The sequence below is a fragment of the Adiantum capillus-veneris genome, chromosome 28 (genome assembly GCF_014529385.1).
Source record: "Adiantum capillus-veneris isolate H3 chromosome 28, ASM1452938v2, whole genome shotgun sequence".
Lineage (NCBI taxonomy): Eukaryota > Viridiplantae > Streptophyta > Polypodiopsida > Polypodiales > Pteridaceae > Adiantum > Adiantum capillus-veneris.
The window spans coordinates 18,405,170-18,477,258 of NC_140958.1; the positions used below are offsets into that span (position 1 = coordinate 18,405,170).

The 72,089-nt window shown below is 43.4% G+C and overlaps 1 protein-coding gene across 1 annotated transcript; it reads left to right on the plus strand.

Annotated features, from left to right (window-relative positions):
* The first annotated feature begins 6,173 nt into the window (after nucleotides 1–6,173).
* Nucleotides 6,174–60,089, plus strand: TAF13 (TBP-associated factor 13). Its single transcript, XM_086504788.1, has 6 exons — nucleotides 6,174–6,477; nucleotides 6,636–6,794; nucleotides 9,624–9,661; nucleotides 14,214–14,273; nucleotides 14,403–14,477; nucleotides 59,532–60,089. Exons 2-6 carry the CDS (start codon nucleotides 6,686–6,688, stop codon nucleotides 59,637–59,639), a joined length of 390 nt encoding a protein of 129 aa, XP_086360914.1. The 5' UTR covers nucleotides 6,174–6,477; nucleotides 6,636–6,685; the 3' UTR covers nucleotides 59,640–60,089.
* The last annotated feature ends 12,000 nt before the right edge of the window (nucleotides 60,090–72,089 follow it).

The window sequence follows — 72,089 nt, forward strand, 5'->3', positions numbered from 1 at the left end:
TGCGATGCTTGTTGTGCTTGCCGACTAGGGAGCTTGAGGTGCTTATGGGAACACTACCCAAACTTAAGGTGCTTTGTCATGCTTGCTGACTAAGGTGCTTGAGGGTAAGGTGTGCAAAAGTCAAATCCAATCCCTACAAGAGAGGGGCGAGCCCTAAAGCTAGGGGGATGAGAGAGAACAGACACACTCACACAAACACACACACACACACACTCACACTCACACTCACACAAGGCAAGCTTGGTACAAAGAAAGCATATAGGACACTTGTCAAGTTCCTCCTCATGTTGTCCTCATGGTGTGCCTAAAGCCAATTGGTTAGCCCCCCAAGGTGTGAGTGCGCGCATGCGGTACGTGTGCGGAGAGAGAGAGAGAGAGAGAGAGAGAGAGAGAGAGAGAGAGAGAGAGAGAGAGAGTACACGGGATGTGGGTGGAGCTCCCAAATCTCACTGTATGAGCACAGTGTGAGAGTCAGTGAGAGCTCCTTATTCTTTGTATTTATAAAGAATAAGGAGATAAATGTGGACGACCGGACACTGGTCGTCGACGGACACGCCTTTACCTAACTTTCTCCCACTAAAGGTTGTGTGCCGATAAATGGCGAGAAGACTAGCCTACATCTAGCATATACAAGAGATGAGAGAAGACATCTCTCAACCTACGGCCACTAACTCACTCCAAACATGTGAGTGCATCTGTAACCGCTCTAGTGTAGATGCAACATGCATAACACTAGGGCTAGAGACACAATGACACTCTTGATGCAGGTATCAAGTGACGACCTGCATGGCTCCACAATGCACAATGCCCGTGTCAGTCATCGCACAACTGACAACTCCCACTGCAAATGCACCAACCGCATAAGCAAGATCAGCTCTCGAGAGCAAAAGATTAACATGAGAGACTTGAAAGCCGACGAAACATGCACTATGTGTGCCAACCTGTCCCTGTCAGCAATCTCAGTGCCATATGCATCCTCATCAGGAATCACCTGACTATGCATCACCATGTCAACATCGTCTGGCAAAGGCATATCTGTTGAGAATGACTGCAAAAATTGAAAAATCAGCACCACTGCAATCACACACAACCGTCTGAAGGACACTGTCGCCCTCAAATGTATCAGACGAATCATAGAACAATGCATCGGTCTCTAGCTCAACTGATGTCACCTCAACTAATGACTGACCAAGTTGTGCATCCCTAGAGATACCACTGTCTGCGTGAACGTCACCACAAGACAAATGCACAACCTGCTCTCCATGCAGCACCTCCGCAAAAGAGACACGCCTCGTATCTCGCTCAAAACATGGCTAAAAATACACAGAGACTACATCGTCTCGTGTGTCAGAAATATGCAAAGGGTATACCAGACCATTCCTAGCACCTCTGGCTATCACCTGTGATCCCCTATGCATACATGCATACTCTCTAGCATCTATCCTCGTAGTAGCACCACACATTTGCCTCTTCCGCTGCCTCATACGCCTGAAGAAACGATGCCTAATATGCCCATCATGGCCGCAATGCCAACATGTCAATCGCGATCGTGAGCGAGAACCACCTCTAACCTGAAGTGTTTCCATATCCATGCCAAAACTATGGCAAACAATGCTCGAAATCACAAGACTCTCCCACCCGAGAGCAACCCACTGTCTCAAGCAAAGCAGGTGAGCAAACGGTCTCGCTCACTAGCCTTTGCAATAGACATAGATATCTCGCAAAATTTTGGCAGTCTCCTTTGTATCTAGAGCAAAAAACTCAACAGTAAATCGCAATGGAGACAACAACGAATGCGCAAATGGCCAATCCGGGAATGTACTCGTCTGAAATCACCTCACAAAGTCATACATAGAGCCAAACCGCTCTAGCCGGAGTATCACTCAACGACGCCACAAATGACATACATATGTGAGTGAAAAGGTGCTGCCAAAATGTGTCAACGAATGAACAATGTGCCAGAAAACCGTAGCATTCACAACTCCTCACTCCTGCGAGAGTGGGTACAAGAACACCAAACTGTGTCCAAACTAACAAAACCTGTCAAAGTGAGAGTAAACACTCGATCACTGTCAAAGTGGGAATATATCGACCACTATACCATCAAAGAGAAAACTGTAAATACGCATAAACCATGGCGAGAATCTGGGAAAAATCTGACAGAGTTTTCCCTGAAAACTGAGCAAAAACTCAAGTACAATCTCTACCATAAACCATAACACTACTCGATGCCAATGAGTAGAAATGTCAAAATGGCTCCACAATTTCACTTACAATGGCAATCCACACTCAACGTACATCAACGGAGTGACCGTGCATAAGCAAGCACCAAAAGGGTTGCAATCCAGAAACTTGATCAATGCGAAAACAATGCTCTCAAGAGAGCTCGCCGGCACTTGAAAGTGCTTGCCAAAATGCATGTACAATGGGCATCAACCATGTGCCATCACCATATGTGAACCATTCGCAAAGACCATGAATCCAAGCACAAAATCGCTGCCAAAGTATCGTGTGAAAACCTGTGAAAGAAGCTCCACCTGTGTGCACCAAAAATCGTGTCTCTCAAGAGACCGCTTTGATGGTATGTAAACGCCTCTGTGACTCTTTGCCCAAATCTACCAAAAACCCTCAAACCACGAGCTCTACACAAACTGAAATTGCATCTTCAGCTTCAGAATTTATGCACCTAACTTTGAGCCCTTGCCGTGCTTCCAAAAGTCATCAAACTCGCACACTATGCGAAACCAGAAAACTTGCAATTTGTGTATACAGTCAGTCTGAGATGAATATCAACAAAATGGTGAGGATTGCAAAAGGTTTCTTTTGCAAAGTTGTAGATCACGTCGAAAAGAATGGGCATGGCAAGCAAAATTCTCATATTTGCATTCTATAGGGAGAAAAACGAATTTGAAAATAGTGCTGCTGCGCACACAGTTTTTAGGGCAACACCTTCACTTACACACAATCTTCCACACTCCTTTCTAAGCTTCTACAAGAGCATACATCACTCTTAACTAAGCTCATAAGCTCCCATTGCAGTCTCACGCAGCTTCCAAGCTTTCTTGATCTCTACCGCCGAGAGCGAGCGAGCTATTGCCTCGAAGCTCTCAAAGCCGTTGTGCTCTCCGTGATCACCATGCGCTCTGATACCAATTGTGAGTGTGCGGATGCGGACGGAGACGGAGAGAGAGAGAGAGAGAGAGAGAGAGAGAGAGAGAGAGAGAGAGAGAGAGAGAGAGAGAGAGAGAGAGAGTGTACACAAGATGTGGGTGGAACTCCCAAATCTCACTGTATGAGCACAATGTGAGAGTCAATGAGAGCTCCTTATTCTTTGTATGTATAAAGAATAAGGAGATAAATGTGGGCAACCAAACACTGGCCAGCGGGCAAAGCACGGTGAGACACATCGCCTTTATCTGACACAAGGGGTCCAATGATAACTTAGTAGATTTAATTAATTGTTTTTGCATTTATCAAGTCCTCTCTCTCAAAGGAGAAAGGGGGATACTTGTCCCAAGACTACCCTTCTTGCTTGTAATGCATCCTACATATGATTGCCCAGTCTTGCAGCGGCCTCAAGCTTGAGCAACAAGGGGGGGTCGACCAAAGCAAGAACGGGGCTAGCTTGGGGGATATACTCTCCCACACACACTCACACACTCTCTCATTGTGTCAAGTGTAAAGTGCAAGAGCTCCATCTCCTTCTCCAAGCTAGTAGAGAAGTGGAGAGCCTACACCAACACTCTTGGCTATGGAATGCAAATCCAACCAAGAGCCATGCTTCAATGCTTAAGCTTGTCATCTTCTCCATCTTCATTGCTATGCTATTATGTATGCTAGCAAGAAGAGTGATGATAAGTGAGGAACTATTTCTTTCTCCTATGGAATGTTTCTTGTTCCTCTTCCCTACCCTCGTTCCCCGCTAGCTCTCTCCACCTTCGAAGGTGTTTGAGGCCTTGGGATCGAGGCTTGGGATAGTTAATGCTTTTTGCAAAGTTCATGTTATGCTCGTGATGCATGAAGCTTTCCATCTTCATAGCATCACCTAGGTCACAAGGAACACAAAGATTGTATTGTACCAAGTCTCTCTTGATGGGAGAAACTATAATACAAATTTCTATTGGAGGGGGTGACCGGCTCCACATAAATCTGGTCCTCGATTGTTGTCATGTTCTCTAAACTCTCTCTCTTGCAAAAGTATTGTTAATGCCAAGTTAACTAGATACTATGTTTATGTTGCTACCATCAATTAAGTTCACCTTCTATGCTCGCAAAGTATTCTCACAAAAGTGCTTCCTTTAATTTCAATTTTGCTACTCTCAAAGTTCATACGCCATTTCCATTACAATGGGTGTAGGGTGAAGACAATGAATGCTTGATGGTTGTACATGCTGTACATACATAGGCCACTTGGGCCACGTTGGCTTCAAGAGGAAGATTGTTAAGGTTCAGACCAACTAGCCGGTCACCCATCACACTGACCGGACTAACCTTATCTATTCTTTTGATCATATAGAATATTATGGAGAGGCGAGGGGTTAATCCTCACTGGGAGCTCCACCCAAAGCTCTTTACGTTCTCCTTCCTCGCACAACACATCGAGCACGGACTTATCCACGCACACACTCTTCACACTTGTAGCTTGTTGTGTCATAGTGAATGATCATACCGCTCTGACGTAGATCATGCATAACCCTTATAAGCACACATTGATCCCCAGTGCTCAAAACGCCTATGTTGTGCCTCAATATGTGTGCACAAAACTTGTGTCTATGTGTAAGGATGATGATGTCATGCATGTTGTTGTGAGAAATTTCATGATAAGAGTTAGGTCGAATGGACACCACCATTGCGTTTGAAATGTGCCCCAAAAGACTCATGGATTGCATATATCTAAGTTCGTATAAGGGAGATATGGCCAAAAATGCGTTTTTTTGGGCCAAAAAACGCCCCTACGAAAACTTGTTTATGCTAATCCCCCACAATGTGGACCTAATAATCATAGCAAAATTAGCTCCTACATGAGATAAACACAAGTTAAAGATCTCAGCTCCACAAACCCATACATTGCTGCAGAATTCTTGCTCTAGATCCTACAATAAGCACACCTCAATACACTCCAATATGTGTGCAATCAAAGAATAACACTTCGATTGAATACTCCTAGAGAACGACTGCAAATCAACTCCGAATATTACACAAAGCACCCACGCCAATGAAGCAGCTCTCTTGCTGCCGGCAACCAATCGGCTCTGATACTAGAATGAAGGAAAGCATACGAGTGAAGTCGGATATGTGCAAGCCAGAGAGAGAGAGAGAGAGAGAGAGAGAGAGAGAGAGAGAGAGAGAGAGAGAGAGAGAGAGCGCTAACCCTCTTCTTTACAGTAGCACACGATAACACATTACTTCGTGTGTGGCTCATAAATTGTATATCTATACAATTAAAGGTCAGCGAGAACATAAGCGAGTGATGGGCGATGGATGCCCGACTTACATGGTTAGCAACCCCAAGCATCGCCAAGAATGACATCTTTCTCAACAGGCCGTGCTTACCAATCTCATAATGAATTCTCTCATCCATGTCAACGTCTTACGAAAGGAAAAGGTGCAAGCATAGATGCTTGCTTCTATAGAGAGGCCTTTACTTTGCATTCAGTGAACAACATCATAGAGCTTCCTTGTCTTCTGGAAGGGCATAAGACTTGAAGGTGCAAGCATTTGGTTCTTGTCAGACATGCCAAAATGGCTACTTGCATTGAACACACTACAAAAAGTTATTGTAGTTGGGGAGGGGCCCAATTGTAATGCATCAAACAAAGATAGTTTAGAGCTTCCTCAGCTAGCTTTTGCTAGGAAAGAAACCCTCACTTCGCATGTGGTTAAAACAACCTAGAGCTTCCTTGCCACACATATGTTGCTCATATCCTGCAATCGACGTGCCGCACCACATTTGGCATACATATCAACCAAAGCATTGCCAAGCACATGTATCCCCAACAACCTCTCCCGCAAGGCATTACCATGTATTCAATCTCTTCATGAACCAATATGCTGGCTGAAAATATGCGTCTTGGTGAATTTCTGAAATTATGATGTGATGCAGCAAAAGACAAGTGGCAGAACTTCTATTTTTTAGCGCTGAAACGATAGTAAGAAGAGAGAGAACAAATTAATTAGATGCGTGATGAGTGGGAGGATCGACCCTGATTCGCTGCACAGGTTTTTGAAGCTCTGAGCTGCACATGAGCATAGCAGGTTCTTTCCCGCTCTCACACACACTCTCTCTCTCTCTCTCTCTAACCCACCCAGCCACACACACACACACGCATACACACGTACACGCCCTTCTTAAGCAGACGACAGCGCACACACTTCTCTTCCTCTTCTGCGTAGTTGTTTCTCTTGTTCTACCTTGACGCTCGAGCATAATTTTGTCATCTTTATCGACTAAGTCGCTGCAATGAGTTTTCTGGGGAGGTAAGGTCTGAAGATCGACTACATGTAGAGCTTGTGTGGAGCAGCTAAACGGTGCCGTTGTTCTACTCTTTGCATGCATATAAAAAAGCACATTGAGCGATTGTTAGCTCCAATTCGCAAAGAATTCCTTCTTAGTTCTGTTTTCTGGTTTGTGACAGGTAGTTTCCATTGCCGCAGCAGTAACACCTACTAGAGATCCGCATCTATAATGGCTGCTCCTGCAGCAGCTAGCCTAGCTACTCCTGCCAAAGGCAAGTCGGGTGCAAGTTCTTCTGAGTCTTCGCTCAAGAGAAAACGTGGCGTTTTTACCAGGGAGTGTAGGTGCCCTTTTTTGCTCTATATTTTGACTCAGAGAAGAAGACTCGTAACTCTGATTTTGCAGTTCCATGTCATCAATGAAAGAATTCGTTTTTCTGTTTCTCATAAATGCCATTGTGGTTCCAAATTATCAACAATAATGGCATCGTTTCAATGGACACTGTGAAGCACCAATTTCACCTATGCCAATTTTAGATTCCTTTGTTTTATGTATTCGCTATTGTGTTTCCATTCCACTAACAATAAGCTTTCTTTGCCGGAAGTTACTGAGCCCCACGTTATTTTTTGGTTTGTATCGTCAACCGATGTTTATAGCATGGCCTATGGCCCTTGTGGGAACTCCACTTTGTGGTTTGATGTATCCATGTATGCCCTTTGGCCATGAATCATGTATAAATGATCATAATAACATTCTTCAAGGCAAGAAGGCATCACTAAGAAGAGTCAAATTTCCGTTTGTATACATGATGTAGATGAGGCTACTCCTAGAGTCAGCACTAAGTCTAGTCAATCTCCTAGCTAAGGAGCTTGATGTACACACATTGGATTCAATTGTAATGTCTTTATGGTGTCGTTTGTATTATGAATGGCCCTCTTATGAATCCCCCACCACCTGTGGTATCGAAGCTTGCAAGCGATTGATAGTTCCCAATCCTCTAGATGCTGTTATTAATCATTAGTTAACAGTTAATTTTTTCACTCTCTAGATTCTACTTTAATTCTTGATAAGGCAAGCATTGGGCATGTTGCTGAATTGAGTCCTTGAGCCACTAGCCTTCTTGATTCTATTGGCGTTGAGAGGAGTTAGTGTATTTTAAGAACTTTCATTTGCATTTGAGGCTTTCATTAGCCAACTTCCATTCAACATCTCCAACGAACAATCAATCGTAAGTGCTTCACAATCAAAGTAGTTGGATGTCCTGGTATTTAGTCAATACTATGCATGATGGAGCTGATGGTTATATTGTCTTGTGGGTGACTACCATGGGTCTATACCTTGCACTTTCCTTTAAGGGTGAATCTGGGCTTATCCTGGATTCATCTAGGTATATTTTTTAGTTGTATAGCGGACATGCAGACTTCATATTGTGAAGTTTTCGTCCGAGTTACGACCAGTTGATATTGTGCGAATACTTTCTATCTTTTGTGGTGTATGCCGTATCAACTACCTCATTTTTGTGGTAATTTTTTTTGATTTAATGCTTCTTTTAGTGCTAGGCTTCATTATGGCCGAGTCTGCCCTTGATCTCCGGAGTCATGGCAGAAACTCAGTAGGCTGAACTTTGTGTTGATGTATGCTCATGTGTGTGTGCGTGTGGTGTGTGTTGTGTGTTTGGGAGCATATGTTAGTACCTAGTTCTACACCCACTATTGGGCACTGACGACGTTAGTGGGGATGCCGTGGTATTTGGTCAATACTATGCATGATGGAGCTGATGGTTATATTGTCTTGTGGGTGACTACCATGGGTCTATACCTTGCACTTTCCTTTAAGGGTGAATCTGGGCTTATCTTGGATTCATCTAGGTATAATTGGATGTATCCTATGCTTGAATCTCAAGCTAATCATTCAATCAGAGGAAAGTTGAATTCATTCAATTGATTAGGCAATTTCAATTAGCATTCATCAGTTTGATTCTCTCTCCTAAATGTCCAATAAGAAGTAATCCTTAGTCCATAAAAGCTCTCAAGCTTTGTGTGTTTTGAGAGGCTTTATCAAGGGCTTCTAGGCCACACTTCAAATGTTTATTTGGACACCATCTACTATTTCAAATCCTCACCTTAATTCTGCAATCGTCACTTTTAAACTAGTGTGCAGCTCCCTCAAATACACAAAACCACTTGCTGACTCGGCTAGTTCAATTGACCACAGTTTGCAGCCATGTGGTGAAGTCAACTTTCAGAGGCTTTACTTTTACATTGAAGGCAAAAGGTTGGCTGAACTTGTGGAATGCCTGATTGTAAGCTACGGTGGTATAAATGGTTTCAGGTGACCATCCCGGTGGGCAGAATGTGTTTGGGATTTAAATATACTTTTTAAGCCTATTTTGGGTCATAAATTGTGTATCCTGGTATGGGGAAAGACGGACACAGAAATTTAGTGGGTGTGGATTTCACTCTTGGCAAAGCAAGGTGAAGGGTTATCTAATGAAGAAAATTCGATGGGCCACTGATTGCATGAGCATCAATATACGTATCTCGTACACACCATGAAATCTCCCATGCCAAGCACGAGTTTGAGTGAAAACCAAGTCTTATAGTTGTAAATCATATTTATAGCCTTTCTCTTGATCAAGACTCATGCTGACAATCTAGATTTGTTTGTTGGGAGTGATTGGGTGACTATAATTGTCTTTTTGTTGCCTGTCCTTAGTGATGTTCTAATGGCAAGGTGGAGCTTGAGTAGATTTGTTTTTGCAAGGGAGTCTTACAATTGATAAGAAAAGTGCCCATTTCAAACTGCGGGTTAGACTACTGAACATGCAGTCTGTGGAATCAGGAAGGAAAAGTATGAGCTCAAACATCGGAGTAGTCTGATAATGATGCTATGTTCTTGGGAGATCTGGGTGTGATTATTATTGTGGACATAAATGTTCAAAATCATTACTTTTTGACTGTCATTTGATGCTGCTGACTTTGATGTCCAAAATAGAAATTGTCTAGTAAGTTCTATGGTGCTGCATTTTTTACCTCTAATGATTTGACTGTCATTTGATGCTGCTGACTTTGATGTCCAAAATAGAAATTGTCTAGTAAGTTCTATGGTGCTGCATTTTTTACCTCTAATGATTTGGTCTAATTGTTTTTTTTTCTCTTGTTTGCAACAGTGAGGATCATGATGTATGGATTTGGAGATGATCCCGATGTAAGCTCTTTTGTGTCCTCTACTCTCCTTTTTCTCTCAAAAGCATTTGTTAATTTACAATTGTATTGACTAATCTCTGCTTCAGTTAGTCATCCAATTACACTGCATAATTTGTTTAACTTTTTCCTCAAATCAGCAGCCGTTCAATTTGTGGGAATTTATGTCAAAGGGGAAATTGTATAATTATGGACTTTACTGTCTCAGATAAGTAGCCTAGCTAGGTTTTCACATAGCTTCAATGTTGCCCTCGAATCGTATCGCCAATTGTCTGTGAATCAATGTGTCACATTGTCAAAGAAGCTTCTTGATGAATAGAGTTCCATATGTGCCTGCTGCATTTTCTCTATCACAAAATTGTTTACTGCAACATGCGAAGTAATATCTTGGAAAATACAAACATCAAGAACGGGAACAATCATGTGTGCATGATCCTTTCCCTGAGGAGAAGGGCACTAGCATGCCTGCATTTTACTGTCCATGAGGAGAAGGTTTGCCTTGGCTCTCATGGGATGTCTGCTGAAGCATATTATGTTTGTGGCAAGTTTCATTCTGTTTAACCACAAACGTCGTAAACATTAAAGATGTATCGTAGACCTTGTGGTCTTTGCATGCGCCAGTACCTGAAAATAGTGGCAGTATTTGTGAAAACGTTTTGCTTCCTACCTTGTTGGATACTTGCTACGTTCGCAACAAGAAGCACTTAAAAGGATGTGCTTAACTTGATGCATGTTAATCTTGGCATGCTCGTGTAATCACTTGACACTATTGAGTAGTAAACTCTGTATGCTACTACGTAGAATCTGCAACAATTAGATGATGAGTTCTGTTACAACTCAAAATAGCAAGATAATAAAGGGGGAGAGGAAGAAAATGTGTGGGAGCGGGATGCTGAAACAAATATCAGATCTTTATGTATCTGTCACGTACTGAAGCTCTACTTGGGGAATTGTCCTTGGACCTGTCACCTTCCAAACACTTAAGTCAGTCACTTTGAACTCCAAAGGTAGACAACCAATCTCTTGTGCATTGCTTAGGATGAAAGCCATAATTTCAATACATTTAATAGCACTTTTTAGTAAATCACAATCTACAGATGTCAACAGAAAGTCCGTTCATTTAACTTAGCAAGCAAAAAAATTACAAAAATTCATCCATTCCACTGAACTGCGTAAGTGCCACACATACGATTTTCCAGCGACATAGCCTGACTGCCATGTCATCAGGATGTCGTCATCACTGGCATGTGATACTACATTGTCATCAAATGCCACATCACTTTCTTAACGTCTCTAGTAGCAAGCTCAGCCTCAATTTCTGAGCCAACTTGATCATAGTCAACTCCTAGACTCTTAACAAAGTGGGGAAATAAAATTCTCTCTAGCTCCTTGGTCAAAGGAAATAAGTGCTTTAGTACCTTGAATTTTGCCATAGGCTTTGTGTAACTCTTTGGAGGAATTTGGAAGAGGTTGCTTTGTGGGCGGTTGATCAATTCTTTCAGGACAAGTATCAATGGTATGTTGAGTGTGAGCATCCAACATATCCGTGTTCTTTTTGTAGGGTTTCCTTGCTTTGTATACAATCAAAAATCTTGATGTGCTTGACTCTGTTGGTCTGTAGAAGTAGATTGGTTTTGTATACATTCGAAGATCTTGAGGTACTTGACTCTGTTGTTCGTAGAAGTATCCACGTTCTTGTTGTAGGGTTTCCTTGCTTTGTATATAGGCAAAGATCTTAAGGTACTTGACTCTACTCTTCTCTAGAAGTAGATTGGTTTTGTTGGTTTTTTCTCCCTAGAAGGAAGCTCTTGAGCCTTTATAGATTAAAGACAAGGTCACGTTTCATAAGCTTATAGCCAACTCTGGTGTGGTCCATGAGTTCTTGCAAAGTGATTATCTGTTTGGCAAGGCAATACTCTTGTAGTGGTGAAGGCAACCCAACAATGTATCTTTTTAAAGAAAGAAACTGGTAGGTACACATTTCAGAATCTTTGATTGTAGTTGTCCAAAGTCTAAGTAGAAACCATCTTCAAATTACCCTACTCTGCTATAAGTTGCACCACAAAGAGAAATGTGAGGTAGTTGTGAGCAAAAATATTTTTGAAAGCTTTCCGTACCCTTCAAGCATGAGGCTTTGTGGATAAAGAACTCAACCATTGCATAGCATTGTCCTTGACGTAAATGACTGCATGAATTCCTCTATATAATTTACACGTGAATAAATGTTCTCGAACGATTGTAAGAATTGACATTGTGACATCTCCTTGTCACAAGACGGGCACCATGTGCCAATAGAAAAGAACAAACTGAACAGACTTTTAGCACTTCATTTACAATTAACTGAAAGAGAGAGACGACATGCGACACGGAGTGGCGGAATTCTACCCCAGAGAGTATTGGCCCCAAACCTTGGCGCCCCTTTCGGTATTTCTTTATATTGCATCAACACAGTACAAGCCGGTACTCCAGACTCTGCACCTTCTCCAGGAAGCATGAGAATGAGCCCTAACCTCATATTTAAAGGCCCTTGGCCTAAAAAGAAATTACAGTGAAAAGTCTTCAAAACTCAAAAGCTTCTGGCCCAAAAGCAAAGCCAAAAAGCTGCCAGTGTAAATCACGGAAATCCGTACAGCCTGCCACGTCATCAACAAGAGCAAAACGCGGAAATCTCCCTGTTGCCCTTAGGGTTAGGGTTAGGGTTTTTGCAGCTTTAGGGTTTTTGGCAACAGAATTAGGGTTTGCAGGTTTTAGGGTTAGGGTTTCCAGAATTAGGGTTTGTAGGTTTTAGGGTTAGGGTTTTCAGAATTAGGTTTCAGTAGTTAGGGGTTTTGGCAGAAATTAGGGTTTGCAGGTTTTAGGGTTAGGGTTTCCAGAATCAGGGTTTCAGCAGTTAGGGTTTCTGGTAGAAATGGTTAGGGTTTCTGCTCTCGGGCAACCACGTCATCACTTTGTGACAGTTTAGGCCCCTCGGCCACATCTATAAGTTGGCTCCATTCTTTAGGCTTTGACACGTCAGCAGTTTGTTACACTCCCCCTCTTAAATGAAGAGATTGTGCAATCAATAGCATAGACCTCTCTCGCCATAGAGTGTGGGGTCCTTGGAGGAGGGTTTGACAATATTCTGGTGTCATATTCTCTACTCTCTTCGTCTCTCCGTCTCAGTACCTTCATTCACAGAATTTATCCACTTTGTTTGTGATCATTTGCACTCTCTCACTGAAGGAACGGAAGGCTTTCCCTTCCGCAAGTAAAAGGAATCCTTGAGCATAGTTCGGAGCACTCATCTTGAGCAACGTTCAACATTCACTTCCGCTGCACCTTACATCGCCACCGTGATTCTTGCATAAATGGGCTCAGATTTGGGTCCATGTCCAACTTAGTCTCTAGCTTCTCTCTTCCGGTCAAGTTCGATGTCACGTCGCCAAGTTGTGACAGATGTACTTGCCTAGGCTACAACTGCTCAAATATGCTGAAAATCATCTCTGGTGTGATCTTAAGTCACTGTATGCACTTGAATAGTCTTTCTCTTGGCAGCATGTCAAATACTTTGTGGAAATCCACAAAACAGCACTAGAATCTCCTCTTTTGCACCCTGAATTGATCAATCAGACACGGCTGAGTGTAATATTATGTGGTCAATAGTGAAGAAAATTTTGAATCCAGCCTGCCCAGCTGGTCATAATCCCTCCATCTATGCATATGAGCTGAACTCTGCCTTGAGCGCTACACCATGAAGCTTGTACAATGTATCATCATTGATGAAAGTTTGATCTAGCATACCTCTTGCATGTGGATGAGCATAAGGCATCCACTCTGCTAGAAGGCTCTCAAATATGAGCAATTGTCTACATACTTGTGTGATCAACCACTTGTCAATGTTGTAGATGATGTATAGCTTGTTCTGTTATTGAAGGAACAATGAAGGTAAACGTTGTATGGTGTGGTTCGGGTGTGTGTGGTCTCGTGAGTCTTAATTCGTTTGCTCACCTCTCTCTGAGTGATGATCTGCACTCATATGTATTATTGTTATGCTATGTTTACAGTTTCTACCGTCAGTTTGACTGACGCACTTATACATAGCTAGTTATCCTTTAGCAGACACTACTATAGTATTTCTTGTTTCTTTTCCGTACTCATCATCCCTACATCTATTTGTAGGGATGCTCCTAGATCAACCTGTGCTTGCAATACTAGCCCTTTTTTACCATGTAACATGCTGATGCATCAACTCCAAAAGCGCAAGTTATGCACGAGTGTGATGGTGGTGACATGGTTGTGCTGTGTGAGCAATAGAGCCCATGAACCTATGTGTGCATGAACCAAGACAAGTGACGATCTATGGACGAAGTCGATATATGTTATCAAAGCTAGAAGCATGCATGTGTCCTGATTGACGGGTCAAGGCCTGTGAAAAGTAGACAATCAATTTCATCGAGCTACCTTAGAATTATCAAAGAGCTACATATCCTCAAGTCTTTTATTTATTGGGCTTGGTGCAACAACATGATTAGAGTAGAGTAAAAACAGAGTCTCAATAGCGTGTTTTCTTGCTGCAGCCAATTCCTGAGACTGTCTCATTGGTAGAAGACATTTTGGTCGATTACGTCACGGAGATGGTAAGCTGAGATTACTACTTTGTGTCGTAGTATCGTTGAATATTATCTCAATCAGCAGTTTTGAATGAAATTTGTTTAATGTCTTAACAAATACATTGATTTTGATGTTCTGTGAATTGTTCATGACAGGTGCACAAGGCACAAGACATTGCATCCAGAAGGGGTAAGCTTACAACAGAGGACCTCATGTTCCTCGTGCGGAAGGTACAGTACAGAATTACAGATCTGTTGAAGAAACTCTTCAGTTGGTTTTTTATTAAAAATGCATTGTATGTGACTGCATTTTTGGTGCGTTTTTGTTGTCAGTACAATTGTGCCAATTGCAAGTGTCAGTTAGTTTAGACTCTGCGTTTCACGCTTGTATCGGCTTCATGTCACAGATTCTGTCGAGGCTTTATGCTTCTTGCCTCATGTGGTACTGTAAGCATAGGTGGTTCTTTTGTGCAATTAATGGAGCCCTATTAGAGACTAACTCAGGGTACCGTGGATGGGTGCCTGCGTTTACCTGCGTGCCTCCTGCACTCCTGCCCTATGATTATGCTTTTGATGTGTGTGGATTGTGCAGCCAACATGCCTGACCCTCCAGGGTTGCTGCTCCCTCATTATCCAGTGGATAACGTGTTTTTTGCGCTTTCATTTTCCTTCGTGGTAAGCACTGTTCTGTGTGTTTTTTTGCGCAAAGAAAAATCGTTTGCTGGACAGGGTCTCTTACGAGGGAAAGCCTTCACTAGATGGCCCATCTGATGGTAGATAAAACATTGGTTGGGTAGCATAGACTACTCATAACCAGTAGCCATACCCATCCATCACCCATCGTCATAAGAAGAATCTCCTTGCGGTGAATGTGGGGTCTCGTATTAATAGTAGAATTTCTGGGGACTGAATGTAGGATCCAATGAAATCACCCTTTCCAGGAAGCAAGGGCAGGTACTTGCGGCGTAGGCTGGGGAAGCAGACTGAAATGGGCAAGATAGCCTCCTCGGTTGTTGCATCAATTCCAAGGTCAAAGCCATGGTGCCAACGCCCAAAGTATGCTTGTGTAGCCTCCAAAGCCACGGCACTTATTGCTTATTTGAAGCACCTTGGCCACATGTGTGGCCACTTAAAATTGTATTCGATAATATTTGCGACTAAGAGTGTGTACGCCGATGATCTTGCCCACCTCTACCAGTAGGTGGGTTTGCACAGAATCCCAAACTTCTCCTCTGATGATATCCGCGACTAAGAGTATGTACGCCAATGATATGGCCCACCTCTATCAGTAGGCGGGTCTCCACCGAATCCCAAACTTCTCCTCTGTGGGGATGAGGGGGGGGGGCAAGGGCTGCATTAAGTGTCCAGGAGACGAAGGTGAGTCCTCCATCCAAGTCTGCTGCTTCAACAAGAAGCTCGTGGGGTGAGATCTGACTCGTGATGTAGGGAAACCCAAGGGTGACAAAACCGATGATGAGGAAAATATGACAAGAGGAGTGGGGGTGGGGGGTGGAGGGGCTAAGAGGCCATCGATAGAGAGAGGGTCCGGTGGGGGCTACTACAGAGGGGGTGCACTGGCGAGGGTGAGCGGAAGAGGCTTGCTAGAGAGAGGAGGGGAAAGGGAGCGATTGAATGAGGTGTAGCGGGAATAATGTGTCGACCACATGCTCCCCTCCTACTATGCAAGGTCTGCAAATCGCCTTTCCATCTCAAAGTTTTTGTCATGCTAGTGCCCCCTCAGGTCCTCAGAGCTTCTACACCTCAACTTCCACCCCCATGCAGCAAGAGCAGAGACCACCTCGTCCCCGCCTCGTCCGTCCAATCACCCCATTTGCCAAAGCAAGTGTCCCCTGCCCGAAGGGTCTCTGCCTTGCCGGCATTGCCCTGAGGCTAAGGATCATTACAATAAAGATTGTCCCAAGCAACATTCATCCACCTCTTCCAACCTCAGTCTGCCCTTGATCTCCGGAGTCATGACAGAAACTCAGTACGTTGAACTTTGTGTTGATGTATGCTCATGTGTGTGTGTGTGTGTGGTGTGTGTTGTGTTTGGGAGCATATGTTAGTACCTAGTTCTACACCCACTATTGGGCATTGACGACGTTAGTGGGGATGTCGTGGTATTTAGTCAATACTATGCATAATGGAGCTGATGGTTATATTGTCTTGTGGGTGACTACCATGGGTCTATACCTTGCACTTTCCTTAAAGGGCGAATCTAGGCTTATCCTGGATTCATCCAGGTATATTTTTTAGTCGTATAGCTGACATGCAGACTTCACATTGTGAAGTTTTCGTCCGAGTTACGATCAGTTGATATTGTGCTAATTCTTTCTATCTTTTGTGGTGCGCATGCCCGATCAACTACCTCATTTTTGTGCTAATTTTTTCGATTTAATGCTTCTTTAGTGCTAAGCTTCATTATGGTTGAGTCTGCCCTTGATCTCCGGAGTCATGACAGAAACTCAGTACGTTGAACTTTGTGTTGATGTATGCTCATGTGTGTGTATGTGTGTGTGTGTGGTGTGTGCTGTGTTTGGGAGCATATGTTAGTACCTAGTTCTACACCCACTATTGGGCACTGTCGACGTTAGTGGGGATGTCGTGGTATTTAGTCAATACTATGCATAATGGAGCTGATGATTATATTGTCTTGTGGGTGACTACCATGGGTCTATACCTTGCACTTTCCTTAAAGGGCGAATCTAGGCTTAATTTGGATTCATCCAGGTATATTCATCCACCTCTTCCAACCTCAGTCAGAACCAACAAGAGTTTACATTTTCGAAGATCAACCTGACTGCGGTAAGCGCCATTCCTCAACCGTCACCTGCTACTCATGTGGTTACCCCTAAGGATAGGGTGAAGCAAGTGGAGGAGCCCATTGGTGTCCTCACTAGGTCACAACGAGCAGCCCTAGACCTCAGTCTTCCTAAAGGTTCAACTCTTGTATTTCCTCCTCAACAACCTAGTCCGTCTGCAACAGCTGACAAGCCACCCCTTGCCAACAGCCGACCGACTTCTATGCTATCTAATATTGATGAGGCCTTCTTGGAAGCAGTAACTGACTGTAGCAGATCAAAGTCCCAGAACACGCCTTGCCCAAAAGCGAGAAGCCTACAACAGAAACTAGCTTGAAAAACACCTTTCAACAAGTTTTCCTTTACGACATGCTAAAGCTCGATGCAAATCTAAGAAGTGACACCCTTATAGTCATTCAGTCTCTGTACTCGGGTGCAGGGCCTAGTGGCAAACACCTCCTTGTATAGCCCTCAGAGTCCTACATGATTTCCTATCCCGTCGCTTTCCTCACCGATTACAGGATTCCTTGTCTCACTGTATCTATTCTTGGGCGCAAATTCGTCGGTGCCATAGTCGATGGTGGATCTGGCATCAATTTGATGCCGGAGTTCACTAAGGTGCATATAAAGTTTCTTACTTTCAGAGGACTCTTTACAGAGGATGCAAATGACCATGCTAGGAGATTTGTCTCCCTTTGGAGGGATCATAGGCTCAACAGAGAAGACGCCTACCTAGTGCTCTTCCTGTCAACCTTGGATGGCTTAGCCGATAAATGGTACAGTCAGTTTGCGGAGAACCATTTTACAACTTGGGCCATATTACAAAGGCAGTTCTGTGAAGTTTTCAAACCAGGGGACTTCCAAGAAAAGGTTTTGGATGAATTGGCCAACCTCACGCTACAGCGGCATGAGACTTTTGCAGAACTCATGACAAGGATAAAGTCTTTGATCGCAAAGCTTTCTCAACAACCAGGAGAATTCATGGTCAAGAAATGGGTGGAGAAGGCTCTTCCCAAGACTTCTCAGCAAAAGCTCTGAGAGAGTCTCCGACCTGAAGCCACTCTAGAGGAGTTTGTTGTGGTTGCTACTAGGATAGAAGGGGCTAGGAAGCTCTTCATCGACCCCCCTTAGTATTTTTGGAAAGTCCCTCTGACCCTTTGACGTCTTTACGCAGGGAGCTCGAAGCCGTGAAGTTATAACGAGCTCTTCAAGAGGAGAGATCATTTTCTCTTCGACAGGATGTAAGGTGGAGCAGAAGTGAATGTTGAACTTTGCTCAAGATGAGGGCTCCGAACTGTGCTCAAGGTTCTTATTTACTTACGGAAGGGAGAGCCTTCCGTTCCTTTAGTGAGAGAGTGCAATGGACACAAACAAAGTGGTGAACACTGTGAAAGAAGGTGCTGAGACTGAGAGAGAGAGAAGAATACGACACCAGAATGTTGTCAAACCCTCCTCTGAAGGCCCCACTCTCTATGGCGAGAGCGGTCTAATATTGATTGCACAAATCTCTACAATGCTTGGACTTGCCGACGATGTCGACGACGACGAGACGGGCTGAAATCTGAAAGCGCTAAGGGCTGAAATCTGCAAATCTTTATCTGCTGAATTCTGACTCTATGTCGGTGACGACGTCGATGGCGACGACGATGCGCGGAACACACAGATGCTGAAATCTGTGTTTTCCGGGCTGAAACTGCAAACTTGTCATAGAGACCTTGCCAACACACTTGATACATTGGAGTCCACATGGTGCATTGATGCCCGTCGCTATGGGATTCACGGAATCTGACCGAGCGGCGAGGATCTGCTGCGGGAAGGTGCGATTTGCGAGGTTTGGGACTTCTTCTGCGGGTTCTAACTGTTGAAAACTGAAAATGCTGGTCTATGGGCTGATTCTGTCGCGAAGGTCTGCAAAAACGTTGAGAGTGTCAGGTTGATGCAAAAACGTTGGGCTGATCTGGTCTCTGCTGTGGAAATTTGCTAACGCTAGGGAGTCTATTGTGTCTTGCTATGGATCTGCGGATCTGCAATGCAAAAACGCCAAGGTTGAATTTGGATCTCCTTGCAAAAAACGCTAGGTCAATTGCTTGGGGGAGGTCTTGCTGAGAAGGTGCCTGTTGAACCGAAGCTCCTGCTGCCTCTTATGCCGAAAAGTGCTAGCGCTAGGTTTCTATATATATTTGCTTAGCAAAATTGCCCTACCTACTTTTCAACAAAAGTCACTTAAAATAATAGGTGAAAAATGTTAAAAATAGGGAAAATAGGTTCTGTGCATTGGAAAATGCTCCTGATGGATTCTAATGGGAATGCTGATGATCATGCTAGATCACTTCCTATTCTAGACTGACTTGACTGAGCTGAACCCTGGTCATGCTGTAGCTTGTCCACGGACACATAGGGTTGGATGTGTCACGTGACACAGGAGAAGCCTCCACATGAAGAATCTTTAAGTGGGAGCTAGAGGAGGTCAAGGCTCATCAGGATATTAAGGCTATGGTCTGGTGTAGCTCCTGCCGTTCTCCAAGGCATCCTCCCCAGGAATGCCCGCTTCGAGCTTACTCTCACTTCTGTGAGAAGTCTGGCCATGATGACAAGGAGTGCTACTATTTGAAGGGACTACGGCAATTACAGCAGAGCCTTGCCTCTACGCTTCAACACGGATTGACTCCTGCATCCAATGTGGTTTCTCCCTATGGCTATCCAAACCACATGCCCCCTCTGTTGACAACCCCTCCTACTATGCAAGGTATGCAAAGCGCCTTTCCATCTCAAAGTTTTTTATAATGCTAGTGCACCCATAGGTCCTCAGAGCTTCTACACCTCAACTTCCAACCCCGTGCAACAAGAGTAGAGACCACCTCGTCCCCCGCCTTGTCTGTCCAATTGCCCCATTTTGTGCTACAGGTGCGCGGAATATGGGCATTGCCAAAGCAAGTGTCCCTTGCCCGAAGGGTCTCCGCCTTGGCGTCATTGCCCTGAGGCTAAGGATCACTACAGTAAAGATTGTCCCAAGCAACGAGCATCCACCTCTTCCAACTTCAGTCGAAACCAACAAGAGTTCACATTTCCGAAGAGCAACCTGATTGCGGTAAGCATCGTTCCTCAATCGTCACCTGCTACTCATGTGGTTATCCCTAAGGGTAGGGTGGAGCAAGTGGAGGAGCCCATGGTTCTCCTCACTAGGTCACAACGAGCAACCCTAGGCCTCAGTCTTCCTGAAGGTCCAACTGTTCCATTTCCTCCTCAACAAGCTAGTCCGTCTGCAACATTTGACAAGCCCCCCCCTGGTGCCAACAGCCGACCGACCTCTATGCTATCTGATATTGATGGGGCCTTCTTGGAAGCAATAGCTGACTTGTAGCAGATCAAAGTCCTAGAACACGCCTTGCCCAAAAGCGAGAAGCCTACATAAGAAACTAGCCTGAAGAACACCTTTCAACAAGTTTTTCTTTGCGACATGCTAAAGCTCGATTCAAATCTAAGAGGTGACACCCTTACAGTCAATCAGTCTTTGTACCCGGGTGCAGGGCCTAGTGGTGGGTACCTCCCTGTACAGCCCTCAGAGTCCTACATGATTTCCTATCCCGCAGCTCCCCTCACTGATTACAGGATTCCTCGTCTCACTGTATCTGTTCTTGGGCGCCAATTCTCTGGTGTGATAGTCGATGGTGGATCTGGCATCAATCTGATGCCGGAGTTCACTATGTTGGCTTTAGATCTGCAGCTTACCTGCCCTGCTCTCTTCACAGTTATATTGGCCGACCAGAGGACAATAACCCAATGGGCATTGTGGACAAGGTGCATCTGCAGTTACAAGACTTCATTCTTTAGCTTGGATTTTGTTGTGGTTCGTCTCCCCAAGGTTGAGGGAGGATTTCCTCTACTCATCGGTAGACCATGGCTGCGGCACCCTAAAGCACTCCATGATTGGGGAAACAACGCCATGTGGATACATACTTCTGGCTCCCCAATGAAACCAATTCGACTCGAAGTAGGTATGGATCCCGTAGTTCTCCATAGTTCATTGTTAGTGGAGTCCAACTCCGACCTAGAGCAGCCTCCCCCACCCGAGGGGACCGACGAAGATCTACTGCAGTGGTTGGAGGCTACCACATCATTGCCATGCTATGTGGACTCTATTCAACCCTTGTTTGAGGATCCACCCTCTACCCTTGCTCCTCCTACTGAGACTAGTGAGCCACATCATCTAGAAGCAAGTGTTACAGTCACTGAGGATCATACTTATGTTGCCCCCACGATGGAAGCCATGGGCCTTGGTGAACCTATAACACATCATAGGAGGGGAAAGAAATCTCCTTTGTAAGAGTTCACCAACGTCTCACCTCTTCCCTTAGCCTCCTCTATGTCCGACTCCCCGCCCACGCAAAAGCACTTTGTAGTGTATAACGACTTACCCATCGAGGAGCTTGCACCAGGATGGTTACAAGAGGAGTATGTTGATTTTCACATTGATCAGACACCAACCTATGATGTCTCAAAGCTCCAAGAGGCGGCTCAATCTTCATCTTCTGATGTCTTCTGATGCACCTTCACCAACTACACCTCCTCACTTGGTCAGAGAAGTCAACCTGGGTGACCCTGACAACCATCAACACATCCTCTTAGCCACTTGGTTATGGGATCATCTTGCGCTACTCGATCAAGTAGTCTCTTTTATGCACTCCTTTAAAGATTTTTTTGCCTGGTATTACAAAGATTTCGAAGGAATCCCACGGTGTTCATGCTATTCCTCTGGTTGAAGGAGCTAAGCCTGTTAGAGGCCGAGCTTACAAGCTCAACCTTAGGTATGCAGAAGCTGTCAAGAAAGAGCTAGAAAAGATGCAAGAAGCAGGGATCATTGTACCGGTGGAGCACTCTGAGTGGCTATCACCCATGATCATAGCGCCTAAGAAGGAATTCATTAAAATCCGCGTGTGTATCGACTATCGCGCTCTGAAGAAGGTAACTATCCCAGATGGTTTTCCCACACCCTTCATTGAGCGTGTGCTCGAAGATGTGGCAGGGCACGTATTTTACAGTTTCATGGATGAGTTCAGTGGCTACAATCAGTTGGGCATCCATTTGGGTGATCAACTCAAAATGGCTTTTGTGACTCCATGGGGTATTTTCATTTACACGAGAATGTCTTTCGGGCTGAAAAATGCTCCACCGTCTTTCAATCGCACAATATATCTCATCTTTTGTCCTTTTCTCACGGATCATCTTCGTATGTTCATTGACGATTTTTCAACCTTCTCGGGTGCTCAATGTTCAACCCCAGTGGAGAATCTAGAGGAGCACCTCGTTTGCTCTCTGCCGTCTTCCTCAAGTGCAGGGCGACATGTCTAAAGCTCAATCCGAACAAATGCCATTTTTTGGTCACTGAAGGTACACTATTAGGCCATGTGGTGCCTGCTATAGGTTTAGCGTCTGACCCAGAGAAGATAGTAGCCATCATGAAGTTGCCTCCTCCCATCAATCCCAAAGGTGTTCAGAGATTTGTAGGCCACACAAGCTCATTCGTATGTATGCACAGGTGGCTCAACCATTGACACGGCTGACCAGTGCTACTGTACCCTTCAAATGGTCAAAGCCCAAGGTCGAAGCATTTGTATATCTCAAAAAAAGCCTAGCTCAAGCACCTATTCTAGTTGCCCCTGATTGGTCTCTCACTTTTCATGTGCATACGGATGCCAATCAAGTGGTTGTGGGTGCTGTGTTGACTCAGCCTAGCAAGGAGTTGAACCTAGATCGGCCCGTTCACTATGCAAGTCAACTACTCACTAAAGGTGAGCGGAACTATAGCACGACAGAAAGGGGAGGTTTGGCTATTGTGTATGCTCTACAAAAATTTCATCACTATTTATTGGGAGTCCACTTCAGAATCATTAGTGATGACCATACTCTGCCCTATTTGGTTAATAAGCCGCAAGTTGTAGGTTGAGTCTGGAGGTGGTTACTTCTATTTGAGGAGTTCGACTCTGAGGTGGTCCTCTGTCCTGGCAAGCATCACGTCATGGCTGACAACCTCTCTCGCATTGAAACTAGAGAAGAAGCTATAGGGATTGCGGATGACTTTCCAGATAGCAATCTCTTTAAGGTGGATACAACTCCGGAATGGTACTTCTCCCCCGGCTCAACCACGTAATCGGAAGTATCTGCTTGTGGCTATAGATTACGCTACCAAGTGGGCAGAGGTCGTGGCACAACTGATTGCATTGGAAATACTGTGCCAAAGTTTTTGCACGGAAATATAGTGCAGGTTTGGATGTCCCCTGGAGATCACCAATGATCGAGGCAGTCACTTTGTTAATGAGATGATTTCAACTTTACTGGCCAACTACAAGATTTTTTATCGCAAATCTTGTGCCTATTACCCTAGAGCTAGTGGGCAGGCCGAGAGCACAAAAAACGTTTTGATCGCCCTCCTACGGAAAGCATGCCATCTCCATCTAGCTTCATGGGCTCAAGCTATCCATGGCTCCCTCTGGGCATACCGCACTTCCTTCAAAGCGATAACCACTCACATCCCTTTCCAACTAGTCTTCGGTTTGGAAGCCATAGCTCCTTTCGATTTCAACTCAGTCTCCCCTCGAGTAGGCAGTCTTCGTGCTGATTGGGGTATGGGCTCTGCCTACATCTCTCGTCTCTCCCAGCTGGAAGAGAGTTGCTTTTGTTAGCTTCCAATTCACTCCAAGCGGAACAGCTCCGTCATAAGGCGTCGCATGACCGTCATCTTCGCCAGTCGAAATTCCAGCCTGAATCATTAGTGCTACTCTATCAAGCTCGCTACCAGAGGAAATCCAAAAAGCTCATCCCTGCTTGGCAAGGCCCTTACAAATTGCAGGGGATTCTAATTTCTGTCCCAAGGAGTTGTTCAATTAAACACCCTAGAACGCCTCCCTCTGCCCCTAGTCAATGGCTCTCGGATTAAGTGCTGTCATTCTGGCCTTTAAAAATCTATCGGCTTCCCCTCTGATGGTCTGAGCCTAGTCTCACTATTTAGTAGCTGCTTTCATCACCTCTTCTAATTGAGTTCACCTCTTCTATCTGAGTAGGTCTACTTTGTGTTGATGGGTTTAGCTTCTGATTGTTCCATGGTGTAGTTCGTGCAAAGCACCAAGTGTATGCTATTCTTAATTCTGATCGTTGCTTTTCTATCCTGGTGTACTCTTTATCTTCCTCGCCTAATTATAGTTCTGGGTCACTCATCATATTACTCTCTATTACCTACTTTGTCTCTGATGTGTCTATTGTGTCTCTGATCGCTCTCATTGAGTGGGTGTGGGGGTGCTCTTCAAAATGTTCCTTTACAATTCAAGCTGCAACATACATTCAGTAATTCAGCTTACCTGTGTGAGCACTTACAGTCAATTGTTTCTGTTGCACTTCTGGGTTTTTGTTACTGGTCCCTGCACTGGTTAGTCTCACCCTACTGTGCATCAATCGCTACCTTCAATTGCTAGTCCTTGCCCTGTTGTGCGTCACTCGCCATTCGCCTCAGCTGCTCACTGCACACTTCAGTTCCTCGCCCTCGACCTGGCCTTGCACTAGCCTTTCGCCCTCGTCGTCGTCCTCGCCCCAACCTGGCCTCGCCCTTCGCCTTCGTCCAAGCCTCGCCATTCGTCCTCTCTATTCGCCCTCGTCTAATTCGGCACGACTTTCGGCGTTCGTCTTTTTGCAGGCCACATAATTTTTATCAACAAGGTGATCTAGCTTTTAATTTTTAACAAAGCCAATACCATCTAGCAGCGTATCAAAATTACCTGCACACTTCGCAGTTTCCCTGCACATCGTTTTCAGCGCTGGACTGCAACTCGCGTCCAGTCCTACTCCATATCTGGTTTCCCAACTTGCATCGCAACCTCTCCTCCCTCCTTGTTGACCATCGTTGGTTTCTCCTTGGCCACCCTACAGACAGACAGAGTGACCAAGACGGGGCAAAGCGATTTTGAACACAAAGAAAGGGGGAGGCTGAGAGGTTTAATTGCTATGCAGCCCCCATTATGTATTGGGTAGTGCAAACTATGCAACAGAAAGCAGATGCCATTGCTGTCTCTAATCCGCAGATGATGCCAAAGAGCAGTCAGGTCCATTGAGGGCGCCCAAAGAAAAAGGTACTCTACGCGAAAGGGCTAAGGTACATAAAGACTCAATCGAAGAGCTGACAACATTACCTTTCTCAGAGTCCCAGGTTAAAGTCTCTAGTGTCAAGGCCGCAACTCCAACAAATGTGATCGGGGTCACTTCTGTGGCCACCTCTACCTTTACTCCACCTATTGTTAGTGCTGCAGGGACTCTGAGAAAGGTAATGTTGCCAGCTCTTCGATTAAGTCTTTATGTACTTTAGCCCTTTTGCGTAGAGTGCCTTTCCCTTTGGGCACCCCGGATGGGCCTAACTGCTCTTTGGCATCATCTACGGATTAGAGACAATAATGGCATTTGCTTTCTGTTGCATAGTTTGCATTACCCAATACATAATGGGGGCTGCATAGCAATTAAACCTCTCAGCCTTCCCCTTTCTTTGTGTCCGAAATCGCTTTGCCCTGTTCTGCAACGCCTTAAAGAGCAGATGGTGAAAAGGATAGGGTAGACAGTGGCAGAGACAAAAAAATTCACCACACACAATAGGAGAGGAAGAAACCATCGCCTTGTCCGATGCGAGTAGTAAAAGGTAATACTGTAAAATCGTGTACAATTGCTGATTTCTTGTATATTCAGTATGTGAGTGTGTCAACGGCTCTTGGCACACATTTTTGCACAAGGATTATGTTTGTGAAGCCTCCTACTGCGGTTATGTTGCCGAAATTACGCTAGAGTAGGTCATTTTTCAGCCTAGTAAAAGCGGAACAGCTCGTAGGAATTTACTGGTTTTCTGTCACAAAGCGATGACGTGGCGGACATCAGTAACCCAATTTTTTGCCAGAAACCCTAATTTTTGCCGCAAACCCTAATTTCCGGAAATCGCGGAGGCTATAAAATTTTTTTTTTTTTGGGGAAAATGATGAGCGACGCGAATTTTGCTTTTTTTTTTAAAAAAAAGAAGAGAAAAGACTCTCTAAGAGAGAGAGAACTGATGCTTTTTATTTTAAAATCTTTTGGGGCTTTGCTTTTGGGCATCCCTTGTAACCTTTAAATTAGTGGTGAGGGCCTCACTTCTCAGAGCATCTGGACGCAGAGTCTGAGAGTGAAACCCTAACCGCTCTCTTGTACTTTGATGTGATTAATATAAAAAGAAATACCGAAAGGGGCGCCAGTCTTTGGGGCCAATATCTCTAGGCACGGAACTCCGCCGGGCCAGTGTACATTTATTGTGATCTGGGACTTGTTTTGAAGTGGTTATTTGGTGCTGTCGTGGTTGATTCTTGACTTGGAGTGTCCAAGTCTGTTACAATGGTATCAGAGCACGGCCGATTTCTCTGCTACGGGAAATCCGATCCCCGAATTTTTTTTCCGCGGCACCTATGGCTTCAGGCAATGATCAGTCGACTCCCTCTGCATCTGGAGATGCGGGCTGGGATCACAATGAAGATTCAGGCAGAGAGTATGGCCAGCCTCGGCCTACTCAGGCAGAGCAAAAAGAGATGGAGTGTCGTCAATTGATTGGCTATGTAACAAAGATGATGCTCAATTTTGCCAAGGACCCGAAGATGGCAAAATATATGAACCAGACCTCTTTGGAAGAGGTACAGATCGAGTGGCAGAGAACCACAACACCACTCCCGAAACCCGCTCTCAAGAAACCTTCTGCCTCCAAGAAATATACGGAGAAGGAACTAGAGAACGTGGTTGATGCACGGATTGCTCAGCTTTTCGACGTGCAAAAGCACGGCAAAAAAGCAAAAGAAAGGCACTGACTTCCCGGGATATTTGGGTCGTCGGTCGACATTTGACAAGGCAAAGAAACAGAAGAAGCTTGTTCGATTTGAAGGAGTACCCAGTTCTTCTTCTTCTTCTTCTTCTGACAGTTCTTCTAGCTCTTCAGATTCGAGCGAAGAAGACAGAAAAGGTAAAAAGAGAAGCAAGAAACAAAGCTTCGGAAAGGGCAAGAAGAAGGCTACATCTCGCCCAGAGACTAACAGTTCTACTGAGGACTTGTCTACAGACAGCTCAAATTCTGATCATGGAAACTTTTATGCGAACAAGAATTTTTACAAAGCCAACCAGTATGACTTTCTCGAAGATGAAAGCAAGAAAGTCTGAGAGTTTAAGGAAGGTGGCCACTCGATCAAGTTTGATACTTTTCAGGATACTCAGATGCTTCGAAGGCTTTGTCTTTTATACAACAGTTTGACATCGCTTTCGCGGGAGGATGCTATTCAGAGCCTCCAAGATTCGGAGAGCTACCTCTTACTTTAAGGGGAATGCTCGTACTTGGTGGTCCACGCTTCTTTTAAACAAGATTGCGCCAGTTAAATGGCTGAAATTTAAAAAAGCTTTTTACTTCTTCTTGGTTGATGCAAGAATACGAACGAGATATACGAGCTGCTTGGAACTATCTTCGGATGACCAAGAAAGATACAATTAATGCTTATTGTGAAAGATTCTGGAGCTCTTTTCTACCCGCCTCTTCATTCAAGAAGATCTCGTTCAGAGAACAGATTAAGTGGTTTACCTTGGGTCTACCTACAGAGATCCTAGATCACTGCTTGGAACAGAAGTCAGCTTCTATTCAGGAGTTGATGAGTCATGCGAAGCGGGGCTTTGCCATTCACTCTGGCAGTCTGACCTACCCTATAGATGAGGCCATGACACAACGGGCCGAACAGACTTCTGGGAATGAAAGTAGAAAGAAAAAGAGCAACGCAGAGAAAAAGGATGCACGACCCAAGCTTATTCCTGAGGAGAGAGCTCGCTTCATCAGAGAGGGGAAGTGCTTTGGATGCGGGGAACACGGACATATCTCCGCGAAGTGCCCTTAAAAGGCACAGAAAGAATAGAATGATAAAGACGACGACAGGTCTGAGAGTTCGAGAGCAGCTGAGGAATGTGGCAAAAAAGGCAGATAGAAAAGCAGAACTGGTACCACATGGCGTGGGACCTGCACCGAATCTAATGAATGAAAGTACAAACTTTGCCGCTTTTGGGGCAAAGTGAAGGATCAGGAAGCTCTTTTGAAGGAGTCAAGGCCAACTTCTTTTTACTTGGAATTGGCGGCTCCATTTGGAATTACGCCCGACAGACTGACGCCACAGGCAGAGGTAGTTCGATTGGCACCCGGATGGGATGTTGCCATTACATCGAGCATTGGCAAACTTCGTTTGCAATGACAGGGGTGTTCAGGGCACGTGAGTGACGTTCTACTCAGGATCCCTTGGTACCACAAGAACTACGCCGTGGTTGACTATCGGGCCGAGAAAGCGACTTTGATAAATGAAGGGCTTAGAGATTGTACTTGATGAACTTTAGTTTCTTACTCATTCTTTTGGGAGAGAACTGAACGCTGGATAAAGTTTGAATATGTTTTGACCTGATAAAAAAAACGCCAAGATTTTTCTCCACACTCATGCCGATTGCTTTTCAGAGGGCCTGAAGATCAAACCATTGATCTGATACCTGGAAGCACGCCACTGAATCGGCCACCTTACCGTGTGAGCCGAGTACAGAATGAAAAGATTATGAGCCCAGTGAAAGACCTCTTGGAAAAGGGTCTTGTCCAGCCTAGTACACCGTATTGCTCTCCAGTGTTGTTGGTTTTGAAGAAAGACGGATCTTGGAGAATGTGCATCAATTATAGCACTCTCAACAAAATCACCATCAAGAACAGATTTCCGATTCCTAGGATCGATGATATACTTGACAGGTTACAGGGATCCTCATGCTTTAGCAGGATTGACTTGAAGAGTGGATATCATCAGATCAGGATAGCACCGAGAGATGTCTACAAGACAGCTTTTCGGACGACTTTTGGGTTATTTGAGTTTTTGGTGATGCCTTTTGGCTTAACCAATGCTCCTGCGACATTTAATCGGATGATGGACAGGCTTTTTCGAGAGTACAGGCTATTTGTTGGCACTTTCTTTGACGACATCATTGTTTTCTCCAAGAATGAGGGAGAACACAGAGATCATCTGCTTCAAGTCTTTCAAGCATTACGATATCACACGCTAGTGATTAATGCAAAGAAAAGTGAATTTTTTCTACCAGAGATAACACTTTTTGGGACACATTGTGTCAGCACAGCAGGAGTGCAAATGGACCCGGCCAAGATAGAGACTATCCGTGATTGGCCCGACTTGAGGAATGTCCATGAAGTTAGAAGCTTCTTGGGACAGTGTTCGTACTACAGGCGGTTCATACGAAAGTTTGCAGAGGTTGCTTCCCCTTTGCATACCTTGACTCAGAAAGGAGTACCTTTCTCGTGGGGACCCACAAAGGTGACTGCCTTTCCGACATTGAAAGAGAAATTGACTACGGGACCTATTTTGACTTTGCCGGACTTGCAGAAGTCATTTGAAGTATATTGTGATGCTTGTGGTCGTAGTCTGGGTGCGGTCTTGATGCAAGAAGTGCATGTCATAGCTTACGAGAGCCGTTTGTTCTCTAGGTCGGAGATGACAGCACAGATCTATGAGAAAGAGCTTTTGGCGGTTATCCATGCTCTTACTCAGTGGCGGCATTACCTACTCGGAGCGGATTTTACTGTCTTTACAGATCATCAGAGTTTGCGCTACTTCTTGTCACAGAAGTAGCTTTTGGAAAAGCAGATGCGGTGGGCGAACATCTTGTCACAGTTTCACTTCCAGATTGTCCATGTGCAGGGACAGAAGAATGTTGTGGCAGATGCTTTGTCTCGGAAACCGTTGGTTCTGGCTGTTTCCGCGATACATCATAGGAGCTTCGAGGATATGGTCGATAAGTATGCCATAGATACAGATTTTGCAGATATTTTCACACGGATACGGGATGGGGAGACAGTAGCTGGATACTCCCTTCGGGAAGGCTACTTGATGAAAAAGACTCTTGTGGGTTACACAGCCGTTGAGGGAAAAGGTTATGACTGAATGCCACTGTCCACTTTTTACGGGTCACCGTGGCATTGCTACCACCATGAAAGGGGTAGAGAGATATTTCTTTTGGCCGAGACTCAAGAAAGATGTGGAAGAGTTTGTGCGCAGTTGCTTGGTATGCCAGAAGGTCAAGTTTGACAAAAGGCATAAAGCACAGGGATTGTTACAGCCTTTACCCATACCCACCCGGCCCTAGAAAAGTATTGAAATGGATTTCATTTTTGATACCCGAGAACACAGAATGATCACGATGATTTTCCGATTACATGGCAGTCTGAGACGATTGTCTCCGACAGAGACCCCAGATTTATGAGTTTGTTTTGGAAGGCAATTTGGGAGAACATTAGCACGCGGTTACAGTTCTCGTCATCGTTCCACTTGCAGACTGACGGGCAATTTGAGATTGCCAATTCAATGATTTTAGATTTATTGAAGTCTTGTATCTCGGATCAGAAGACTCAATGGGAAAAGAACTTACCTTTGGTGGAATTTGCCTACAATAACACGATACACTCTTCGACGGGGAAGACGCCATGTGAGATTGTTGAAAGTGCTGCGAAGGTTCCATCCTTCCTGAGCACGAAAGATTCGATATTTGAAGCGGATGAATATTCGCGAGATTTGGATACGGCTTTTGCCAAGGTTCGCGAGACTTTGCAGGAGTCTCAAGAACGACATAAAAAGGCAGCGGATCGCCATCGTCGTGACTTGAAATTGAAGGAGGATGATTGGGTGCTCTTACTTTTGAGAAGGCACGCCTACGAAAGAAAAAGGGAAAGGAGAGGCTTTTTCCAAAGCTTAGTATGCGATACTACGGACCTTTCCAGATCACTGACAAGATAAATGATGTCTCTTCCGATTGAAACTGCCAGATACTTGGAGGATTCATAATGCATTGCATGTGAGTCTCTTGAACCCTGTTAAGGGTGATGTGCCTGATGATGGGGAGCCTGATGAGCAACCCAAAGTGGAAGAAAACGAGGAGATCCTTGTTCATGAACAGATTTTGGCACATAACGATACGAAGAAAGGTAAAGTGCGAAGGCGGTTCTTGGTTTAGTTCAAGAACTTTCCTGCACTTGATGCGAAGTGGATGGAGGAGGAGGACCTAGCAGATACTCCTCGGATTGTGAAACTTTACCTCGACGTTTTGGTTTAGCATAGTCTACTCCAAACGGAACCCAGAAACTCAGCTTGGCCGAAGATCTGGTGCAGTGGGATGCACAAGAGGGGAGTTACTCCGCTTCTTTGTCAACAGATTCTTGATTTTGATCCTAAAGTCACTGATGTCTCTTTGAGCTTCAGGGATACTGAGAGCTGACAGTATTCTGTTGGATGACTTTATGAAATGGAATTCCTGATTATGATACTGATTTGTTCTTGACTTCTTGTGAGTGCAGGAACTGACAGACGAAATGACTGCAGCATTTTGGCCTGATTGATCTCCAATAGACATGGCTGCAATAGGGGTTAGTCAATCGGACATCGATGAGGTCCCGATTGGACCTAGATGTGATTGCTAGCTACATTGCCGATAAATCACGGTTTAAGATCCAAATGAATGTTGAATGTCATGTGATGTCCTGTGATGTCTGGTGATGTGACTGCCGATTTTGTACATGTGCTAGATGTGTGTTCCTAGTACGTAGGTTCTAACAGTCAGTGTCTGCTAAGACGTTTTATGGCTTTTGTCGGTTTTGCAGGCGTAATCGCGGTCGATTACAATGCTTTCAAGAGGGGGGTATGTCACAAAGTGATGACGTGGCGGACAACAGTAACCCTAATTTCTGCCAAAAACCCTGCAAACCCTAATTTCTGCCACAAACCCTAATTTCCGAAAATCGCGGAGGCTATAAATTTTTTTTTTTTTTGAAAATGATGAGCGACGCGAATTTTTTTTTTTTATATAACAAAAAAAGAGAAGAGAGAGAGAGAGAACTGATGCTTTTTATTTTAAAAGCTTTTGGGGCTCTACTTTTGGGCATCCCTTGTAACCTTTAAATTAGTGGTGAGGGCCTCACTTCTCAGAGCATCTGGACGCAGAGTCTGAGAGTGAAACCCTAACCGCTCTCTTGTACTTTGATTTGATTAATATAAAAAGAAATACCGAAAGGGGCGCCAGTCTTTGGGGCCAATATCTTTAGGCACGGAACTCCGCCGGGCCAGTGTACATCTATTGTGATCTGGGACTTGTTTTGAAGTGGTTATTTGGTGCTGTCGCGGTTGATTCTTGACTTGGAGTGTCCAAGTCTGTTACATTTTCTCCTAAGTTTAATAAGAATTAAAGAAATATGGAAAGGGGCGCCAATCTTTGGGGCCTATAGGGCGTGGCTGTCTGCTTGAAGCACTCTACCTGCCAGGCCCTGTTATGTTTGAAGTGTAATTTTTAGTCACAAGCTTATTCGGGAAGTTCCTCTGTGTGATAAAGTTTAACAGTGTAAAGATCGGGTGAAAGCTAAAGTCTACCGTCCTACGGGCCAGTTTCATGGTTCTGTCGCTGGGACATAATCACTTTTTCCTTAAAGAGTTAGTAGCCTTGGTTGGTTTTTGGTGAAGACACACAACACAAGAACTTGGAATTACACTATGGCTAGCAGGACAAACAATGCCGGGCAAGTGGGTTCCTCTTCACAGGACAAACAGACTGTTCCTCGTGTAGTTTCGTGCGTGGCCGATTGGGCAACTACACGAGGATGCATTCAGGACATAGTTGGTTGCTATTGTGAATGTGTTTTCTCAGTTGGAATTTCTGCAAGTGCCACGAGCGTCACAGCGAACAAGGCAACTTTCTCATGCAGGGGAGCTTGTTGAGGCTCAAGCCTAGGTCCCTTATGCGTCTCAGCAGGGCAGGGAGCACTCACATGTTGCAGAGTCAGTTGGGGCTCAAAGACAAATTCCTTTGGTCCACGAACAACCGGTTAGGACGCCTATCTGCAAGCTTTGCCAGTTCAGCCAACCACCTTTCAGAGTCTTAATGTTGCATTAAATGGACAGGGAACCAATTTTCAGGCTATGCAACAGGTTCTTCCACCACCCACGGTACATCTTGGGTATTTTGGTGGTGGATCTTTGTTTTAGATCATGGCTGGTTATGCGCCTGGAAACCAGCAATATATGCCACAAACAGCCTGTGGGGGTATACAAGGCATTATGCCAAACCCCATGTATGGTAATATTGGCATGGAGCAAGGGTTTCAGCTTGGTCTGCCACATGGAAATTTTGGCATGGCTGGGTTTTCCGACCAGTAGGCAAATATGGCACCACTGACTCAGAATGCCAATGGCCAAGGGCGTCGATGATCCCTATTACGGTGCCCATGTTGCAGACACTTCCCTATGATAATTTTGGAGCATTGGAAAAGCCAAAACCATACAAAGAAGGTGGTGCAACTGATCTTCTTATCAAGAGCTTCGTCAAATCTTTTTGTGAGTATAATTTTTGCTTGTTTGCAGTCGGTTTTGCTTTCTGCTTCATTGCCGGCTTGAGAGGTGCATGGACGGCATCTCACCATCGTGAGTGAACCTCATAAGGTATATGACCCTTGAGGAGCTTCAAATACTTTAGGGTCCTTGGAATACTTATCCATCTTTTGACACACGTGTCAACCTGCAATTGACGTCGGTAGTTTGTCTTGTCAAGATCCTCTGTCGGAAATTTGTCACGGTCTTCCGAATCATCGGAAGAAGCCTTGCTTCTGTTGAAATCTCCATGGTTTCTATGTTCCCTCGTTGGGATTAGGGTTTTCTTCATCTTCCCGCAGATGAGATGTCGGAGAGGTTTTGTCTCTAGCAGTTTCACTACTAGAACCCATGTGTGTTGCAGAAAGGTTCAGATCCTCTGTAGAAGAAGAGAACTACAAATAACTGAACTGAACTTGGATATACATACATACATACATACATATATATATATATATATATATATATATATATATATATATATATATATATATATGTATGTCTGTATGTGAGAGAGAGAGAGAGAGAGAGGAGAGAGAGAGGAGAGAGAGAGAGAGAAGATGAGAGTCGACACGGAGCGGCGGAGTTCCATCCCTAGATGCACTGGTGTTAGGTGCAGCGGAATGAATGTTTGCGCTTTGCTCAATATCACAAAAATACGGAAGCGTAAACTGACTTTTACTTGTACTTCAAATACTCAAGAGAATTGGAGAGAGAGAGAGAGGAAAAGCTTGACACTTCATTGGGGACCAGAAGATGGGCTGGTCCCCCCCCCATAAAGAGAATATCTTTATTACTAAGGGAGAATCTTTACAGGCACAAGAACGGGGCAATAGCCCGTCCTCTATTCTTTTTTTCTGCTTCTGACTGAGAGAGTGCGAACGCTACTCTCTGAATATTGAGAGGATCTTCCCTCTGCTATGAGATTTTTGGGAAGCTCTCAAAAACGAGAGTCTATCTTCCACAAAACTCAACGGAAGCTCTCGAAAATGAGAGTCTACCTTCCGCTAACCGAGTCCCTTTATGCATAATTATTCCTGCAACAAAAACAAGGGAGAAACACGCAAAATGCACGCACACATGCTTGCTGTAATTTTCTGCACATAACCTGAAAATGTTACTTGAGCACCTTCCAGAGCCAAAAAAGAGACCTTTTCCGCGATGGAATTGCACGAAACTTGCTGTACGTGTAGTGTAGGTAGAGAAGAACTAGATTCTATATGTATTTTGCTGAAATTCAACCTAAAGGAGCTGATTAAGGGCTGAAAACAGAGAATTTACAGCCACCACACTCTACGAAGAGAGTGCCTGCTGCAACTTCTCGTGATGAAACCTCACCAAAAGCTGGCTATGGCTATGAGAGCCCTTGTTCTAGACAATGGGAGCACGAGGCCACCACATATGTCACAAGGGGGTTGAAGGGGCTGCTCTCAAGCTTCCATGGAGGACTCCAATGCGTAGGGCATACTCACAATAGGGGGGGTAGGAGCACTGCCAACACTGAAAATGGGGGAGTAGGGCCTCCTAAATAGCCATGAGGGAGAGGGGGCGCTAGGAAGAGAGAGAGGGTGAGAGTGAGAGTGAGAGAGAGTTAGTTTGCATTGGTAAGTGTGCCACTTGGCACACTTAATAACTTAAAAAACCCTTCAACTTTCACTTTTAAAAATCCCTAGGCTATTAATGAAATGTGCAAATTAACTCACAACTGCACACACAGATGCTACTAATGAAATTGTTAGCTGCTCCCCAGCGCAATGTCGTACCGACACTGCTCTGGCATTACCTGTTCGCACTTGTTCAGTCATTTGGTCCGGCATAGACAATTTAAAAATACCTTAACTGACTTATCCTAAGGTCGTAAAATGATTCAGGCCTTAGGGTTATTATTCTAAGGACCCCATCTCATTCCTGTGCTTGTACTAGCGCGCGTAATTTCTTGAGCCTGAAATCTGAGGCTACTATCTATCCCTTCATTGAAGACCCGATTTCCCAATCGCTAGGGCTTTAGGGTATTTTCTGCTAGGGTCTCCCTGAGGTGCACTGGCCCAAACTTGGGCGCACCTGAGGCCCCAGAACTGCTAAATCTATTCTGATGTGCACACAACTAATTATATAATTCTTTTCTCGTAAATAAATTAATTATTTACAAAGTCTGACTTAGTTACACTCAAGATGAGTGCTCCGAATTGTGCTCAAGGTTCCTTTTGTTCTTAGGGAAGGTAGAGCCTTCTGTTCTTAATGAGAAAGTGCTATGATCACAAACAAAGTGAATGGACATTGTGCGTGCAAGTGTATGAGACTGAGGGATAGAGAGAGAAGAGAAATATGACACCAGAGACGTTGTAAAACCCTCCTCCGAAGGCCCCACTCTCGCCGACGAGAGTGGTCTACTTATGATTGCACAAACTGGTACAACTGAATGCAAGTGATTGATGCAAGTCTAGGTATAACCGGCTTGTACAACGTAGAGGGCGGTACTATTTCAATTACCTGTTAACTTTACACAGAGCACTGAGAAGGAAAGAGAATACAGTTGCGTCCAGCGACTAGAATGTCACTGCGCACACGAGACCGACACCCTGTAGGCCCCAAAAACTGGCGCCCCTTTCGGTATTTCTTTATTCAAATTAAGGTAGACGATCTGACCACTTAGCACAAGCTTTCACAAAGCTGTCCAAACCTGGCGAGGGCTGAAAACGCAGGTTTTCGACCTGATTTTGGCAGCATAACTTTGCAAAAACCCCTGTAGGTCAAAAGCACCTGTCTAAGACGGATTCCCTCGCTATTTGGAAGCTTTCTGGTGAGCTGTCACAGAAATTCAGCGGGCTGTAATTCCGTGTTTTTCACTGCCGGGTGCCCAAAAGCCTGTATACGCATCCCAAGGCTCTCACGAGGCTCCCCCAGTGTTCCCTTGCAGTTTAGGTGCGAAACCCTAAACCTGCAGAAAAACACAGCAGGCTGTAATTTGCTGTTTCAGATCGTTTTTAGCGGAGCGAACACGCCTACGCGTGTCCCAAGGGCTCCCGCACGCAATGGGACAGTTGCCCTGTGAATTCGACGAGTTTTCACGCGAGAAAACTCTCCGAATTCGCAATCTTTCGCGATGGAACTGTGCGTACCTGTGGGGGATTAGCAATTAGCTAATCCGGTTCCTGTTCAGAAGGCTCTTGCCTTGGCAAACGCGCATAAACCCCCAGAACTGTACATGTTCAACTGAGTAGCCCAACTAGTGGGGCATTACCATATGTGCCAAAGGAGAGAGAGAGATGCACGAGAGCAAATCATCGCGCTACATGAGACAGAGGAGAAGGCAAGCTTTCCATTAAAGCTGTAGACTTGCACCCACTACTCACACACACACTGTAGCTCACTTATGATCAAAAATCAGCCTCCTCTCTCAAATTGGGCGCCCCCTCTTGCTGATGGAAGTGGAAAATCCACCTGGAACCGCCATGTGTCCAGTTTGCCCCTTTTGAGTTAATTCCCTAGTTCCCACTGACTTATAAAGTTATAAGTGACTTTCTGAGTGGCCCAGTCTTCATTTGGCGCACACAAGCTTCCATACTCATCAGAATTCAGTGCTAACTGGCCCGACCAGTCCCAGACTGACCAACCCAGACTCCCGTTGTGAGAAACCTATTCGTCCGCAGCCATTTCACACTGGCCATGCAATGTCCACTTGCACCTTTTCAAGGATTTCGGGGAAAACAAGTAAAAATAAAAATAAATAAAAATATCTAGTACTTATTTACGGAAGGCAACAGGAAAAATACACCTCCTGGTGACACTAGGCTATGTCGACGATGACAACGGGGATGACGAAGTCGACCTAAGGGCTGAAATCTGCAAGCTTTCTACTGCTGTCCAAAAACGTTATGGGCTGAAATCTGCGACTAGTCCAAAAACGCTGATTTGGGGGCTGTTTTCGGTGAGTCTTTGACGTTGAAAATCTGCAGGTTTAGGGCTGAAAACTGAGGTTCCTAAAGGCTGAAAACTGAGGTTCTTACCGGGTTGAATCTGCTACACTTTAGGTTGAATCTTGTCGGTCTTTATCTGTTGCTGAAATCTTTGCATATGCTGAAATCCAAAAACGCTAGGGAAGCTGTTGGCAAAAACGCTAGGTCAGTTGGTTTTTGCTGCGGGGAGATCTGATGCAAAAACGCTATCTGTTGGGACTTGCCGGCGATGGTGCTGATGCAAAACGCAAGGTTGGTGCAGTTTCAAAAACGCTAGTGGAAGGGCTTTTCTGGTGATGGTCTTCTTGCTTGGTGGGGGAAAACCGCCAAGGTCCTGTTGAGAAGTTGCCTACTGAGCTTGGCTCCTGTTGCCTCTTCTGCCATTTAGTGCTAGTCTAGGTTTGCTTATATATTTTCTTACCCAAATTGCCCTACCTACTTTTGTTGGAAAGTCACTTAAAACAATATGACAAAACGCTGCCCCGATACCTGACCATAACATTTAATGAGAGAATCACCAACGAGAGGGTCAAGAGAAACTTGGGACACACTCGTGTTATCATTAATTGCATTGATAGAGGAAGTGGGTTCCGTGGGTTCTTTAGATTCATTCGATTCAAGCTTAGGACATGTTCTTTTTATGTTACCCTTAATAGGACAATGAAAACAACGACCTTCCTTAGAATAAGTGCTTTGCTCTTCCGATGTGATGTATCCTCCTACTATTCCTTGTGCTACCTTTTCATATGGAGTAAGCTTAGGTTTAGCAATTGTGTTAGCCTTACCCTTAAATTCATTGGAAGAATTGTTTTCTGAGAGACTGTTGGAAGATTGGTTAGAAGAGTTACCATTCTTACTGTTCTGAGGGTTCTGAGAAGTCTGCGAGCTACTTGTGGAAGTCTTGTTCTCCTTAGGCTTTCCCTTGTTGTGCTTCATCTCCTGTGTGAGAGCAATCGCTACCGCCTTGTTGAGATCGATTAGATCGAGCACCTCGACATCGTACTTGATATACTCGTCCAATCCATAAAGGAATGCCTCTTTGCGTTCATCATCCGACTTGCATAATTGGGTACCTAGCTGTAAAACACGATTAGAAAAAGACATAACCGGCATACCATTTTGCTTGAGAGCGCGCCAGTCGTCCTTCAATCGTGCGAGGTACTGAGGTGACATAAACCGCGCCTTGAGCTTGTCTTGGAAATCAGCCCAATTGAAGGAAAGGGGCGTGAATTCGTTGGCTTCCTCTAGGTGCGCGGCTAACTGTGCCTCTTGTCATGCGTGGTACCGATTAATGGCATCACCGGCAAGGTACAAAGCTGCCGTGAAAACTTTGCTATTTCTTGTCTTCTTAGTTGTCGCAAAATAAGCATTAAATTGATGTAACCAAGAATGAATAACCGTAGCATCCATCTTACCATCATACTTACTGAAAGTCAACTTCTCTGTGACTGGATGGTTGGAATCCGCATCGTGGCTTGCGCCACTTGAAGAACTCCCACGATCTTTCGTTGGTTCGGACTTCGAGGCAAGTACTTGTCGAATCAATTCTTGAGTGCGTAGTTCTCTTTGAGCTTCGCGCTCGATCTCCAAGGCTACTCTTTGAGCTTGACGCTCGGCCTCCAAGGCTGCGCTTCGTGCTGCCGCCTCCTCCTTTCTTTGTTCTTTTCTTTCTTTTCGTTCGTCGCGTTCACGTTCCAAAGCAATGCGAGTCTCTTCTTGTTTGGCCATCATGTTAATGCGATTTGCTTCTTGTTGTGCGGCAATTCTTTCGTTTCTTTCGTCGCGCTCGTGGTCCTTAGCTTCCTGTTGTTCTGCTTTTCTTGCTAGTTGTGCCAACGCAACTCGATTCGTTTCTTGTTGTTGTTCCATCATGTCCAACATCAACTTGACCATCTCCTCCATAGAAGTTGGTACAACTCGTGGCGTAGATGGCGAAGGGGGAGGGTCGGGAAAATCTCTTGGTGGGGAGAACTCTTCGTCGCCTCTCTCATGCTCACCACCTGTATGCGAAGTATCCATTCCGCTTCGGGTGATGACCAGTGGGTTCGTGCGATCGCAACAAGCAAAAAAAATCCTTGTGGTTCTTGTGGTTCTTTCCTTGAGTAATACAGAACACTGCCAAAGCTTTGATACCAATGTTAGGTGCAGCGGAGTGAATGTTTGCGCTTTGCTCAAGATGAGTGCTCCGAACTGTGCTCAAGGTTCCTTTTGTTCTTATGGAAGGTAGAGCTTTCCGTTCTTAATGAGAAAGTGCTATGATCACAAACAAAGTGAATGGACACTGTGCGTGCAAGTGTATGAGATTGAGAGATAGAGAGAGAAGAGAAATACGACACCAGAGACCTTGTAAAACCCTCCTCCGAAGGCCCCACTCTCGTCGGCGAGAGTGGTCTACTTATGATTGCACAAACTGGTACAACTGAATGCAAGTGATTGATGCAAGTCTAGGCTATGTCGACAATGACGACGGGGATGACGAAGTCGACCTAAGGGCTGAAATCTGCAATCTTTCTACTGCTGTCCAAGAACGCTATGGGCTGAAATCTGCGACTAGTCCAAAAACGCTGATTTGGGGGCTGTTTTAGGTGGGTCTTTGACGTTGAAAATCTGCAGGTTTAGGGCTGAAAACTGAGGTTCCTAAAGGCTGAAAACTGAGGTTCTTACCGGGCTGAATCTGCTACACTTTAGGCTGAATCTTGTTGGTCTTTATCTGCTGCTGAAATCTTTGCATATGCTGAAATCCAAAAACGCTAGGGAAGCTGTTGGCAAAAACGCCAAGTCAGTTGGTTTCTGTTGCGGGGAGATGTGATGCAAAAACGCTATCTGCTGGGACTTGCCGGCGATGGTGCTGATGCAAAATGCCAGCCTGGTGCAGTTCCAAAAACGCTAGTAGAAGGGGTTTTCTGGCGATGGTCTTCTTGCTTGGTGGGGGAAAACCGCCAAGGTCCTGTTGAGAAGTTGCCTGTTGAGCTTGGCTCCTGTTGCCTCTTCTGCCATTTAGTGCTAGTCTAGGTTTGCTTATATATTTTCTTATCCAAATTGCCCTACCTACCTTTGTTGGAAAGTCACTTAAATTAATAAGTGAAAAATGCCAAAAATAGGTAAAATAGGCTAAATGCATTGGAAAATTCCCCTGATGGAATTTGATGGATTCTGGTGGGAATACTGATGATCATGCTGTGTGCAACCAGAGGATATGCATCTACAGTAAGTGATTGGGCATGCACGGTCTACGAATAGACTCACAAAAGTGCCAGATCACTTCTAATCTAGATTGACTGGACTGACTGAACCTTGGTCATGGTGTAGCTTGTCCACGGAGACATAGGGTTGGATGTGTCACGTGACAATTGGCCTCAAAGAGTGGCACCCCTTCCAGTATTTCTATATTGATTGCTGAACACAAAGGCACAACTCTTCGAGGGTCCAGCTCTTCGAGACGCTATGTCCGAATGGTCTCTGAGAGTGAGGCCCCAAGGGTCCTTACAAACAATACAAGGGATGCCCAAATACACTTGCTCTAATAGCTTTTCATCCCAAAAGCTTTGCTCGCCAAAAGCATGCAAAAATCTACCGACTTCAATCAACGTAAAACGCAGAAAGCTGTACAACAATGCCATGTGGCAGTCAACATGATTTACAGAAATTTGCAAGCAGCCCTTATGCTTTCGTCCTTTAGGGTTTAGGCCCCTAGGCCGGTGACCATAAGTTTTGCAAGTCAAATTAAAAACTCTAACCCCTTTAGGGATCTACAACGTCACAAACTTGTGACACTTGTGGTAGCTGTATGATTCTCACTAAGGTAGAGAGTGTAGCCCAGATTTAGAGACGGAACGTTAAGCGTGAATATGAGACGGAACGTTAAGCAGCTATTCACGCTTGTTCACGCTTTCAGTTCTTGGAAATACTATCTGCTAGGCACTTATAATCCTATTAATATAGATCATTAGAGCTTGAAATATCTTCTTACACAAGTTAAGGAGTCAAATAGGTAGATGATGTCACAAGGCGGGGGCCACGTGCCAATAGAAAAGAACAGACTGAATAGACTTTTAGCACTTCAATAACAACTGAACTGAGAGATAGATAGATAGATAGATAGATGTCATTATCGTCCTTGGAGGTCAAATATGACCCATGGGACCAACACATACGTACAAAGGATGTCGTACAAAGGATGTCTCCTCTCAGCAAGGAGAGGGTAATGGTTGTTGCATTAGGATGTGCGACAAAAAAAAAAAGGGTCGGTAAGGCTAGGGTAAGATCTAGTGGGTAGGTGGGACAACCTTAGGATGCAATACGAAATACAATACAAAATAAAGTAGAGTAGATGGGAACTATAGGGCTAGGGGGTGGTATCCAACGGCGTGGTAGGAGGCTTGGGAGACCGAAACTCTTGTATGAGGGCCTTTCCTCTGCGGTATACTGCCCACTTCCCTTGGGCTCTTGCTGTGTGCACTTTCTTGAGTTCGCTACCTTTGTGTTTTAGTTGTGTCGTGGTGAGCTCCTTGGCAATCCAAAAGCTAGTGCCTTTGAGGAGGCGTGATTGTTGGAGTAGCCGAAGGTCATCCTTCTTTGTTCTCAAACTCGAGGATGGCATGTCCGCTTGGTGTATTTTTGTGGTTGAGCTTGTTGGTGATGCTTTCGACCATGTCGTAGTCCACATGGATTGGCTTGAGAGTTTCGTTGAGGAAGTTGATGCATTCAGAGAAGTCGTCTTTACACTTGTCCCATGCTTGGGGTAGGCCCCCGATGCGGACCTTGAGTGTGTTTTCTTCTTGAAGGTGTCGTTCTCGGAACTCTGCCTTTACATAGGTTTCCACCTTGGTCAGTGCAACTGTGTGAGCTTGGGTAACCTTGGCTTCAACTTCCTTCACTTTGTTAGTGGCGAGACCGACCATGGTGTCAAAACGCCCCTCAAGTGCATTGAGACGTGCTTTGAGGTCACGGTTTTCTTCCATCACCCTGTCAAGAGTTGCCTGGAGTTGCCCGATGCTATCCGCCTTGCTCGGTGCCGCCAGGACGGTGGCAAACCTCCAGCGTGGTCGTCACGGGGTCAAAAAATTTGGGTTACTTGTCTTGTCTTGTTTTGCAGACATACCTTGCACTGTGTAGCAGCGATGAAGTTGTTGGAACAGTGGTCTCCTCAGGTCTTCAAACAGCTGGATGTGCGCGAAATAGATCTTGTGCTTCTCGTCGTGTCCAACCCTTGATGGACACCCACCCTTGATGGACACGGATCTCTCTCGTGCTCACAACAGACACGAGAGGTGTGTTCTCAAATCACATGGGAACTCTGCCACGTTGATCACAACAGACACGAGAGGCGTGTTCTCGGACTAGATGACAGCGAGCAGGTCTTCACGATAGAGCCGAGGCAGCGAGCAAGTCTTCGCGACAGAGCAGGTCCCCAACTCGGCACTTGTTCTGTGGCTTGAGAGCGTTGAGCAGTCAGCAGTGGCGCGCGGCCATGGGCTGAGGAGGAAGAGCGGGCAGGACTGAGGGACTAACCCTCCCCCTCGGGCGCTGCCCTGCACCCGGGGAGAGTAGGCGGTGCAAGGTTAGCGGAGGTGTGCGCTAGGGCAGAGAGAGAGAGAGAGAGAGAGAGAGAGAGAGAGAGAGAGAGAGAGAGAGAGAGAGAGAGAGAGAGAGAGAGAGAGAGAGAGAGAGACGCACGACACACGACACGGAGTGGCGGAATTCCACCCCAGAGAGTATTGGCCCCAAACCTTGGCTCCCCTTTCGGTATTTCTTTATATTACTGCTGATTCGCAAAGTACAACAGCCGGGGAGCACCTCCTCTGCAATCTGCGGGTTGAAGAGTGCCAGAGAGGGCCCCCAAGGCTCATATTTAAAGGCCCAAAGCCTAAAAGCATTAAATATGAAAAGCTGACCCCAAAAAATCACTTTCCTAAAATTTCGGGATTTTCCTAAAAATCCGCAGCGAATTGCGGAACGTCAGTACACGTGCCACATCATCATATTTTGATGTGCAAAGTCTTTTGAGTGTGTTGTGCTTTATTTTTAATGTCTTTGTGTCACTTGGGGCCCCATCGGATGGGATCCCCATAAGTTGGTAGGACTTCTTCTTCTGTTACTTGTTCTTCTTAGGGTTTCTAGAATTAGGGTTTGCAGGTTTTAGGGTTAGGGTTTCCAGAATTAGGGTTTCAGCAGCTAGGGTTTCTAGCAGAAATTAGGGTTTAGGCAGTTAGGGTGTCTGGTAGAAATTAGGGTTTAGGCCCCTCGGCCACATCTGTGAGTTGGCTCCATTCTTTAGGCTTTGACACGTTAGCAGTTTGTTACATCTTCCCTTCTTGAAAGAGAGTAATTGTTCGCGATTACAATATATCTGCAAAACAACTCAAGTTAGCTCAAAAATTTTCAAGGGTCATTTCGAGGGACATTCCGAGGGACAATCAATTTGCGCTTTTTATTAAGGAGTTAGCTTCTCCCATCTGCTCTTTTGATCAAGGAGTTACCTTCTCCTTTCGGTTGTTTTGATCAAGGAGTTAGCTTCTCCTTTCATCCAGATCGGAACTCTTGATATTCCGTTGTAGTAAAATTAGCCATCACACCCAGACCGTACTGATCTTCCACGCGGGTGTCTTGATGCACTAAAATTATGTACCCAGGCAATCTCATCCAATTAGGAATATTCAGTGGTTGGCACATCACAATGCAACACAAATGCTTACATATGCATGTTACAAGACATAGAAACATAAAGCCGCCGATGAACACTCCTCCTGCATAACCTAACAAGGTCTGGGCCGGGAGATATTCAACGACTCCCTTATCACTCCTCCCGCATAACCTAAAAAGGTCCGGGCCGGGAGATATAGAGGTCTTTTACAACCAAACGCCCCCCAGACAGTAGCCTGCGTCGTTTGGAGGTGCTGAGAGTAACCACTGCTCAGACTTCTTAATACTCCTCCCGCATAACCATCCAAGTCCGGGCCGGGAGTCACAACAACAATTATTTTACAAGCATACAACCAAACGCTCCCCAGGTATCGGCCTGCGTCGTTCGGAGGTTTTCAAACATACAACGAAACAATATTTCTCACTTCTCCACCCGGGAGTAAAATCACCAATCATTGAAACCAGTATCAAACCAGAGTCAAACAATTTAAATCGGTACCAAAACAGGTTCAAAATAGATACCATCCATTTCAAACAAATTCCAAACAGGATCACCAAACAAGATCAAACAGAACTCAAACTTAAAAAGCAATCTCGGCATCAGTCGAGCTCGAAAAGTCAGCTGACTTTCCATCTTGAAACCTGCACCAAAAATTAGGGTTAGGTTCATTCCATGAGGTCGTAGTCGAGCACAGCATGGTCCATCAGCTCTTGGACAAACAGTGTTGCTTTGGCGGCGATGGTAGTCCCAAGATAGCAATTGCACTAAACCTCCAAGGTCATCTGCTCGTGAAGAGACATCTACTGAGAGATGTCGAGAAATTTCAAGATATAATCTGCTAGGGTTTCCATGGCAAGCATTTCAGGATACCCCACTCTGCCAGAAGTTGCACTCCAAAGGAAGATGTCAGAAACCATATAACTTCAGGCAAATTTTTTTTTTTCTTGAAAGCTTGCCAAGTACTTGAAGTATGCTGCTTGGTAGCTGTAGACATCAACATCTGCATGGAACTGCTTCTGAGAAAAACAATGACTGAAACAAATCTGGATCCTTCTCTTTCAAGTGATCTTAATTGGCTTATGCCCTGTAAGACATGAGCGGTGAAGACGGGAGCGCGCCCGATGCGTGATGAAGTAAGGGTGGAAGTGGCTAATAAACCTCAAATCAAATTCCAATAGCTCTGTCTGCTCTTTTGTAGGACCGGTATGCTTTCAGAAAAGCACACGCTTGATGCTCTGATACCACTATCACAAGGCGGGGGCCATGTGCCAATAGAAAAGAACAGACTGAATAGACTTTTAGCACTTCAATAACAACTGAACAGAGAGAGAGAGAGAGAGAGAGAGAGAGAGAGAGAGAGAGAGAGAGAGAGAGAGAGAGAGAGAGAGAGAGAGAGAGAGAGAGAGAGAGAGAGAGAGAGAGACGACATGCGACACGGAGTGGCGGAATTCCACCCCAGAGAGTATTGGCCCCAAACCTTGGCATCCCTTTCGGTATTTCTTTATATTACCGTTGATTCGCAAAGTACAACAGCCGGGGAGCACCTCTTCTGCAATCTGCACGTTGAAGAGTGCCAGAGAGGGCCCCAAGGCTCATATTTAAAGGGCCAAAGCCTAAAAGCATCAAATTTTGAAAAGCTGACCCCAAAAAATCACTTTCCTAAAATTTCGGGATTTCCCTAAAAATCCGCAGCGAATTGCGGAACGTCCGTACATGTGCCACATCATCATATTTTGATGTGCAAAGTCTTTTGAGTGTGTTGTGCTTCTATTTTAATGTCTTTATGTCACTTGGGGCCCCATCGGACGGGGTCCCCATAAGTTTGTAGGACTTCTTTTGGTACTCAGGGTTTCTGGAATTAGGGTTTGCAGGTTTTAGGGTTAGGGTTTCCAGAATTAGGGTTTCAGCAGTTAGGGTTTCTAGCAGAAATTAGGGTTTAGGCAGTTAGGGTGTCTGGCAGAAGTTAGGGTTTAGGCCCCTCGGCCACATTTGTAAGTTGGCTCCATTCTTTAGGCCGTCAGCAGTTTGTTACAGATGAGGTGGGTAAATTCTCTCGCTTTGTTCCGCTTCCAGACTGGCATGTTTAGAGGAAGAAGAATGTGGTTGTTGACGCTTTCTTGTGCAAGCCACAGGTTGTAGTTGTCTGATGAGCGCGCGGCGGTGTGTGCAAGTGAAAGAGCACGCGAGGAAGTGCAGTGTGTGTGCAGAGAGGGGAGGCGAAGGCCTGCACGAGAGAAAGCGCTAGCAGAAGAAGAAGGGCACGTAAGTTTCTTCAAAGGGGATAAGTGAGTGAGTTGTTTGAAAACTCACTTACCCTTTATTATTTGTATAAGGACCAATTTAATAAGTTAGTGGCCAAGTTCAATGTGAACTTGGCCAAAGGTTAGTAACCTTTAAGATGTACATTAAAGGGGGCCATTTGGGCCTTTAACCCAACAACCCATGGGCTATGTCAGGCCTAGTAGCAACCATAGCATACATAAGTGAACCACAAGCTGAAGCATAAGACACACTTTGCATGTCATTGGCTTCTTCTTGTGACTTGGGACAATCATCCTTGGAGATTTTAACATATGGCTGTAATGGCACACCAAGAGGCTTTGCTTCAACCATGTTAAATTTGTCCAGCACCTTTTCAATGTACTTTTCTTGCCGAATACAATAGGCGCTTGTCTCTTTGCCGTGTAACACGCACTCCAAGTATATGTTCAGCTGTCCCAAGGTCTTTCATTGAAAACGCAGATTTCAGCTGCCCTTTAAGAGTATCTACAATGCTTCTTTTCTTTGCAGCTATCAACATATCGTCTACATAGAGCACAAGAATGATCGGGCTGCCATCCTCATCACGTTTGGTATACAAACAATGGTCTGCATGGCTTCTTTTGTAACCATGTTTAAGCATGAAGCGATCAAACTTCTTGTACCACTGTCTACATGATTGTTTCAACCCATACAAGCTTCTATTGAGCATACATACCAAATGTTCCTTGTCAAGGATGACAAAACCCTCGGGTTGCTTCATGTAAAGCTCTTCTTCCACATCACCATGCAAGAAAGCGGTATGTACATCCATTTGGTCCATTTCCAAATCAAGAGCAGCCACAATGGCAAACAATACACGCAAAGTGGTCATCTTCACAACAGGAGAGAACACTTCCTGAAAGTCTATGCCCTTGGTTTGAACATATCCCTTTGCCACAAGCCTTGCCTTATACATGGGTTTTGCATCAACAGTTTTGATTTTATACACTCATTGTTAGGAATAGCCTTCCTTCCTTTGGGCAATTCAACCAAATCCCAAGTATGATTAGCATGCAAAGCTTTAATCTCTTCCTGCATAACAAGCTCCCACTTGTCGCTGTGCTCACATGTCTTTGCCTCTTTATACGTAAGAGGCTCTCCCTCATCTGTCAACATAATGTAATGCAAAGAGGGGTCATATTGACTCACAGGCCGTCTTTGACGAGTAGACCGCTTCACCCAATGATCCACATTATCCGGCAATGGGTTTACATCAGGTGGCACTACAAAATGATCAACAATGGGCTGCTGTACATCATTTTCAGCACCATTTTCAGCATTGTTTCTTGGCTGCAAATGCCCTTCAGGAGTCTCAATTTGCTGTCCAACATCATCTGGCTCAAACACCACTGGATCATCTACATTTTCAGCCATTTGTGGTGCATCCTGAGGGTCAAAAATAGGCCTAATAGATGGCTGGTCATGCTGAAATTTCACCCTTTTATGGTCATGCTTTGAGGCACAATTGTTTTGAAGCAGCCTTGCCTCATTAAAAACATCCCGGCTGCGTACAACCCTTTTGAGATGAGGTAACCAAATCCTGTACCCCATTTCGCCTTCTTCACCATATCCCATGAAGAGGCCTTTAATGGACTTCGCATCTAGTTTACTCCTCAACTTAGGTCTAACATGCACAAAAGCTTCGCAACCAAAAATGCGTAAGTGATCATATGAAGCAGGCTTGCCAAACCAAACCTCTTTAGGGATGTCACCTTTCAAAGACATGTGAGGGGATCGATTGCATATATGCACTGCAATTTTCAAAGCTTCTCCCCAAAATCCATGAGAGAGATTAGCTGTGGATAGCATGCATCTCACTCTCTCACAAAGTGTCCTATTGAATCTTTCAGCCACACCATTAGGAGAGGGGCTGTATGGTACAGTAAGCTCCCTCTTAATACCCAAATTTTCACAAAACTTGTTAAATTCAGCACTTGTGTACTCCCCCCCATTGTCTGTATGCAAGCATTTTAGCTTTCTACTTGTTTGGGTGGTCACAAATGCATGAAATCTCTTAAACGCAGCAAAGGCTTCATCCTTAGACTTAAGCAAATAAACCCAAATTTTCCTAGAATGATCATCAACAAAGAAGACAAAATAACATGCACCACCCATAGACTTAGTAGGCATGCTACATACATCAGAATGTACAAGATCAAGCACACAAGATTTACGAGAGACACCAGAGTAATAAGAACGCTTTACTTGCTTGCCATATTGACATTCATTACAAAAGTCAAGCTTTGTACCTTTAGCATCGAGCTTGTTCAAAGTACAAAGCTTAGAAAGGCCCTTTTGGCTCATATGGCCAAGCCTCTTGTGCCACAACTCCATGTGAGAGTTAATTTCAGTCAATGCAATAAACTTGCCCAACACAGCCTTTCCATGCATGCAGTAAAGTGTCCCTTTCTTTGTGCCCTTTACAATCAGCCTTGAGCCTTTAGTCATTTTCCATGACCCTCTCTCAAACAAGATGTTGTAACCATGCATATCCATCTGACCAACAGAAAACAAACTCTTCTTGATTCTCGGCACATATCGAACATCATGCAAGACAAGCTTATTTGTGCCATCTATGGAGAGATGCACAGTGCCAATACCCTCAATGGAACATGCATGATTGTTTCCAAGGTATACATGGCTACGCTTGCCCGCATCAAAAGTAGAGAAACACTCCTTGATAGGAGTCACATGAAATGAAGCACCGGAATCAACAATCCAAGTTTGGGACAATGCGTCATTGACAGTCAACAAAGCATCAATAAGATCACCAAGATCACTCTTGGTGATCTGCATGTCTTGTGAATGAACATTTAGAGAGGCATCAAAGTCATAAGCATCATCATCTGACAAAGTGGCACACAAGATGTTCTCTACATTTGACAGCTCCTTAATCACGACACTAGAAGCCACATTGGCCTTCTCTTTGTCCTTTGAGCTATCCTGTGCATCTGCCTTGACTTCCTTCTTCTCTTTCTTTTTGTCTCCACCATTCTTTTTCCTTTCTAACTCAGCTTTATAGTACCTGCAATCGGGTTTCTTGTGACCTTTCCTGCCACATTGATAGCAAGTCACATCACCCTTGCCTTTGCTTGCATTTCCCCTTTCTTTACTCTTACTCTTACTCCTTTGTTCATAAGCATTCTTCTTTTCTATCCTGCCTCTAACTATGTTGGCAGAGCTGCCTCCCTCTCCACTTGCTTTCCTCCTGATTTCTTCATTCAAGATAGAACTCCTAACACCATCAAAGGTCAAATTGGGGTTATTGGACAACGGAACCATCAAAGTTTCCCATGACTCAGGCAAGGTCATAAGCAAGAAGATAGCTTTCAGCTTATCATGAAAAGGGGGCAAGCCAGAATCTTGTAACTGCGACAAAGTACCTGCGAATAATGACAAGTGCTCTGCCGTGCTCTTGGACTCATCTAGTTGCATACCAACAAGTTTTTGCATCAAGTGCACCTGGTTGACAGGCGTTGTATTTTCATACATTCCCTTCAACTTCTCCCACACATCAAAAGCAGTTGTGAGACCTTTCACATCAATGACGATCTCATCGGTCATGGCCATTTTAATGTATGTAACGGCCTTCCTGTTCATGCTAACCCATGCTTCATCCGTCATATTCTGTGGCTTCACCTGTTCAAGTGCCCCTTTGCAATCCTTAAGAAATAGGATTCCTTGAATCTTGTCTTTCCAAAGATCAAAACCTGTACCATCGAACCTCCTAATCTCGAAGAGGTTCTTCACATCCGAAGAAGATGAGGCCATAGTTGCACGAAATAAGAGGGATAATACGGTGAATTTTTGGGCAAAATGCGCAAAAATCGGAGTATAGCCTCACAAAGATGTGCACTACAGCTCCAAATGGTCACAGGAGCAATTTGGGGCAAAATAGGTCGATTTGGACACAAAATTCAATTTCTGAAATTTATGCGCGGGAAATTTCAATGAGCGAATTTGTGCTCGAAACAACAAATTTAGTTGTTTTTAACCTCAGAAGACATACATAAGGCTAATACACAGCCTTTAGAAGCATATAGACGCAAAAGCCCCAATTTGTAGCATCAAAATTGCATGAAATTGAGCCACAGATGGTCATACATCGACAAAATTTGTCAAATGTGCGTGGATTGCATCTATTTGCACTTTCCCCAATGTAATCGTACCATAAAAACACTTGCAAAAACGTGCGTAAATCTGAAATTTGCTTAAAACACCTGTTTTAGGGCTTGTTTTTCGGCAATTTCAGGGTTTTCGGGTAGCGGGGACTTTGTGAAAGTATTCCCACACCATAATACATCATTTGCAAAACCTGTATTTTGCTGTCATAACCTGTAATTTCCTGTTTTTGACCTAATTTCAGCCTGTTTTGGGTCAATTTGGGTTGCCGGGAGCTCTCTAGTGTCTGGGGACGAGTCCTTTGGCGACGAAATTGCAAAACCTCGCGTGAAAGTTCACCTTCTTGGCTGAAATTCAGCGTTTGCAGGTTTGGGACAAACCCTAATCGAGGCTCTGATACCAGTTGATGAGCGCGCGGCGGTGTGTGCAAGTGAAAGAGCACGCGAGGAAGTGGAGTGTGTGCAGAGAGGGGAGGCGAAGGTCTGTTGGAGAGAAAGCGCTAGCAGAAGAAGAAGGGCACGTAAGTTTCTTCAAAGGGGATAAGTGAGTGAGCTGTTTGAAAACTCACTTACCCTTTATTATTTGTATAAGGACCAATTTAATAAGTTAGTGGCCAAGTTCAATGTGAACTTGGCCAAAGGTTAGTAACCTTTAAAATGTACAGTAAAGGGGGCCATTTGGGCCTTTAACCCAACATTGTCAATACTATGATTTTGAAGATACGAGGGAGAAGTATTCTCAAGATCCAGATTTTGACAGTGTGTTCAACATGGGGAGAAGAAACCTATGATTTTCTTTCAATGATGACTTTTTAATGAAGTGGACCAGGTATGTGACACAAGGATTTGGACATAATTTTTCGACTCGAGGTCATAATGCACCTTTTGTTTGTCCTCGAGGCATTGAAGCCACGCTCAAGGCAGTTGTCCTACTTCTTTGGACTTCACCTTAAATCAGATTCATATTTTTGTACGGACATGCATGGTTTGTCAAAACATTAGGTATCACTCATTCCTTTTAGCTGCTCATGCATTTGCCAATCACCTCTTGTAGACTTTGGAGAGCTTGTGACACTACACTTTGTTCCTCCATTGGAAAACAAAGATATGCTCAAGCAATAGTGCACACAAGTAGAAAAGCAAGTAGTATCAACAAGCGTTACTAGTGTGGGGGTGAGGATTCAGTCAAAGCTCTGATACCATTGTAAGGGCCCCGAGCAACATTTTGTGCTTATTTGATGTTCACATTTGACAAACTTTACAAGTGTAACCAAAGAGACAAGATAGAGACATAATGAGGGTTAAAGATGGTAAACCCCCTCCCCCACCCCAAAAGGAAACATATTTATGCTCAACCCAAGTACCATAGGTAAGTTTAACAACACTACACTCACACCCTCCGCCATTGCTTTCCCCTCATGTAGCTGGGCTACAATGTCACTCTACATGGAAAGACAAGACAATTACAGTTGGTCGTGGGTTCACACTTGGTGGACTTGACACGTGACAGGAGTGGTGGTTTAGTCAGAGTTACTGGGGAACGCCCCCTAGCCCCCGTTCTGGCGTTCCGGGGGGCAGTTCCCTTCCCGAACGTTTCGAAACGTTTGACGTTCCGGGTGGCCAGTGCAAACTGGAACGGCCGTTCCGGAATGCCCCTGGAGCGGCCAACGGCTACAAACAAATTTGGCAAAAATTGAAAAAATTGAAGTAAATGTTTGGGCTTCTTTTTGAAGTGTGCAAGGCCTCAAGGACTCATAAAATGCACCCCCCTCCCCCTTTCTCTCCACAAGCTAATCCTCAAGGATCAAGCTCTCTCCCTCTCACACTCTCAAGATCTCTCCCTCTCAAGACTCACTCTCTCAAGGCTCAAGGCTTCACGCCTTCAAGCTCTCTTCCTCTCCCTCCCACTCTCTCAAATCTCTCCCTCTCCCTCTCACTCTCTCGAGTCTCTCCCTCTCTCCCTCTCTCCCTCTCTCTCTCTCTCATCATCATCATCTAGTCATAGCAAGGTTGAATGGTCTTCAAAACGAGTTTTTTGTGAGTATTACAATCAAAGCACTCTAATACTCCTTGTATTTAAACACAAGGAGCTAAAAAATGCACTATTTGGGTGTTTTTTATACCTCCCGTTCTGCGCCGTTCCCGTTCCGGACCCCTAGCCGTTCCCCCGTTCCGCAGGGATCCCGTCACCGTTCCCGTTCCGCGTTCCGGGTAACTATGGGTTTAGTTCTTCTTCGCCACAGTTTGGGGATAGGTGCAGTTGGATAGTCAGAGATATTATTTGATGTTATCTGTTGGTTGCCCTTTTGGGGTAAATATGCTCACATTTGCTTGAGTCAGGATATATTGTCCTAGATCGTTCATGAGTTTTGATTCTAGCGTTGAGTCAAGTCTACATCACACACTACACCCTCCCTGCACATATTGAGCCTCAACACCCCCATTGTACCCTTGAGTTTTGGGCTTGGAGCAGAGTATCTGCCATGCCAGAGTTTGTACCGATTCATCTAAGTTAGTCGAGTCCCATGCTATTCAGGTTCTACTTTTGAGTCGCTTGTGGCTATATTGTTCATTGTCTACAGTGTTTTCGTTCAGTTGGAGTGAGATTTCACGCACATTGCACTGAGGAGCACCCACAGTAGAGAGCACAACACATTATTCCCGCTATAGGTGCTCTCATTTTTGGCACGTTCGGTGGGACCTCAATTGAAGTTTCACTCCGTTGGGCCTACAGGTTAAGGAGCCAACTCTTTTAAGCTCTCGCCTGTGTTGGTCTGCTAGTTTGGACTAGAGTAGACCAGCTTGGTATGTCCAACTCAGTCCTAGACCAGCCGGTCTAGTCACTCGTCTTGGTCTACTCTCTTGTCTGCCGGTCTAGTCACTCATCCTTGGCTAGTCTCTTGTCCAGGTCACTCACACTGGTCTAGTGGAGTCTGGACCAGCTAAGTAAAAGTCTTAGTGCCCAAAGCTTGGATGGGTTTCTGATTACTGCATGACTCATACAAGGTAGTCCGAAGATCGACAAAGTCCATTACTGAGTCCTCTAAAGTACTACCTCGAAAGCGCCAACCCTGTGTGCCGAGTATAAGTCCACGAGCCCCGTTATTCCTACCTTTCCACGTGGCTACCTCCACTCCCTCAAACAGTTCTTCACCTCCCAAGTCACCTTCCCTAGTACAGTTCTCGCCCCCTGTGTTCGACCTATCCTGGAAAGTAATGAGAGGTACACTCTTCGCAGGCCAGGGAAGCAGATTGAAATAGACATGTCTGCTCCTCGACAAGAACATCAGTAGCTTGATCAAAACCATGGTGCCACTGTCGAAAATGAGCCCTGACTGTTCGGATGGCAAGGGGGACTCATCGCAATGACCTTGGATGCCATCTCTGGGGTCTCAAACTCAACCTGGTAGTAGCCGCGCTCGAGAAGCTGAACGTCCATGATCTTTCCCACCTCTGATAGAAGGCAAGCCTAAGGAGGTCGCAGACCTCTCCTCTGCTAGGTCGGGTGCTGATAATCTTGCAGATAAGAGAGGCGGCCTGAAGGCGCTCCACCGCTGCTTCTAAGCTTTCTTGCTCGGTCGGCGAAAGAGCTGGTCGGATGGTAGAATCTGCGGTGTCAAGTGAGGGGGCTTCAATTGAGTCCTGTTGGGGCGGAGCAGAGTCTTCCATTTGTGTCTGCTGTTGAGGAAGGCGTAAAGCTGAGCGGTGGCGAAGGACACACAAGGATAAAAAAAAGAGAGGGCCGGGGGGGGGGGGGGGGGGGGGGTTAAGTAAGGAGGCAGCGTGAGGTGGGGGCAGGGCAGTGGGAGGGAGGGATGGGGGGGGAGAAGTTGAGCAAGGGGAGCGGCGGGGTGAGCTGCATTGGCAGCTTTGTAGTGCTATCTTTTGGACCAGATGCTTTTAGGATTTGATGCTTTTCATGTAAACTGATTTTAGATGGCCTGGGGCCTTTACATATGTGAAGTGGCCTCTCACTTTGGCATTCTACCATGTGCAGATGCAGACCACAGCCGTTCTCCTGAGTTGAAGCAATATAAAGAAATTCCGAAAGAGCGCCACAGTTTGGGGCCAATGCTCTCTTGGGATAGAACTCCGCCACTCCGTGTCTCGTGTGCCATGCGTCTTTTTCTGTTCAGTTGTTTTGAAGCGTCTAAAGTCCACTCAGTTTGTTCTTTTCCGTTGGTATGTGGCGCTGTCCTGTAATAATGGTATCATATCTCCAATCATATGCTTTTCTAAAAGCATACCGGTCCTTCCAAGAAGAGACATAGCAAAATGGTGTTTTTAGATTCTACAAAGTATCTGCAGTTTCTCCTCGACGAGCTTCCTGACATACTTTTCAAGCATCCTCAATAGAATCTCCTTATGCTGCAAAGTTTCCAGCAGTTCATGAATCACATGTTGCCGCGACTGATGCCCCCGGTTGTACCACCTCCTCCGCGGCACCAGAAAGTGCAAGAGCCTCTAATAATTGACAACCCTCTCAGCTTTCTATCCCAATTGGGGGTATTTTTAGGAAACATGGGATAGTTGTCTGACCTTGATCTAGTGCAATTTCCATTGCCACCACCCATAGTAACATGGGACGCATCCCAACGAGTAGGGACGGTGAACTAAGGACGGGGGAACGGCAAGTGGGGATGGAGCGGGAATCCCAAAAATGGGGGTCCCATGTTACTATGCCACCATCCCCATCATCACCGCCACTTGGGTACAATTGTTGGAGCCCTTATGGATTGAAGCAATATAAAGAAATACCGAAAGAGCGACACAGTTTTGAGCAACGCTCTCTTGGGATAGAACTCCGCCACTCCGTGTCGCGTGTGCCGTGCATCTTGTTTCGTTCAGTTGTTTTGAAGCGTCTAAAGTCTGCTCAATTTGTTCTTTTCCTTTGGCACATGGTGCCGTCTCGTTATAGCGGTATCGAGCTCCAAACGTGTGCTTTTCTAAAAGCATACCGGTCCTTCCAAGAAGAGACAGAGCACAATGGTGTTTCTGGATTCTACAAAGTATCTGCAGTTTCTCCTCGACGAGCTTCGTGACATACTTGCATGGCATCTTCAACAAAATCTCCTAATGCTACAAAGTTCTTGAATTACATGTTACCCGTCTGATATCCCCGGTTGTACCACCTCCTCCGGCACCAGAAAGTGCAAGAGCCTCTAATAAATCCTCCCCTATCACCACCGTCACCTGGGTACAATGGTTGGAGCTCGTATGGATATTCCTACTGTCTACATCTAGCCGAACCAACCGAAAGATTCCAAGGATGGTGGGACGACAGTAAATTTTTTTACTCTTTCTAGAGTGAAGGATAGGATGAAAGCCTTGCAGTTCCTCTAACAATTTGACAACATTTATGCCTTAGATAACTACACCAAAGAATCAAAGATTTCTCGAGCTATGGGATTTCTTAAAGATAAGGCTATGTAGTGGTGGAGTTCGATCGCTACCCAACCGCATGCTCCAAGGACTTGGCATGCTTTTAAGACTACTTTTGCACGCAGTTACATGACCTCCTTGTTCGAAGTCTAGATTTTGTCAGAATGGGGAAACTTGAAAATGCTTGCCACGGAGCCCATGGAAGACTACAACCAAAGGTTTCTCCACGTCTATCTTCCGATGCCTTTCTTCAAGTTCCCTTGGAGGACCATTGCGAGTGATATACAATTGGACTGTCATCACCGTTACAGGAGTATTGTCTTTCCAAGCAAGTATCAACAATGCAAGAACCTATGGACCATGTTGCGGTCGGTTACAAGCTTATGAAAGGAAAGCTAGAGTTTACTACAGAAGAAACTCTGGCAACAAATCATAATCCTCGACCACAATGAACAACTCCTCGAGATTCTTGTGAAAGTCAACCTCAAAGGCCTCGTTTAATGCCTCAACAATGAGACACTTTACTACTTGAAGGCCGATGCTTTGGATGTTTTCAATTAGGGCATAATTTCTTTATCCCGGACCAAACGCAACTGGGGACTTCTCAACATCGCAAGTCATCTCTTGATGATTTGTCCATTTACCACACAAATATTTACATTTGATTATTCTAGTTTGAGTATTATAGGAGAACGCTAGAGAATCTTTGTCTTTAAGCTCTAGCCATCCTTTACTACACAAACCACTAAACTAAGAGGCGATGTCGTTGATAGCAAGCTGTGTACTTGTCGATTATCACATACGAACTGATAGACTCGTCGAGCCGGCCCCTGCTCTGACAATCTACAGATCCTCAGGACCACCTGTGGCTAAGGGAGCTAGACGTGCAATTGGACTTGTATCTGATATTTGTGGCATTAATCTCGAAAGTTCTAATGACTTGTGCAAAGCTTATGGAGAAATCAACAGTTTGAAAGCTTAAATCTTCTTTGACTCGCAAGCTACCTAGAATTTCATCCATCTCGACTTCCTCAAGCAGATGGACTTTGACTACGATTCCCGAGGTGGAGAACTTGAAGCTGAGCTAGCCACTAAGCAAACTCAGAAGGTGGTACCTCTCATTGGTGCTCTTCCAGTAACCATCCAAGGATACCATGGAAAGGCAGATTTTCACATCATGAAGTTGGGCAATTGCGACGCTCTCATCACCAACACTTCAGATCATTAGCGTTTTTGCATCAGTTCAGCCCAAACGTTTGCATCAGTTCAGTCTAGGCCAGCGTTTTGCACCAGATCAGCATAGTGTTTTGCATGAGATCAGCCTTGGCATTTTGCAGTTCATTCGCATGAAGCATCAACACTCAATACTCAGCATTTAGCCATTGTATCAGCATTTGTGCAAGTAATAAAAGCAAGTATTTGCTCTAGCAACAGAGCAAGAGGGCCGTCTGGGGTGGTTGGGACCCGACATGTGGTGTCATTTGTGTGTGTGTGTGTCTCATTTTGGCCTTTTGAAGACGTTATTATATCATTTCATTTCTCTCTCTCATTGTGTTCAGTTTCTCTCAAGTGAAGTAAAGTAACCTCGTGTTTGTGCAAAGTACTAGATTTGTGTTAAAATCCTTAAACCCTTCCATTGCACTTGACATGTGTCTCCTCAGCTCCACGGCTTCAGAAGGTACTAGTCGGTGGGCCTCCGCCCAACATTGTCCAGCTGCCTTGGCAGCACTTTCCTCACTGATTGTTACTGTTGGTGGCTTTCTGGCTATAGTGGGATTTTGGAGTGCAGTTGGAAAGAGTATTTTTGGTGGAGAGTGCTTATCTTTCAGTGGCAGTTGTCATCCTCTCTCTTCCTTAGCTGGCCAGGCCACTTTTTGCTGTCTCTAGGAGAGGTTTGGCCTTTTCCGCTTATTCAGTTGTTTCAATTAGCTCCCATGGGGCTTGTTGTAAATGGTTTTGTCAGATGACGCCTTTGGGCATCATTTGTACATCAGTCATGTACTTGCCATCAGAATCAGGGTCTCTCAAGTAAATAGAAATTAGCCTCCTTTGTGTGTGTGAGAGAGAGAGAGAGAGTGTGTCACGTGACACATCCAACCCTATGTGTCTGTGGACAAGCTATAGCATGATCAGGGTTCAGTTCAGTCAAGTCAGTCTAGAATTGGAAGTGATTTGGCACTTTTGTGAGTCTGTTCGCAGACCGTGAATGCCCAAACACTTAGAGTAGATGCATATCCTCCGGTTGCACACATCATGATCATTAGCATTTCCATCAGAATCCGTCAGGGGAATTTTCTAGTGCATTAATCCTATTTTCCTTATTTTTGACATTTTCATTTATTTATTAAGTGACTTTTGTTGGGAACTAGGTAGGGCAATTTTGCTAATGAAATGTATAAGCAAACCAGAGCTAGCACTTTCTGGCAGAAGAGGCAGCAGGAGCATTGCTCAACAGGCACCTTCTCAAGCAAGAACCTTCCACAAAGACTCGTTTTCTACAAACAGCCACTCAGCCTGGCGTTTTTGGAACCTCCCACTTCAGCCAGCAAACCCAAGCAAGTACCATGCTCCAGCGTTTTGGGATCCTTCAACTACCGCTAGCAAAACAGCAAGATTCAGCCAGCGTTTTGTTTTCAGATCGCTGCAGATTCAGCCCCAAGGTTAGCTAGCGATAACCCTTATTGTAGATCCCTACCGCAACGGTGTCGTAGCGAAGAAAACCTCAGCACTCCTAGCGTTTTTGCAGCCTGCTGTCCAGCGTTTTCAAGCCATAAGAAACAGAATTTTCAGCCATAGGAAGCAGCGTTTTTTTCAGCCATCCAGTTAGCAGATCAGCCCCCGACTTGGTGCAAGGATTACCGATTCAAAGCATTCAGTTTTCAGCCCTAGTCTCGTCATTGTCGTCCACACCGTCGACCTTGACATCGCAGCATTTAGACTCATTGCATCAGCCCTTTGTATCAGATTGTGCAATCATTAGTAGACCACTCTCGCCATCGAGAGTGGGGCCCTTGGAGGAGGGTTTGACAACATCTCCGGTGTCATATTCTCTTCTCTCTCTATCTCTTAGTCTCATGCACCTTCATTCACAATGTCCATTCACTTTGTTTGTGTCCATTGCACTCTCTCATTAAAGAACGTAAGGCTCTCCCTTCCGTGAGTAAAAGGAACCTTGAGCACAATTCGGAGCACTCATCTTGAGCAAAGTTCAACATTCAATCCGCTGCACCTTACACACACACACATACACACACACACACACACACACACAGAGAGAGAGAGAGAGAGAGAGAGAGAGAGAGAGAGAGAGAGAGAGAGAGAGAGAAAGAGAGAGAGAGTGCACACATGCATAATACAGTGATGAATCCTGTTATGAGAATACGCAATTACATACACATATCCAGTCTGTTGTGTGCTTATATGCCTGTTTCCCATGATACTTCATCATTCTATCACTCTAATATAATGAAGACAAATATTCAAAATTATATTCGTATATTGCCCGAGTGCATGTGTTGGATGAACGTATGCATATGTTCTTACTTGTTTGTTTATATATCACCTGAGTGCATGTGTTGAACTAATGTATGCGTATGTTCTTCATGAATGCAGGATGCACGGAAGTTTGCACGGGTGAAAGAGCTATTAGCAATGAACGAAGAGCTGAAGCGAGCACGAAAAGCATTTGAAGTCGATGAAGAGAAGCTTGCTTTGGATTAGCAGGCCATGTTGAATGCTTTCATGTTGCTGTACATGTGCCGGTTCAATACCTTGGAAAGCAAAGCACGAGTGCTCTTTGGCTCATTTCACATAGAAGAAGAAGAGTGGTGGCTACGGATAGCTCTATTATACAACTTGCACAAGGTTGAGGGTCTGATAAGCTGTGTATATAAAGAAGTGGTTCTGTTGGAATGTTGAATTACCTAGTCTACACGAAGTCTACCACTTGCAGTACTTCAACAAGTCAGAAAGGTCATTTGTGTATGTTTAGTTTAAGTTTTGACTTCTAAATTCGTCTCAAAAATAGCCGACAGGAACAAGAAGAGGCAAAAAGAAGAGGAACTGTGCCTAGTAGCAAACCCAAAGGCTATGCTTTGTTTTGCAAGCTTATTCAAAACTCGATTGCAGTATGTTATTTGTATGAGATTAAATCTTTGGCTTATCTCATCATTCTAATTCTTTCTACCTTTTGTGGTGTGTATGCTCTATCAACTACCTTCTTTTTGTGCTAATTTTCCTATTTTATGCTCTTCTAACCAGATGACAAATTTTAAAAAACCTCATGGCTTCACTGTGTCTGAGTCTGCCTTGCATCGCTAGAATTATGGCAAAAACTCAGTACGTAGATCTTTGTATCGATGTACGCTCGTTTGTGTGTGTGGTGTGATGGAGCTGATGGTTATTTTACCTTGTGGATGACTACCGCGAGTCTATACCTTGCACTTTCCTTTAAAGGTGAATCTGGGCTTATCTTGGCTTCATCTAGGTATATATAAAACTTTATTGAAGTGAATGTTTTTGTGATTGATTCCAACAAATTTTGGGATGACCATGTGGTAGAATTTCTTTCATGTGATTGGAAAGATGGTTTTAGATGTCCTTATGAAGACCTATTGTGCATATGGTGATACCAAGCAAAGGAAATGGTCGTTATTGACTAAAGGAGGTAGGACCAAGATTGCTTGCTTGCAATCTTGGCAAGAGTTGGGACCTGATTATGATAATAAATGTCCAAGCTAAGGACAAATAACTAAGTTTTTAAAGCCCAGTTTGCCTCGCAACTAAGTATGGCATCAACAATGTAATAGGGGAGGAGGATGTGGTGCCAGGTGTAGTATGCTACGTATACTTTTATACGAAGAAATTGGATTGCAAGAAGAGGGTTGCAAAGAGTAAGAAAAGTTTGTTTTGTTAAGAAAGTCACTTTTGATGAAAACAGAGTAAATGTCATGTTCAGAGCATAAAGCACCCTTGTAGGTTATTAAGTCTTGATAGCTTTTTTCATCCTTCACTATTTGTCAGCAACACATGTAGAGTTGTTAAATTCTTTAAGAGTCTGAACAATATTGTACTTCCTACAGATTGCATCAGTGTTGTTTTTATGGCAAAATTTTGTACTTCCTACAGATTGCATTAGTGTTGTTTTTATGGCAAAATTTTGTTTCACTTCCTACGAATAAAATTATTGACATAGGTTAATCTATGTGCTTCTAAATAGTTTTAATTGGCTACAAATCATTTGTGAGGGTAGTCTTTTTAGGCTTTTCATTACCCACCAAAGGCAATTTTGAAACATGACCATGCTTTGAAGGAAAGGGGCTTCCTAATAACCCCAATATTGTATCATTCAAGTTGATGCGCAAATGATCACTCAAAAAGAATTTCCTAGTTTAATTTCTTATGAAAATCTACAATGGCAAAGGTGTGTTGGCAATCAATTTCCAAGCTTGCAAAATATTGGATGGTAATGATCCCCAAATTGCTCTTGCTACTATTGATTTCTTGCGCAGTAAGTAAAGTCATGTTTGGGGTGTTCTTATTGCACATCTTTGGAGATAAATTGCATGAAAACTTGCAATTATTGGTTTGCATGACTTAATCATATCTAAACAGGTTTCCAATATGCATAGTAATTTACCAGTCCATTGAATGTTTCCTTTAAGGGATTTCCTATTCTGTTCTGCCAAAGTGCTTGCAACGTTTCCCCATTTACCTTTGCAAATGTGTTTGGATCCTAGTGGGTGAATAAAGAACATAGAACAATCTTTTTGAATATTTTAATGACTTGTGGAGGTGCTATCCATAGTATGATTTGAATTCCACTTTTCTTATTGATTACAATGAGTGTAAGGGATTGCAAAACAAAAAAACACTTGCATATATCCGGAGACATTTGACCCACAGCATGAAGAACAAGACCCATTCTACGTACTTTCCTTGTTCTTTCCTTGGTTGGTTGCATATATAAAATAGCTCTTGATAAGAGGAAGCTCGTGTCAAAAAATATGATAAGAGACCCTACATATACATTGTCATTCCCTATCATGACTTACCATGCCTCACTTCAAAGAACAAGACCCATTCTACCTATTTTCCTTCTTCTTTCATTGGTTGGTTGCATATATAAAATAGCTCTTGATAAGAGGAAGCTTGTGTCAGAGAATATGATAAGAGAGCCTACATATACATTGTCATTCCCTATCATGACTTACCATGCCTCACTTCAAAGAAATGTATGAATGCTCTTTTGTCAAAATTCACAGCTAGACCTTATAGAATACTTATTCTATATATCATAAGCTCTGAATCAGATGCTTCATGCGGTTATAATTCTTTTGTGAATATTTGTTACTCAAGTACATACTAATAATGTGAGTTTGAATGAATATACTTATGAATATTTAGTATCATCTTTTGTTAAAATCCATGTTTTCATTTAGTTGCATATAATATGTACGATGTACTATCTCCATTAGGTATATATGTTACACATGGCACATAGCATATTCGTGTTTGCTATAAAAAAATTGCTATGGGTGCTATATAGCACACATCTACATGCTATGAGAAGTCAAGAACGTTCCACATCTGCCTCCTATTTATAGTGTGCCATTAGTATCATATAGCACACACATGTGTGTTATGGCTGCTACATAGCATACATATAGCATACACTTGCTTGCTATGGTCATATCTGCCATAAAATACATACTTGTCTCCTATATGCCATGTGCTATGGGTGCTTTATAGCACATCCTTGTGTGTTATCAAATAAGGTACACATTCTAACATTGATTTTCTAAATAGTAAGGCATGTTTAGAACCCTGAGACCTACAAGGTAGGGTTATTTTTTATGTAAACTTTTCGATACGTCATTAGCTATTGTTTGTCTTGAACAAGAATTGGAAGTGTCTTTGGGTATCAAGTTTTGGTCTTCATACAACAGCCAAACACTTTGACCACTATGCTATGAGCACTTGGTTGTGCAACTAGAGAAGATTATTCAATCGCCCCCAATACCAAGTGGTTTCAACTATTTTATTGTTCTTTAGAGTGAATATAGGACACATCTTTTAATCTCTCAATATGGTACATGCCAAATGACAAGCCATCCATTTACAAAGTTGTGAGGAAGAAAATTAGTACTTCTAAAGAGCAATTGCAAGGCTACATAAATACCAAATCGTATTTTTTCATTAGGATAAAGACCTTTGTTATAGTGATAAATAAATGTTATGGGAGGAGGTGCTACCAGTAATGGTCAAAATATTTCATGGGGCATGGCATTGGATATGGTAACATGGAGTGTGGAAGATATATAGTATGTTTTTGAAACTAGATCTACTAGGGGCATATCAAACTTGATTGCTTACACAAGGTAAGAGTAACGCCTTGAGACTTGCATAATCTCTCACTCTCTCCCCTTTCTCTTGTTTGAAGCTATAGATTTGTGCCAATGTATTGTGTTTGATTCTTGTTTTACTAAATGAGGCGACAAAACTTTGGGGGTTATAGTCTGAAGGTCGTGAATGTTCCTAGATTCTAGAGTATGGAAGCATGTTAAGAATTTTCTCTCTAGTATCATCCCAAATCCCTCATATTGTGTGTGAAAATCATAGACTCTTTCACTTTTAAGCACTTCATGAAATCTTGCTAGAAGTGTTCATAAGGATCTCCTGACCCATTGTACCCTTTCACCCATTTCATAAATGCAATGTAGCTCAATCGAGTTTGTCCTTAGTGCACTTAGATATTGGAATACCTCTTCTAGAAACCCTAACACTTTTAATCCTATGTAAAAATGACTTTGAAATAATGCTCACATGTTTTTTGCCTAGCTATGCTTGACCCAATTTGGTGTTGTGTATCAAAAGTTAGAGAAATTTTGGTGAGCTCCAGCACTCAAAACGATTTCGGAACCAAGTAATAGGAGCTTCTTTTGCTTGTAACTTGACGTGTCGTAGGTATTTTCTGCCCAAACTTGAAATGTGAGATGTATGCAACTATGCCTAGAAGCTTGTTAAGTCAGATGTCAGCCCTATGAGTGATGCCAAAAATTGCACCTTTTTACTTTACGAAATGTGAAGATTCTGATTGGTACACTTGTTCTTATTGTTTAGTTCTACTCGTGACAACTCTGTGTTTAATTTGGATTTGTTTTGTTTAGCCAAAATCCCAAATTTTTAAATACCGAACACTATGCTTCTAGATTTTGTGTTTGTGGATGAACCAAACTCTACTAAATTTCACTAGGGTAAGGGGGCCAATAAAAAACCACCCCCAAAAAGAAAGGACAATGACACCCCCAATTATAATACAAAGTTGAACCCACTTTGTGCATTCCAAAAGGATCCTCAACGTTCATTTTATTTGAAATGAAACCTTTTCAGTGGGCAATGGGTGACTTTAAGCTTTGTTGGCACCCATGTCTTTCTTTTGGGGTTGGTGTGTCTTCTTTTTCACACCCATTTTTGTCACACGGGACTGCACAAATGGAATTGTAACTCTCGGCTCTGATCTTCAAAAAAGTTGAGATCAATTTTTTTGGAAAGCTCTCGACAAGGCAAATCAAATGAGCTAATGACTGGTTATGATTGAGCTCGGGGACCGGAGATCTAGGCTCCCTCTCTTAAGTTGCCTTATATTGGCCCCTTTACCCTAGAAGACTTCCAAAAAGAATGTATAAATTAGGCATTGCCCAAATCTCTATACCAATACCCGTTTTTGTCCTAAGGTCAAAAATCACAGTTTTTAACTTTCTCACAAAATTTTCCCAAATTCGTGTTACTTGTCGTCCTTTGCTTTGCAAACATAGTGTTACACTTGGTTTTCAATTTGGTGTCTATTTGGGTTTCAAGTGTTTTCGGTTTGGGTGCGTTTTCGTGACGAATTTGTGGTAATGGTTCTAGTTTTGTGATCCAATTGTATTCAAACTTCACATGCACATTTTAGACATCATACACAGCCACCTTGCAAAGTTAAAAGGTACTATCATCATGAATAAAACGAAAAAATACAGATTTTTTAAACAGTGTTGCAAAAGTGTAATCTTCAAGTTTCAAATTGGTTTTGCACCTTTGTGAAGTAGAAAACACCATGCAAACTTGGAATCTTCAAGTTCAAAATTTGACCAAGTATCTTGACATTGGTTTTGCACCTTTGTCAAGTAGAAAACATCATGGAAATTTGGACTTTGGAGCTACAAGCACAAAACAGACTCTACAATATACTATATGCAGACTTTGGATAAAATGAGATGGCTTTAGGGGTGGTTCACGCCTAAAGTGATGCATCTTACTTACCCTACTCCTATGAAAAATGTAAGGGATGTGGGAATTAATGTTGCACTCAACCTTTGACTCTATGCATACACCTAAACCTTCCTACAAGACTTAAGCATACCCCATCGGTCCAAAACTAATTTATACTCACTAAAGAGGTTTTTGGAAACTATCCCAATACTCCCAAATTCCTCAGCACACTCATCAAAACTAATTACTAGCTATGTGGTAGGATAAAATGAAGATGACTACTCTAGAGTATCTTAAAGGAAGTTCCTAATAATGAATCTAAGTACTTGATTCCCTCTAGTTTAGGTTGCCTTGTCCTAAAAAGTGGCACCAAATGGTATGGGTTTTCTTAATTATGCTAATCTTATTCCAATAATAGCGAGAACCTCATACATAGTTGTCAATCCAAAAGATGTAGCTGACCCAATCAGTGCATGGAGACTTCAAGAAGGTGTTAAAATCTTAAAAAACCTAGTCACAAATTAAAATAATCAAATGCCGATCTCAAATGAACACAAAATATCAAAAGCTAATCTATAGCCGCACACCAAATACAAACACTTCACGGAGCTAAAGTGCTCTAATAGGAACTAAACTTGCTAGGATCATAGAAACAACCAACTAGAACCTATTTAGGATCTCAAATCCACCCTCAAATCACCGCATAAAAGACAATTGATCTAATTTTAGCAAGTTGTTTTCTACAACTACTACACTCTATAGCTCCATAATGGTTAGCCCTATTCACTGTTACTTTGACAATTCAAAAAGATGCATAAAACACAAAATATAAACTAGAGGGACACACCCGAAACATGGAAATATTGTGAGAGACTTATGTTGTTGCATAGAATTTTCACCTAGAAGCACAATTCTCCTCTCAGAATAAAAAATGGACTTCACACGAGGCAATTACAAGCATATTAAGTAAGAAGGTAGAGAGAAGTACTGACCCATTTATATACTCTAATCATTACGTTCGTTCAAAATAATTTTTGAACTAGAAGTCCCTTCAGACAAGGCCAAGAGGCCAAAGTATTTTATAAGGTTTCCCAATTCCCAATGAATAAAAAAACATCCAATGTATTTTTTTCATGCAACAAATTTAGATTGACTTTGTTCTAATATCTTGCAAAGTAGCATTTATTGTGCTTCTTTGTTGCCAAAATCATTCGTATTAAGGAGATTTAAAATTACATAAAGTATTCTTGATACATTGAGTTTTGTGTTTGAATTTTGCTAATGTTAACACTAGACTGGTAACATGACACTTTTATGTCCTTGGACACTTTTGTGTCGTGTTAAGTGACCTTTTTTCTTGAATTATTTGAAGAGTATGAAAATGAATTTGTAGGTGCTATATATCCACAAAGTTGCCTTATGAGTTGAAAAAAACTTGACTTTTTTTTTTGAAATATCGATCTCACCATTAACCTTACTCTTACACAATATTTTTGAATCTAAACTGTGTGAAAAAATGGGTCCTATTTTTGGCTTTGTAATTTTTTTTGCAATTATACCACTCTAAACTTCATGTTTAGAGTGGTATAATTGCAATATCAATCTCACCATTAACCTTACTCTTGCACAATATTTTTGAATCTAATCTGTGTGAAAAAATGGGTCCTGTTTTTGGCTTTGTAATTTTTTTTGCAATTATACCACTCTCACTATGTTTTGACACTTCTAGGGAGAAATAAGTGTTAAAAATGAAAGTCAAATTACAAGAATTGTCTAATCCTGTTTTTTGGCCAAAATTAGCATTTTGATGATTTTTTTGGTGGCTCTCTTAATATCCAAATTCAATTTTGATTGTGTAAGTGTCATGTATAACATGAAGCTAATCTTCTTGTTAACAGTAGTGTCATGTATTTGAATTTTGCTATTGTTAACAAAATACATGCTAGTTTAGTGTCATGTATTTTGTAGGTAGTAACCATATCTAGTCATAAACTATAAATTTGGCTAGATATTGAGTAGTTTCTATGAGATTCTAGAGGTCATAATGCTAGACCCAATTTTTTCATGTTTGCTGTATTTAACACTTCATCATTGTTCCGAACGTTCTACTTAGTAAGAGATCCATTATTCTTTTGACACACTCCATGGCTCCTTTTGGATCCAAAGGCCCAAAGGGAACTAAGAAAACATGTATATAGTATCTGTATTAATCGTGACCATAGAAATTTTGATGATAGGTCCGTAGAATAACAAAAATACAACTTTTTTGTACCTTTTTTTTTTTGCCCCCCCAAAAAAAAGTAAGGCAACCGTAACAATATGTTTTGACCACCAACCCATTGAAGTTAACAAGGAATTTTGTCTCATGTTCTACAAAAATCTCCACTCTTATTTATGTGCAATCAACCGTAAGAAATGGATGTTTTTGGGCAAAATGCACCGGTCCATCAACTTTGGAGGGTTGTTGTGACCAAGTCATGAGAAATTTTATAAATTTTCATTTTTGCCATATGTAGTAGTCTTTGAACTATAAGCTCATAAAAGAATTTTTTAAAATGAGTGGATCTACTATGGTTTTGGAAAAATTTTCCAAAACCCTGAAAGAACACTTTTATGTCCTGCTAGGTTACCATACTACTGTTAAGAGTTACAACACAACTTGCAATTTTATAAACCCCTCCTATGCTATACAAGAAAGGTTTTTTACTTGTTGCTCCTTTGGAAACATTGTACATGCATTTCAAGGTCTTTAGGTCTCCAACCATGTGTCACTCACTTGTGTAGGAACCCATGCCCTCAACATCCAATTCTTTATTCACTTATTATTTTCAAAGTGCTAGTTTGATGAAAAGCCCAATTCAAATATATTAAAGTTCTTGATAGACACCTAAAAGGGCACTTTTAAGCTATTTGGAATGCACATTCAACATCATAAAACTTTTATTAAACATAATGTTAGCTCACTTTGAATGTTTTAAGAAGAAAAACAATGTGCTTAGATTATACGCTAAAGCTTCTAGGATCATCAGTGCAATACTTGCATCCAGGGCTTTGTTCATTAGTTTGATTGTGACTCGCTCAACCTTTTTCTCTTTCACAAGATTCCACTCATTTAGTTTGATCTTATACTTTAGAACACCATTGCACTCTTTGGGATTTGCATTGAGCAACCTTGAATAGGAGAAATTAGTGGAATAACATTGCACATTACATCACATACTTGTAAATGGTATCCTATCCTTTATTCAATATACTAGCTTCATTCAAAATTGAATGAACATTCGTGCACGGAGTTGGTTCTTGTTTAAAAGTTTGTCAAGATTTTTAGCAACAATCTTTCAATAGCCCTTGTCATCCAAGAGGCCAATAATGTTTTTTCAATCAATATGAGACAATAAGGGGTAGAAGAAGTGGTTATGATACACTCCACTTCCTTGTCAGGGTGAAGCAAGGACTTGAGCATGCATGTCAAAAGTAAGAGATATGTATGAGAGCCTATGAATGTAAAATAGAGAAGGATAAATGGACTTACTTGATGTTTTGCACTCTTTTCTTATGTCCTCCTAAGACAACCTTCCAGTCCTCAATTCCACATAGTCTTCTTTCTCTTTTTGGAGGACCTAGCATTGTTATGTTTATGAGTTGTTGTGTAAGCTCCTTGATCTCTCTCTCTCTCTCTCTCTCTCTCTCTCTCTCTCTCACACGCGCACACACACACACACACACACACACACACACACACACACACACACACACACACACACACACATTGCAAAGCATCATTTCATGCAATCAACTTCTTGGTGTAGCCATACATGCCATTATGGCAATCTCCCACATAGTTAACCAATGAGGTTATATCCTTGAAAGATGGAGAGGATTTTGTGATGGGTTGCTTAGAATACATCCTTTCGTCAACCCAAAGGTCCACATTTTTCATTATCTATGACCTAAAGTTCTCCTTCAAAGCGTCAAAAATGGTGTTTTTTTGTTTCTCTTGGAGAGGGACCCATACTCTCACGAGAGCTGTACATGCATATAATACACCTCTCTCTGATTCCTTGTAGAAGCTCTATATGGAGATGCTATAAGCCTCACTTGAGACATGACTACTCAAAATTGCCTGTAATACAAGGTAAGGGCAATAGAGGAAACAACTTTTAAGATTCATGCATGACAATTCACATGAGAGAGTTGGGGGGGGGGGGGGGGATGAGCTGAGAGAGCAGATCTTAGTTTTCAAAAATGCAAAAGATTAAGATATTCAACATTGAATTCCTAGCCGCTGCAGATTTGAAGTGCTATTATTATTGGATTACATTTCGAGTTTTTATAAATGTACTCTATAATGAAGGAGGTATTTGAATTTAAAAAAATCATACAAAAAAGGAGAAAATTAATTTTCCATTATTTCTCTTTACGTTGACATGGCATTTCTTACAAGACCCAAATTTGAGTCTAAACTTTTTCTAATGCTTAGAATTAAACAATTATAGATTAAGCCTCACTATTTTTTCTACAAGGATTTTGATATGTAAGACACAAAACATAGATGTATAACATAGCTGTCATTCATATTTTTTTAGACGGATGAAAGAGGGGTACTGAGTTGAAGTTTACCTTCTCTCTGTGGCTTCATTTGTTCCATATAATTTTAGTTGTAGACATTTATGTTCATTGTCTATACTTTGTCTTGGCTATTGTGGTTGTTGTAAGACCTATTTCTAAAACTATTGGTACAATTAATTAGCATTTGACTTGAGTTAGAGGTGTGAGCACACTCTAACAATGACTAGATTGATACAAAAACTATTAATCACCTTAGTAGCAATGTCTAAGATTATGTCAAAAACGTTGTGTCACACGACTGGGCTGGATACAAACATATGTTGTGCTAAAAGAAAATTGATTATATTGATATTTTTATTTAATGTTGTCTTGATTGTAGATAAATATGGGAGTTTGTACTGATTGGTAATATTGATTTTGTTGATTATTAGTATTGAAAGTGATATTGACTGGTAGGTCATACCGATTCATTAGGATTGTTTGGGGTCTTCTTGGGCCCTTTAATATGCCCCAAGCCTAATGACAGTGATCAAGTAGTGGAGCAATATGAGGAAGCCATGTGGACGCAAATGTTGGGTTTGTCAACCCCTAATTTTTAGGGGTCAAACTTGGAGTGTAGGCTTCTATTTTTTATAAATGGATATTTCAAAATCTTCAAAAATAAAATATTTGGGCCTATTTTTTATTATGAATACTGATGGTTGGAGGAAATGGGCAACCCTCAAAAAGTGGGCTAGCCTCAAAAGCGCCCCCTCATCATTAATTTGACATTCAAGTCTACTTTTCTCTCCCTCCACTCACTTCTTCTCTCTCTACATACTAGATCTGACCCCTCCTCTCTCTAGAACCAAAAATCTTGTTTTTCACACTCTCTCCTATTGAAAGAGTACCTTTCTGGCCTCCTCTCTCTCCAATCTACCTTCCCCTTCTCTCCCAAGCCTAGTTCTAAGTTTTGGCTCCTTTTGGCTTGTAATACAATCCATTTTTTCCTTCGTGGAGGTCTTCCTCTCATGCTTGCACCCATTCTCCACTCTTATCTTGGGGGCTCACATACATCTTGTAGAGCTTAGTAGCTTCAACTACCCAAGCTTAGGGTATAAGGACCTTCAGTTTTCAAAGCTTTAGGGTTAAAAGGCTTTAGGCTTTAGGAGCCTTCAACTTGCAAAGGTTTAGGGGTAAGGGAGCTTCAACTTGCACACTGCAATAAGCTTGGATATCATGAGTCTTAGACCTCATTCACGGGTAGACTCATTTTGCTGGAGCAACGAGCAAGATGACAATGCCCATTGGGTAACCACAACCTTTGTGATAGTCTTGTGGGTGAAAATGCGCCCAAGCAAAAAGGGAGCCCACAAAGTCTCGTCGATTCATCGGCTAAAATCCCATCATTGCAAGGGTTGTATATTGAAGATGAAGCAGGTGCACGATGGAAGCAAGCAAGTGAATATAAAACACGTCTACAAAGCTTCTCAACTACGGATCAACGACGTCGATCGCAAGCGCTTTCCTTCTAATTGTAAGTATTTCTAGTGTTGTTTGTAGAAAACGCTATGCTTTCGCATGAAATCCCTAATGAGGAAACTATGTGGATGATGGTGTTTGGCTTGTGCATATATTTTACCATCAACATTTGTGGAATGAGAACCTCTGGAGGTGCTCTTCGGAACTGTCGAGGCTCACCACTTTGAGTTTGGATCATTGCTATATTTTGGATGCACTACGTCGGAGCTTGTAGAACGGTCCATCTTCTTCTTTGATGCAAAGTATGTAGTCCCAACGTGACAAGGAATGGCTACGGGACCTTGAAAAAACTTAGTCCACTTTGACGGATGGTGATTGGAAAACTCATGACAGTACCTCTATTGTATTAACCAGGCAGTGGATTGAAAATGAAATCTTCAATGCAATGAAGTCCACCTACGGGTCACATCAAGCAACCTTAAAATCTCTTATGCCTCTGCATCTTTTTGTTTTTTTGTTCAAGGTAGACGATGTTTATCGCACGCCTACCATGTGGATTTCTAAGGGTGGAACATCAATGAATTCCTTCCTTCCATCTGCTTGGGACTCAAAGATTGTTCAACACAATGGGGATACCATAAACTGCATGGTTGAAACAGAAAAAATGATCATTTGATACCACATTGCAAAGCAGTGAATCTCCATTATATTCCCTTGCCGACGGTGGAAGCAGACACGAGGTGAATGGCAAGCACTCAATTTGGACATCACTGATATGGAGCAAGTTGAAGTGCATGTGTGCAAGCAAGAGGAAGTGTGGGACGTGGCCATCAATGTTGATTGGAATATGGAAAATCTAAGGGAGTACTTGGTGTTAGGTTTGAACTC

Coding starts and splice junctions, on each gene's coding strand:
- TAF13 (XM_086504788.1), top strand. CDS start 6,686: ATGGCTGCTCCTGCAGCAGCTAGCCTAGCTACTCCTGCCAAAGGCAAG. Junction 14,274..14,402: donor TCGATTACGTCACGGAGATG/GTAAGCTGAGAT, acceptor TGTTCATGACAG/GTGCACAAGGCACAAGACAT. Junction 14,478..59,531: donor TCATGTTCCTCGTGCGGAAG/GTACAGTACAGA, acceptor TCATGAATGCAG/GATGCACGGAAGTTTGCACG.